At 39.6% G+C, this 70,989-nt stretch overlaps 1 non-coding gene and 2 pseudogenes across 1 annotated transcript; 2 read left to right on the top strand and 1 right to left on the bottom strand.

Annotated features, from left to right (window-relative positions):
• Positions 1-29,170: 29,170 nt before the first annotated feature.
• Positions 29,171-29,242, bottom strand: TRNAP-AGG (transfer RNA proline (anticodon AGG)). The gene has a single exon. It is a non-coding gene; the product is annotated as a tRNA-Pro (tRNA).
• A 29,984-nt stretch (positions 29,243-59,226) lies between these two features.
• On the top strand, positions 59,227-60,377 carry LOC148034459 (uncharacterized; annotated as a pseudogene).
• A 1,913-nt stretch (positions 60,378-62,290) lies between these two features.
• Positions 62,291-62,983, top strand: LOC148034458 (uncharacterized; annotated as a pseudogene).
• The last annotated feature ends 8,006 nt before the right edge of the window (positions 62,984-70,989 follow it).

Genomic DNA, 70,989 nt, shown 5'->3' with positions numbered 1-70,989 from the left:
GTATAATAGGCTGAAACAGGGAAAAGAATGGCTAAAAATGAAAATTTGGGAGTAAGGGAGGCAAGACTAAGGTGAGTACATGCTTGGGCAGGGTGATAAGGGGCCAGGAGTGGCAAGAAAGGCCACATTATGCATTGCAGGGTTTCAGGAGAGCAGGAGGGAGGGAGAAAGCTTCGTCACGTAGATCCACTTTGATTAGGCCATTCGGAAGTTATTTGCCCATCCCAGGTAATTCTACACCTTCCCCTACATGAGTAGGTTGGATCTAGAGTTGCTCGACCAGGGGAAAGGCCTCCAACACTCGGCGCGGCAAATTTCGTGAAGTCCGGCGAAAAAATGCACCACGCTCGGCGTGTTTGAGTGACGGCGATTTTGGGCTGAGTTCCAGAATCGGCCCTCGAACCGCTCGGCCATTCGGCCCTCGGTCCACTACCACTCGGACCACTTGACTCAACCCACGTGACTCGGCCCTCGGCCCACTCGGCCACTCGGCCCTCAGACTATTTGGCCCACTACACTCGGACGCCTTTCACTCGGCCCGTCCGAGTGAAGTATTTAGACCAACTTTGAAATTCGGCCCTTGGCCCTGCTGACTCAGCCCTGCCGACTCGGCCCTTGGCCCACTTGGCCACTCGGCCCTCAGACAACCAGACTCGAACTAGTCGAATTTGACGTTCGGACCAGTTACATTTGGCCCTTTCTACTCGGCCCTCGGACGGGCCGAATCGGGCATTCGGCCCCTGCAATTCAGACCCTGAAACTGACCGAGAGACCATATATTTTTTCACATTTTTACTTGTAGACCCTGAAACTGACCAAGAGACCATATAGAGCAAAAACCACCTCATAGATCACTGGGCTGAAATCTAGGAGCAAGTAGTTTAAAATTGTCTATAGACGGTCCTTCAAATCACATATGGCATTTACCATAATAGCCCTGCGGGCCGGGGGGGATTATTCCCCCCCCTCCCCCCCCCCCCCCCCCCCCCCCCCCCCCCCCCCCGACCCTCGCAGACCCCTCCGCACGCTTCGAATTGAGCGTTGGAGTAGGATTTTCCTCGAACCGGTGCTTGAGGTAGATAGATAGGAAGTGAGGGAGTTTGAAGAGGTATTCGATCTCCTTAGCAAGTAGGTTTTTGTTGTTTTGGACTTGGAAAAGTATGATGGAGTAGTGTAGGTATTTTCCTTATGATTTTTTCTTGCATTTAGGAAGGATAGGAGCAAAACATTGGAGCAAACAATAGGGTTTTATATTGCTGTATAACAGGCTGAAACAGGGAAAAGAAGGGCTAAAAATGAAATTTTGGGAGTAAGAGAGGCAAGACTAAGGTGAGTACATGCTTGGGCAGGGTGATAAGGGGCCAAAAGTGGCAAGAAAGGCCACATTATGCATTGCAGGGTTTCAGGAGAGCAGGAGGGAGGGAGAAAGCTTCGTCACGTAGATCCACTTCGATTAGGCTATTCGGGAGTTATTTGCCCATCCCAGGTAATTCTACACCTTCCCCTACATGAGTAGGTTGGATCTAGAGCTGCTCGACCAGGGGAAAGGCCTCCAACGCTTGGCGCGGCAAATTTCGTGAAGTCCGGCGAAAAAACGCACCACGCTCGGCGTGTTTGAGTGACGGCGATTTTGGGCTGAGTTCCAGAATCGGCCCTCGAACCGCTCGGCCATTCGGCCCTCGGTCCACTACCACTCAGACCACTTGACTCAACCCACGTGACTCGGCCCTCGGCCTACTCGGCCACTCGGCCCTCAGACTATTTGGCCCACTACACTCGGAAGCCTTTCACTCGGCCCGTCCGAGTGAAGTATTTAGACCAACTTTGAAATTCGGCCCTTGGCCTTGCTGACTCAGCCCTGCCAACTCGGCCCTTGGCCCACTTGGCCACTCGGCCCTCGGACAACCTGACTCAAACTGGCCGAATTTGACGTTCGGACCAGTTACATTTGGCCCTTTCTACTCGGCCCTCGGACGGGCAGAATCGGGCATTCGGCCCTTGCAATTCGGACCCTGAAACTGACCGAGAGACCATATATTTTTTCACATTTTTACCTGTAGACCCTGAAACTGACCAAGAGACCATATAGAGCAAAAACCACCTCATAGATCACTGGGCTGAAATCTAGGAGCAAGTAGTTCAAAATTGTCTATAGACGGTCCTTCAAATCACATATGGCATTTACCATAATAGCCCTATGGGCCGGGGGGGATTGTTCCCCCCCCCCCCCCCCCCCGACCCCCGCAGACCCCTCCGCACCTCCCCCGAGTAGGTTGGAGAGAAAACATGTGCCATGATAGGTCCTCCAAATTAGACCCTAGTGTAGTAATGGCTCTACACAAGCATGGATTCTCACTTGCAAAAGAGCAACCAAAAGCCCATACCCGAACAGAGAGAAACAGAGACCCTAGAATCTCAACGGGCCCATCTAGCCAACAAGGGCAAAAATGCCACACTGCAAAAACACATACGTGTTGCATTCGGATTGCATCTAGTCAAAGCGGAAAGCAACAACATCAAGCTACAACAACGAGGATGACTAGATATGACAGTCCTGACGATAGATGCTCCTTGAATAGCACTGCATTGATGATCCAAAGACACCAGTGGAGAATCCACATCTGGTCTGCAGTTGGGGACTCAAGGGCATTTGTTAGAAGGCTTAAATTTACAAGCCAAGACCTGGAAGATGAAGACATAGTACCACCTGCTTATCTTAGGGTCAAACTCACTGTGAAAAGAGAGCATACTATCGATGCTCTGATTGATGAAGGAGCAAATTTTAATATCTTGACCTATAAATTATGGACCCTACTAGGCCAACCAGAGCTCACACCGACTAATGCAACTCTTAGCCCTTACGGGGGACACCCACAAGCACTCATAGGGAATTGCAAAATCCTTGCGACAGTTGAAACGGAAAGCTTGCCTATCCTATTTCACATTCCTCCAAATAGTGCTAATTACGGGAAGGGAACCCTCCTTGGAAGACCCTTCAAAAGGGCGACCAAGTGTGAGGCAGACTATGTAGCACAGAGGATACACTTGACACTATCGATAGTGAGGATAGTCGCAACCTTTAGCAAGGGTGACCTCATCGAACCTTGAGGGAAAGGCAAGGAAGGTGCTGACATAACAGTCAAGCCTACTAATGAGAGCAAGGACTTGTTGGAAGAGTTGATACAATGAACAACGAGAACTAGTGAGTGAGGCCATGCCTGAAACAAGAAGGTCAAGAGACAATGCCAAGGACAGGCTTTGAACTTACAAATATTGTAGAAGACCCCAAAAGAAGCCCAAGCCTTATAGACGAAGGCATCGATGGAGAGCCAATACAACGCCGAGATGGATATCCAAAGCGTTGCTACGTGCTCAAGGGTATTATGCAGGTAACCGATGGATTTGGGTACCAAAACCCCCTACTAAACCACCTCTATCAACTGAAGGCCAATTGCATCAAAAGCAATGAAGCACATGAGGAAATCTAAGAGAAACTCTAGGTCTCGAGGCAAGAAACCAAACATGAGTGTTTGAAAGAAAGAGCCTCAGCCTAGCATGCTTAATAAGCAGATGTCATATGTAACCATTGAGGGTGCACAAAGACCACTAGTGTTCAAGGAGCTTTTGACTTCCCAAGAGGATAATGAGCACTAGAGGCACAACGCTGTTCGTGAGAAGGCTGATTGCTTAACAAAGAAAATGGCACAATTGTCTAATAGCCTCAAGCAAATCTTTCAGCTAGTGCCACGTCCACCTAAGAGTCTTAGATCTCCTACACCCTCTTTTTCCAAACGGACACAGGAAGCACAACAACAGTCGTCAAGGGCGGCTGCTCAATCCCAATCTCTATCTCCATCTAAGCTTCCAAATGTCCAAGAGGTGGGACATGACACAATCCGTAGCTCTCGGCCCAAGGATATGCCTGTGCAACCTAAGGTGACTAGATCAACTCATGCTCGATCTACACAGGTGAATGCTCAAAGGGCAACAAAAGACATGACCACTAGTGAGTTCGGGAATCTCCCAATCCCCATTTTTTGAATGCTAAAAAGGTAGCACCCAGATAACATGCCCATAAGTTTCTCAAAACCATATGATGTGACCTATCATTGGAAAGCGCTTGAAAAATGGAATCTATTGAGCTATAGAGCGCTTGATTTGGAGTTATAGTATTCAAGTTATGGCAAATCCAAAGATTTGACCACGTGTCCCAAACTTATGGGAAATTCCCATATTCCCCAATACAGTGTTATCATAGTAGCCAGCCCATTGGACTAGCCGCTACTACTTCCAATCAGGGATCATAGCAATCACAGCCCTTGGCCGTGACAATGCCCCTGGCGGAATGTGTCCTTAGTAGTTTACCTGTGGAGGAGGTGTCTCCACCAACTTCCTTGACAACTCCAGCACTTCCAAAGTGCCTAAAGACTAGGCTAGAGAAGTTAAACACAAGGGAATTGGCTGAAGAGCTAGACTCTCCAAAAGGGAGGCAGTTGTACCCTCACAACCTAACGAGGCTATTCAGCAGGCCATGGCTATGTCCCATGAGGACACACTAGAGAAAGAGAATGCTGAGGCCCAAGCAAGCACATCAACGGTTGACCTAGTCCAGGGTCCTGAGTCGTTGAGAGATATATCTTCATTGACCAAGAAAAAGAGGAGAAAACATCGAAAACAACAGTAGTAGTTACAGGTGGTTGTGGACCCCAAGAACATCGAGACCAAGAGTGCTGGAGAGTTGAGGAATAAAGCATCGAGTCCATCCACCAATGAACCCTTTGATATCTCTCCTAATAGCGGTGAAACCTCAGATGCATCTGTGTGTTCTGAAAAATCAAAGTAGCAATTACCATCAATGGTTGCTTGCAACACTCAATCCACAGACAACAGAACTCACAGTGACCAATCAAGAGTGGATACAACATTGTCACGACAGGGTGACAAATTTATACCAGTCACGTCCAAGGAGAACCATGATGCAATAACAAAGCCTCAGGAGAAACATGGAAACCCCAAGAGCATAAGCAATCCTAGTGTTGACCAATCTTGCTCATTTAGGCCTGAGCCCCCAGCTATGCTAAAGCCTAGGCAAACTCCTAGAACCTTGCATGAGATAGCAACCGAGCAAGCCCTCGTTGAACATAGAAGTGCCATAGAATGCTTAATTGAGTTGGATGCTAAGTTCAAGGTGTTTGCACGTGTCTACATCCTTGCGGACATGGATGCATTCCCTAAGGAGCAGCTTGGAGAATACTTGCCATTTTCCCTATCCTAGGAAGAGCAAGAACATCTTAACAAGCACTATGACAGGTTCCTGCATGAACGCATGCGAGTCACCTCTGATGAGGAAGCCAATGACTTACGCTTAACTGTAACATTCAATGATGTGCTCTGCTAACCAAATCTCTTAGGGATAGAGCGGCTAAAGCGACAATCAGAGGGTCCAAGTCAATTTGAAAAATGTTGGTTTGAAAGCCGCGTTGCAATGGCCGAACTAGGAGCCCAGATTATGACAGTCTCAGAGGAGCGATTGGCCAAATGGCAGTCTCAAAGAGACCCAACCTATGTGGCACCAACTTCCTTTCGAGTGCTAACTGCCATTCGGGATATAGACTTAGCTGGAACTAGCCAAGAGAACTCTCTGGCTGATAAGGTTCTCACTGAGGAGGAGCTACATGTTGCAAGTAGACTCGGACAAGGTACCATGATACTTGATGTTGCAAAATACCTAATGTTATTAAGAAGGCTACCACGAGTACTGGATGCATGCACCACACTCCAGTACAATCCCGAGTTCTACAATTGGTTTTTATCCTCATGAAGTGACATGGATTCGTAAATATGTATATAAATAAACAATGACTTTTGTGACCTTGTATAGATAATATCAACACACACAAGCAATGATAGTCAAGCGCAGGGAGAAGAATTGGGTTTGACAGGCTGAGCTCCTCAGGTCCTCCTCTCACCACACATTGAGAAGTCGTGTGACCATTCCCGCCTACAGGAGGAGGGCATGCAACCCTCATTATCGCCATACGAAGCCTTGACTGACATCTCTGATGGTGTAGATGGGGCATCGTCCCTTTCTATACACCTTTCCCCTTTTTTCGGTCTATCCTTCCAGGGATGAGCCCTGCTCCACTCCATGACAACCAGTCCACGGAACTTAGCATAAGCCAAGATCTGCTAATGGCTGGAGGCAAAACAAACATCATCATGGGGGCCATCTCTCTACAACAAACACTGCATGCCTCACCTCTCCCCTCCTCATCATACGTGCTTGATAACTCATTGTATAATCCCTTCCATGCGAATAGTTTTATCCTGCCTCAAGGCCTAATCCTTAGTTTGCATTTTGCAGGTCCCCCTACGATAGCCGCCATGGAGCACCCAGTGCAACTGACTTGCAAGGATGCTATTCGCCGTCGAAGGGAGCATGCAGCACAAGCTCCTCCGCCAGGACACTACGTACCTACCCTTAAAAGGTACGCAAAGAAACGAGGCCCTAAACGACACCGCCCAGGACGTAGGCCGAAAACCCCCCAAGCCAAGAGGACGAGAGCTCAAGGGAGCACACAGGGTGTGGCAACACCAGTTGTGCGGGCCCCCAACAGACACTCGGGCACCAGGTGCTCAAAAGAGAAGACGGCAGCTCGGGACAAGCAGGAATTTGATGCATTGTTTAAAAGCATTTTGGAAACAGTTGCGGCCAGGGACTACACCATCTGGGTCCCAGCCGACATCTTCCCTGCCCAACCTCACAGGAGCCTTGCACCAGCAGAACCTCAGTCGCCCGACCACCCGGACTTGCCCCGATAGAGAAGACTAGCACTACCCCTAGGGAGAGACCACCTATGAGAGATTTTCAATTGTAGGTATTGAAGACTCCAACGAAAGTGTCATTCGCTCTTCATCATAACTCAACTTTGAATTCCTATCCTTTATTATCCTGCAAGCCCGCCAAGAATCGTCACGTGCAGAATCCCCAACAAACTGCCACTTGTACTCCATCAGTGTAATCCCCACAAAGAACAGCCCTACCACCAACTCCAGTAGCCCTACCACCAGCCACCTAGGCCACCAACGTGCCCCCAACGACCTTCCTCCCCACCACTACCAACACTCCTCCACGGCAACCACAGACGTCCTTGCCACCCACGTCTTCGGTGCATGCCAAAGCCTGCTACCTATGACGATGAGTGCCATGGGACTGGCACTTGTCTAGGAGGGGGGTAATGTTAACCGGTAGATGAACAAGGTGGAAAATTTGGAAAAGCTAAAGTAGAAGATAAAGGCCAAGGCAAAGTGAAACGGAAGACAAAGGCGCACAAGAAAAAGTGCAAGTCAATACTTTTGTAAAAGAGCGTAAGCGCATCATGATTTAATTTAAGGAGCATCGGGCTCTCACCTCTGCAAATTGTAAAGGTAGATGGGTAGTAGGAAGGAAGCTAGGAAGATAGAAGGACAATGGGAAAAAGGGCCTAGGTCATGGCCGGCCATGTAAAAAAGGGGAGAAGGGCCCAAAAGGGATTTAGGGTTTTGTATATAAAGTTGAAAAGTGAATGAGAAGCTCATTCTTGTGTGTGGCTAAAAGTGGGTCTCCTCTTCTTCTTCTTGCTTGCTTGAGCTTGTGCTTAAGACAGGGAGTGTGAGAGTGTGAAGGAGTGAGTGTGTGAGGGTGAGGGATCGGGGAGGAGAAGCTCTCCATCTTCTCCTCTCTTCTTCTCTTCTCTTCTCTTCTCTTCTCTTCTCTTCTCTTCTCTTGCTCGTGGCGATTGGAGCTTGGGGCATGGAGCTTGCACTTGGATCGTGGAGCTACCGGAGTGCGCGAGAGAGGAGGTAACTCGATTGGCATGGAGGTAAGCTCACTACACCCGTAGATATGGATGGCACATCGGCTATGTGAGAGGTAGCCGCTTGGAATGCTTGAAACAATAAGTGGTCCGTGGGTCTTGGCGGTTGAGTAAAAGCTCCCACAGGCCGTCTTGGTTTGACCTCCTCAAAGGGTTGCTGCCAGTAGTCTTGAGTAGGTGCCTTATTGTGGTAGCCTTATTCTACCCTTTGTGACAACATGTGTGATGTCATATTATCCTTTGTCCTCATGTTTGGGGGAGAACCAGGTAGACTCACACTTGAGAGTTCATTGATCTTGTCATCAATGACTAGGTTTGCATCCTTTAGGTGTGCCTGCGCTTCTCTTACCCTATCCCTAACCTTATCCACAATCTCTAGTTATTGTTTGGAATTAGGATACTCTCCAACTTGTGCACTTTCTTTCTCTCCCATTTTTGGAGTAGATATTTCGTCTTTTGTATCACTAACATGCTTCCCTGTGGTGAGTGTGGTGGCACTATCTGTCTTGAGCGTAAGTTTGGCTTCAACTTTCTTCTTATTCCTTTTTTGATTTTTCTTTCCTATGGTTGTTGTGTCCAAGCTGCTAGATCCAAGTAATGAAATGCCAGCTTGTTTAGCTTGATTTCATGTCACAAAATTTAAGGAAATTGGGGTGGCATCAATATCCAATGTTTCAATGTTGATGAAGAGTCTTGGCAGCACAAATGGCACAAATCTCGAACTACTAGAAGATTTTTGGTTAGGGAAATCATCATATATACATGTGTGATGTCGTATTTAGGGTATTGCAAATCCGCTTTATCCTTACTTGCTTGCTCTTTCTTGGGACATTGTGATGAAATATGTCTTAGATGATCGCAAGTTCAATAGATGAGTGGCTCTTGGCCTTGGCTTCCTCCTAGACCTCTACCTTGTCCCCTGCCCAAAGCCATAACTGGCATTGGTCCATAATCCATCAAGATTAGGTTACCCGCACCATTGAAATGACAATTTGGTGACTAGGGCCAGTTGATGTGATGGCATTGTGGAAACAACTTGAGCTTGTGCTAGTGCCCCTATTGCAACATCTCCTTCCAAGCTTGAACAAGTTATGATGATCCTAGGAATGCAAGGTATTCCAATTGCATGAGTACCAACTCATCAAGGGGAGAATGGGATCTTGTAGCATTGAGATGTCCTTTATGGTAACCCTTTATGTGTTTCCATTTCTAACTTCTTGATGGCTTGAATTCAAGAGTGTGTGGCCTTTCCAAGTACAAAATCTTTAGTCCAGCACAATACTCTTATAGTGCCAGTATGATGAGATTTTCTATTGCAAGACATTCTAAATGGTGTGGGGTCAAGATTCCTAGGAAATGTAGGGCAAGGTACAGCAATCGTCTAAGTATTCCCCAAGAAATATCTTGAGTGATTGCAAATCAAACCATTGTTTCCTTTATCTTGGCTAGATCAAGGCTACTACTCTAGGTTTTAGCTAGGTTGCTCATGTAAAGTGACACAACGTGCCACTTGTGCATGGGGTCTTGGGAGTTGTCGTCCATAGGTGGATGTTCTTGGTGTGGCAATACTTCATTGGGTACCCTTGATGGTTTGAAAAATGTCTCTCAAGGGACTACCCTAGAGATTGTTGCTTCTTCCTTGGCTCAAATAGCACTAGTTCTGATGATAGTGTCAGGGTCGAGAGATACATCGCATGTGAAACTATGGTACAAGGCACACCTATTCCCAAGGCATTGTTTATGTCAATATCGAGCTAGAATGACCTTCTTGTTGATCTAGAGCAATAAATGGGGCTCCTCTAGTCTTGAAACAATACTATGATGAAAACTTGCGGGGTCTTTAGGTAGAAAGCTCAAGCTGTTGCAATGAGACTATGAATGTTGAGTCTTGTATTTCAGCTCATTACATGTCTTGCAAGTTGATTCACAAAACTACCAAGATCATACCTTTCATGTGAGAATATGCAAGGCATGATCATATGTTTCCTTCTAGAAGAGAAATGATGATAAAGAGCACAAATTGGTATGAGAAAAGAGCACCCCCTAGATGTGTCCTCTTGCACACTGCGCAATAGTTGTCTTGTTTTCTCTAGGCCCCAATGAGTTGCAAGGCCCCCTCATCTAGTGAGTTGTTGTGAGCTAGTAGTTGCAAGCCCAAGCGCAATGCCTTTGCTTAGTGTAAGTCGATCAAGTGGCATTTCAATGCACTCTCTATCTTAACTCTATGAGTTTTCATTAGAATTGTGTTTCCTTATCATTGCATAAGTTTGAGTGGGGGAACTAGGGTGGGTGGCCTTCTTGTGGGCTCTTGATAGGATTTAGTGGCATGTAGCTTGAGGCACATAGGTTAAGGATTAGCCTTAGTTCAACGATACCACTCACTTATCTAGAAAGTTTGTCCTCAAGGAATTATTCGGCCTAACAACCCCTTGGTTAACTTGGATGGTGCCAATTCATAGGTCAAAGGCTCAATTGAGCTAATCCTTAATTCAGATGGATTTGGACAAAGGCTTAATGCCTTACTAACATTTAGGTGGATGTCAATTTGCAAAGGTGCCTTGGTCAATTTGAACTTAAGGTCTTGGCCATTTGGATGGAAGGCTTAACAAAAAGCATTAAGGCATTCAGATGCAAGCTCAACAAAAGGTTGTAATGCCTATAGGCATTCAGGCAAATGAAAAGCTTAGTTGGATGGAAGGCTCAACAAAAAGCATAAAGGCATTTAGATGCAAGCTCAAAAAAAAGGATTTAATGCCTATAGGCATTCAGATGGATCAAAGATCAATTAAGCCTTAATTCAGATGGACACGAATGCTATTCAGATGGCCTAACAAGCCATACCCTCAACCGTGAGGAGATTCGAAAGCCTTATCATTAGCCACACATGTAATAAGGCCTATTCGGCCATTCCAAAGCCTAAGGCCTAACACAAAAGCCAATTTGGTTGGCCTAAAATTATCAAAATGGCCAATCATAGGTAATGAAGGCCTATTGGGCCTTACATTAAATCTAACTTGTAGTCCTTGCCCTACCATATGACCAACGTATAGTAAATTCTTTGTGATGGATGCCACATGTAATACAATTAACAAATACTTTGCCTGATGCATAACCTAGACTTTGTAAATTCTACATCTCTTCAAACCATTCAAAATGGCTAGTCATATGATTAGTTGCACATGAATCAACGTATCATACATCATCACTTGGCTCCTTTCTTGTAACAATATTCTTTATATGTTGCATGATATATAGACACTTATTTTTATCATCATTTTGTCTTGAGGATGAGGCATAATTCCCTTGCTACAATTTACCACTGTGAATGCCATTCTTTGTATCATAAGAATGGGCTACAATATGACCTCTTCTTCCATTGTAATGATAGATAATACCAAAATTACTAGAACCTTTGTTCTATCTTCCACCTCTTCCTCTAGATCTCCCCCCACCTCTAGAATTACCATAGTCTCCTCAAATTTTCATGTCACCAATTTGTTGATTTAACCTATTTTGTGGGTTATTGCTAACATGTTCCTACCACAATCTCTTGAAGAGGATTTGCCATGTCTCCTTTGTGAGCTTGAGTAAAATTCTTGCATCTATTTATATGAGTTCTTTCTATGATTCATCCTGCATTTTGATCTTTTCAGTAATCTTGAGAAAGGCTAACTAATCAAAATCCAGAAACCACTACTATACATACACAGAGATAACAAAAGATTTCTAAGCCTTTTTATTATTAAGGTTGCCCAAAGTAGAAGAAATGAAATCATCAGCACTATGCATTCCATCAAGTAGCTGCCAAAGAGTCTGCAATGCTCTTTACCTTCAAAACATATACACTTATAGATATGTTTCCTTTCTTAAAAGTGTTTACCTCTTGCTTGAGATGAATCTTCTATGTCTTTGCATTTATCAAATACATCTTTTTGAAGGTGGTCCAAGCTACATGTGAACTCTCTACATTTCTAATATGTTTCATCATAGTATTATCAATAACGTGTAGTTAAATAATACATCACTTTTTTATCTTTTGCATTTCATTATTTCCATGCCTTTTGATTCTTCAACAACAGTTGGAGGATCACTTAGCTTTGATTCCTTTTCGTTACTTGAAATGAACTCATAGAGGCCCTTTCTAATAAGAAAGTTCATCACATAACTTTCATAATGGGTATTTATCCTTGTCTAGTTCTCAATAATACAATTTCCATTGTTATGAGCCATTATGACAAAAGTGAGTATCAAATAATAATCAAGTCTTTTGTAACCTTTTCACACAAAGAACAAAAATAAACCATGCAATCTTTTCCACTGACTTTTCAATAATACATGTAATATGAAATCTATTTGTAAGTAAAAGTTATGTTTACTTCTTGACAAATATCTCAAAACTTACAAATCTGAAATCTGTAACTTGCACATCTTAGAATGACCCTGACACAACAAAACCACACTATATCCTGACATAAGTGAAATTATATAGTATCATGGCCAAAGACACCACATTATCCTACTTATACACCAAATCTGATTGCAATCTAAAAATTTTGCTCGACCCTCATTTTTTTCCCTCTACTAGCACTATCCAATGGAAAGAGTGAGAGAATGGGAGAGCCTCTTACTTGTTGCCTACTTGCATAAATTGGGCTTAAATCCTTGCTCCTTTTCCTTCACTTCAACCTCCAAGGCTAGCCTCTATCACAATAGTGTAGCTTTGACACCATGTCACAAATCATGTAGTGGGAAGACTTGCTCGAGCTGGTTGCACTGCCTAACACATACAATGCATACAAGGAGAAGCTCACTCAAGAACACAATGCCAAATTAGGTGAGATGAATGAATGAGTACCCCCACAATCACTTAAATTTAGAAGGATGTTCCTTTATAGATACTACGGATGTGGGCGATAGAATACTATTGGCTTGCTCTTGAATTCTCAACAATAGCATAGGTGGTGCCTCTTTTAACTTCATCTTGAAGGGAAAGCTCTATGCCATTAGTATCAAGGGCATAGTCATGTGCTCCAACCACTCAATATCTTCCATGTTCATGGCCAAAATGATTGAAATTCCCCTCCTCTAAGGGTTATAGGAGTATATCAATATTGGCATTACCACCCAAATTTGAACACTAGGCTTAGAGGTGATCAAGTTGGTTGAATTATTAACATCTTCGTTGATTTCCTAAATTATTATTGTTGTAATTGGTCGAAGTGTTGGCATAGCTGTTGCAGACTTTTTTATGGTTATTATCTTCTTGATTTTGTTGTTTTCTCTTAAGACGTTTAAAGGTTTGCATTGTCACTTTATTTGGGATCTTCCAATTTAAACACGAAAGCCTTAGCACTAGCAAATCTTGAATATGTCCATATACACCTAATCTTGAGGGAATAACATATTGCACATACTATACAAAATCATTCCTTCAATTTTGCAAAAAACTCATGTTTGATCAACATAGATAATCTTTGTAAATTATTTATCAAGGGTTTGAAAAGTACTACTAATGCTCTCCACATGTTGTCACTCAAAACTTGTTAACAAAACATAATAACAATAATTCATTTACTATTACTTCATTGATAGAACATAAAAACATGTTTATACTTATAACAAAACTTATAATGTGTTTGCACAAAAACTTGGTCAATTGTGGACAAGTACATATCCCTAGTTGTAGACACATTGAACTTGAGCAAACCACCCTTGAGATATAGCTTTGAAAGTAGCAATATAACCCTTCCAATGATATTTGAGATCCTCCTATTTTACTTTTTTCACCTTATGGGAGCCCTTGAAGGACGGCAATATGGTAACCCAATCATTTAACAGAAAAGGTTTTGGGCTCATACGTTTCATTTGTGCTCTTATTTTATAGATGGTATATGAGTTCATGGAATGAGAAGGATGCCTTAAGGATGCTATGAAGGAAAAAAAGAAAGCACAACTACTGTGTAGAGAAAGGAATACAAAGAGAACTTAAATGAACTCAAAGAAAAGGTTAAGTAAGAAAATCAAGAGATTCTAGTGAATAAGTATTGAAAAGAAGCCAAAAAGAGGATATGTAGTCAGAATCTCTCAATTTTCAAAATATCAAGCATTAACTTCTAGTCTCCATCTTTGACATATCTTTGATAGCTTTTCTCAATGAATAGGACCATTGGGACCCCAAAACATGTCAAACTTTTGAGATTTTGGCTAAAAAGAAAGAGAGAACTAAGAAATGGTGTCTACGATCTCCAAAATAGAGGAGACATGAATACCATATTCTTGTACACATGACAAACTCTATTTGCATATTTTTTTACTCTAAGGAATAAAAAAGGGCCTTTTTTTGAAGCATTTTTCAAAATAATGCACATACCAAAGAAGCAAAGAGATAAGTTTGAGCCGACTTTCAAAAGACAGGTGTTTGTTGGCTACAACTGTTAATCACAGGGGTACATGATTTATGATCCCATTTGATCAGATGTTTATATGAGCCTAGTTGTATAGTTAATTGAGTTTGTAGATATAGAGGGGTGAGGAGCACCCTATTCTTGGAGATCTAGGTGATAGTTGGGGACCTAAGCTAATGTCTGTGGAGCCTAAACCTCTTGAGGCTCCATCCACATATAAGGAGATTGCTTCTCCACCTAATTTTTGACCTGTGGATGTTCTAGAGACTTTAGCAAAGGTAGAGTGATGAGAAGAGTATCAAGCTCCTTGTTGGGCTTGTGAGACACTTTATGACGTAGGGATTGAGGGGCTTCTAGAGGAGTGGTAGTCATAGGATGGCCATAGCGATCTCGAAGGAACTAGGTGCATTCCATTGACGTTGTTTATACTAACTAAGGTTTGACGAACCGTGCCATGAAGGACAGGGATCCTACATTAGTAAAGGAGACATTACAATCTTAGTGGAAAGCCATGGAGTAGGGATTGGAGTCCATTGAGCAGGATGACACTTGGTATCTTATGCCTCAGCTTGCTCATCAAAAGGTGGTTGGAGCCAAGCGGGTCTTTAAGACCAAGTATCATAGTGATGACACACTCAATAAGCATAAGGCATGGTTGATTGCCAAAGACTTTACACAATAGCCAAGTGTTGACTTCCATGATACTTTTGCCCCTGTAGCTCATATGACCACCATTCGAATAGTACTTGCTCTTGCTAGGAGATGGGCAATTTACTAGTTGGATGTTAAGTATGTGTTCTTGAAAGGCAACTTAAAGGAGGAGATTTATGTTGAGAAGCCTCGGCTTTTCTACCTCAATTGTAAAGCATACCATGTTAAAGAAAACCCCTATGGCCTCAAATAGGTGCCCCATACTTGGAATGAGAAGATAGACTCATTCCTTTGAGACACATTGGGGTATTAATCTACCTCTTATCCAAATTTATATGTCCCACAAGTTAGCAGACATACATAGAATATTTGGGCTTTATATGGTCAATCTCATTCTAACAAGTGACCATGCCCAAATGGTTAGGTAGACTAAGGAACCACTCCATGAGAAGTTTAAGATTTCTTCTTAGGTCATGAGATATGGTAGACTGAGAGGGGGATCTTTCTCTCCTAGCAATGTATAGGCAAGACCTCTTGACCACCTTCAAGTTGCAAGAGTATTGAAGTAGAAACATGGATCTAAATTGGTAGGCTATAGACGATATAGATTCATCACCTCTCATTATAGATAGTTGATTTGGTTGCCAAATACTCAAATTGATTTGTGCTTCTAGTAGGTTCACTTGTAGGTTTTATGAGTGAATCTAAGAAGGTTTTTTGGCAAGCTACTATATCGATATTGTGGTTCTTGAAGGAGACCCCCAATCTAGGCATGTTTTATCCAACAAATACAAGTGGTTTGGCTTTTGTGTTACAACCATGGAGTTGTTGGAGTATATTAGCTATCCACCAAACAAGGGCTACTACACTTCTATACGAAAATGAGAGTTGCATAGGCTTGGCATGGAATCCCGTACTTCATACTAGGACAAAGGACATCAAGATCACTACATTCATAAGAAGATCTTGGATGGGACGATTGATGTGGAGTATTGCAAACTCTGGCAGATTTGTTCACCAAGTCACTTCCTTAGGCCATTCTTTGTTGGCACTCTAGATTCGTTAGCCTTATATTAATGTCCAGGATCTGAGAGGAAATATTAGGGATTTGGTCACCTCCAAATGGGCACATGCATATATGGACAATTTAGGGTAGATTATGTCCCTTAGCCTTATATTTGTCTCTAGCATCTGAGAGGGGTATTAGAGATTTGATCACCTCTAGGATGGGCATAAGCTTATATAGGGCAATTTAGGGTAGATTGTGCAATTGTACCATGCTTAGAAGCACATTGACAACAATTTTGCAATTGCCAGTAGTTTGAGAAGGTTTCTAGGTAGGAAGGATCATGTTTCCTTCTAATGTCAACCAATAATAATCCTACTTAGGCATTTAGGCATTAAGAAATGTATATAACCATATCAAATTTAAAAGATTTGTTATGTTCTTTTACTTGTGCACAAACAATTCCAACTACTATTGACTTCCACTTTTTCTCCTTTTTGTGGTGGACAAATAATCGAACATGGTTTTAAATTAGTTGGACAATGTTAAATTTTTGCTCAAATAATCCAACTTGGTGCTATATAAGTTGAATGGTGTTCAATTCTAGTTTCTATCTCACATATACCAAAATCTCTTATTTGTTGCAAACTATATCCAAGGTACAAAATATTTGCCTTGTTTTCCTCATACATAAAGAATCAAAGTCACTTGTTATACATGTGGAAATCTATGAATGTGACTAATCATCATTGATGGATTCTAAAGTTGGGTGTAAAATACACTCATGGTAAAAACATTATAGCTTTAAGAAATTTATTAACTTGTTTTGTTAGTGCACAAACAATCTCACTTATTGCTTTTTCACCATTTTGTTGTGCATAAGCAATCCAACTTGGTGTTAAATTAGTTACTGGTGTTTAATTCATGCATAAATAATCCAACTTGGTGTTGAATTGGTTGGATGGTGTTAAAGTCTATTTTCTCTATCTCATGTATACGAAATGCCCTTGTTTGATGCAAACTATACCCAAGTTACAAACTTTTTGCCATTTTCTTCATATGAACAATCAAGTCACTCACACTCGCATGTGGCTATGCACATAGCATGCATGAGCTCACACCTACACATAAATGCATGAACATGCCATATATAAAAAGATCACCCACATTTACATGTAATTTCTTAGTTTGTAGCTTCACTTGGAAACAAATGCAAAGTTAAAACATGCCAACATCCCCCCTGCCCCCCTCGAACCCACTTCTACAAATTGTTGTAGCCAACTAAGTACACATGCATGGACAAAAATTTCATTAAAAAACTTACCATGCACATGCACAACAATTTGAAAATCTAATCCACTCTTTCAAGCTTAAATAAGTAGGGGGAAGAAATGCCAAACTATCCTATTTTCAAACCTACACATCACTCTAAACAAAACATGAAAAGAAAAAAAGCTAAAGTCAAATGTGTCATCCACCCTTACACTTCTTGTCAGAAGATTTAACAAAATGGACACATTTCATTATGTCAAGTCACAACTTTGTGAACAAACTTGCTTAAGGATTATAGATGTTACAAATGCAAAGGAATGCTCTCATCCCTCTTCCAAAACTCTTAAGATTATTATTGAGAAATATGGTACTCTCCAAACGCAACATTTACATAAATAAGGCCCACTAACCTTCAATCCTAGGAAGGATTCTTCTCAAATCCGGAAGGGGAGGGGTTAAGGTGAGTCAAATCAGAACCAATCAAAATCAAGCACACATAAATACATAAGAAAAAACACATCGCCGTGAAAACCTCAATCTACACTTAAACGCAAAAAGGAAAGAAACATGTTAACTTGTGATTGAGGAAAAATGTCACAAAAATTTTGAAATAAAGGGTGAAAAGTTTGAAAGGAAAGTTTATTTTGGAGCTTAAATGTTTTCATTCAACAAACACGAAGCCTTTCTTTTCAGCAAATAATTGTTTTGAAAGCACTAATTGGAATCATGGTTCATGATAGGAACGAAAGATATCGCATCAAGATTGTGCTCACCGACTCCCTTTCACGGAGGAGGAGAGGATGCAGTACGGCATCAGCTTAGAAAACTATGCTTATAATCAGCAAAAATTCTGCAGTATCCACAACCTTGAGAAGGTGCTAGCCAAGGAGGATGCTACAAGGAGAGTGGTGGAATAGTGTAACCTCTCGAACCTAGAGAAGTTTGCACAGGAGCCTGACCACACAAAGTGTGTGGAATTTCTGAGAACGTACAACCCCGATCAAGAATGTGGAACGGTGACTGTGGGAAGAGGGGAGAATGCTAAACAGGTGCATGTGCCATTGAACCGGGCCTTGGTGGAGAAGGCACTAGGGTTGGAACCTAAGGTGGAGAATAAACATAAGAGAGATGTGTATGTTATGCTAAAGATGAAGAGGGAGGATGTTTTGACAAACGACAGCATCAGCATACAAGATATCCCCGATGTTGAGGCCTGCATGCAGGAAAAATTGGTGCACTCACTCTTCTCCAACTAGCGCTATAACTCCCTCATGCACCAAATCAGTGTGCCTGTGTTGGAGAATGTGGCAACCCACACCTTGGATGAGGTAGATTGGAACAGATACATGCGCAAGACTATAGACCAAGCAGCCAAAGCACTAGCCTTACAGTAGGCGGAGAGTCCCCAGCCTCTAAAAGTACCAAGAGAAAGAAACCTTCCTCGAAAACCTCTTTCATCAGATATGGAAGTGTGCTGACAGCCATCATCCAGGAGGCTGTAAAAGAAGCTCAGCAACAAGGAGGAGAAGGAGAGGATGAGACTCCAGATAGGTCGGCGATCCACCGAAAGAAAGAGCCATCGAGTGATATGACAAAAATTGAGACATAGAAGGAGGATCAGGAGGCTCAATCCAGAAGGAAAAAAGCAAAGAAGCCCACTAAAAAGACAGCTCAAAAGAAGAAACAGGATGAGGGAAGGAAGAAGGAAAAAGAAGATCTAGAGAGAACCAAAAGGGAATCCCTAAGAGAGACTAAAGAGAGGGAGAAGAAGAAAAATCAAGAGGCAGAGGAGTTGAAAGAGGAAGCCAGAAAGGCCAAGAAGGAGTTGGAAAAAGAGGCTCTAGAGAGGAAGAAGAAAGAGAAGGAAGAAGCTGAAAAGTTGGCAGAAGAATCAAGGAAAACAGAGGAAGAGAGAGAGAGAGGAGAGCTGCGGAAAAGGAGGCAAAGTTGAGGAGAAAGGAGGAGGAAGACATGGCCAAAGCAACTCGCTTAGAATAGCCAAGCCGACTCGTAAGGGCAAGGCTCCCATCCATCCCATTCTGCCCCTCTTAGTGCCCACTAGCGAAGCAACCACTCTCACTCCAAGCATCCCGGCCACAACGCTGATATAAACAATTTTGTAGCCTGGATGCAGTACTTCATTAATAAGGAACTGGCCTAGGGAAAGAGTGTGGAGACTATGGCCACTGAACATAAAAGACCGGCCAGAGATGTCGAGTCTAGGCAGGATCCGAAATGCCAAAAGGTGGAATTTTCGACCACTCCAATCCCTATTACTATGACACCACCAGCAAACTATGATGAATATGTTGCTGAACTACTCTCTCATCTAGAGAAGTCAAAGGAGGAAAGAAAGATAGCGGTGGCCGAGTTGGAAGCGGAAAAGGAGTCGATGGCAACCTTCCAGTTTGAAAAGATGAGGCAAATAGCTATGCAACAAAAGTAGATCTTTGATCTAAAACATGAACTAAAGGCCAAAGATGACAAGGAGGAAAGTTGGCGGCAATGGCTCGAAGATGAAAATAAAGAGCTAGTGAAAATGCAGAGAGAATATAAACTTTTAATCATGCAACATGAGGATTTGGAAACAAAAAAAGATTGGATCAAACGAGGCATGGAAGAGTTTGCCGCAAGGAAAGAAGAAAGGAAGCAAGAAGAAGAGCAACACTACAGAGAGATGGAAACCATGATCGAAAAGTTGAGCCTTGAAAGAAAAGAGCAGGAGAGCATGAGTAGGGAATTGGAAGACCGGGAGTAGAGACTCATGTCCCTAGTACAAAGACAAGGAGAAAGTATGGAGGAGATGAAAAAGAGAGCCGAAGAGTGGGCATGCCAAAATGAACGAAGAGTGAAGACCTTGGCGTGTTGTCTGGCTCTTGTGGAAAAGGAGAAAGTCCTAGCAGAAAGCAGAGTAGAAATAGCCCAAGTGGGCTTTACTACTCAACAACAAGCTTTCTTGAATACTTTGATGGATGCCACTCACATAGAGGAAGGGGAGTCCCTTGAGGTGGTAAAGAAGAAGCTGAGCATAGTATGCAGAGCTCTACAAGCAGGGCTACACATGCCACCACAACCCGTTGCAGTTGGGTTGAGCCTTGATGAACAATGCAAGTACTTGTTGTTGGCCGACCTAACACCCAGGAGATTGATGCACTGGGGTTTGTAGAGGAGGTATAACAAGAAGATCGCCAAAGGGGTGAAGCTAAACTGCAATTTGACATGGGTAAATTCGAAGAAGAAGTGATCCCACAACCCCCTTCACCCCACTCTGAAGAAGAACAACAGCAGTCAACAAACACATCTGTGGATATAAAAACCGCCTTGAGGGAAAAGAGAAAGAAAATGGTGGAAGAAGCCAGACAGAGATTGAGGGCCGCACCTATGACATAGTCATCTGCACCTCTTCCACCATGCCTAGGTGACTTGCTGGCCAGCTCCATGTAGAACCCGTAGTCTAGGAGAGACAAGAAAAGGAGAAACAACCTTTTAACTTTAGCTTCCTCCTCCCCAATGGCCTGCACAGAGTCCTTCCCCTTGAAGTAGTGGAAGAGGTGATTAGCGTTGGAAGCCAGCTAGGCCAACAATGGCTAGAAGAAAGAGAGAAGAATCCCACCCTTTGGGGCACCAAGGATACAGAGTATTGGAAAAATAAGGTTTTTGAAGTGCCTCAGTCTGTGCTCGGATACGAGTGCCAGCCCCATTGTGGCGGAGACGCATTTGCGATGACAATGTATTCTCCTAGATGGCTTTTTGTAATACCCTCCCCTTTGAGAGAAATAACCCCACCTTTATGGCATATCCTCGTAGGGTAGGAGTAGATTTTGATACAAACATTCATGGTCACTATGACTTCCCCATCATATATAACCCCCGTACTACTACCTTAGCACAAGCCCTCACTTTCACCTCGGATAGCATAGATGCTACCACGACCCACTTCATTGCTAACTTCTCCTCCTGTCCCGATCCCACCTTCATTACCACATCCAACTACCTTAGGCTATTAAAAATCTTACTTAAGCAGGATCCTACCCTAGCAGAACGTGGTCTCCCCCCACTCTTTTTTTATCTTAATGCCATAGATAGCTGCGCAATGACCCACTTAAGGATGCGAGCCAGCCTTCTACCTTCCTTCTGCCTAGCTATTCTTGAGAATATGAGTGACATCCAATTCACCCGCTGTAACCACCCATTCTTCTCCACCACCTCTCTCCATGTCCGCTTGAACCTCAAGGGTTACATGCAGAGCTAGAAATTTTTGAGTCACTCCATTGAATCCCCTTCCCCACCACATTTTGATGATGATAACTAGCAATTAGCTACTCCTCGAATCATGTAACTCAGCAAGCAAAACAAAAAAAAAGAAAGAAAAGAAAAGAAAAGCAAAGAAAAGAAAAAAGAAGGCCAAACACAAAGACAACAAATAAATAACAATGAAAGGAGCACACAACATGTCCAAACACAAGTCGCGGCACATAGCTCACAGTCACTTCACCTAGGGGTCCTCAAGTTAGGCACGTCTGGTGGCCTTGGTTGGCTTGCTCCCTTCCTAACCCCCTACCCCTTTTTTACTCCCCACTTCATGCTCAGGGCACCTCAAGGGCAGGACATACCTAGGGAGGTAACACTTGCATATGGTTAGACCTGTCACCCTAAGGTACACACACCGCACCTCCCTTCGCATGGATGGGGTTCTCAAGTGTGGGACATCACCCAAGCGACCTAGCTCCCCGTTCCACCAGCACGAGCACAGAGCACTGGCATGGTGAGGTAGACACTCCCCTTAGGTAGAGCACCTTCTTCTTTCAGGTACAACAAGATGCTGCAAATTGCCAACTTTGGAGGTCCCCATCATCCACTCGACATACCTTGGGTTCTCCATCCAAATCATTACCAAATCTTGCCAATCAATGGAGTCCACATGTGGCCCTATCATCACCCCACCAGCCACTTGCCCAGAGCCCCCCAGAGCCTATCCTTCCACAACAAAGAGCTCGAAGTGCCATGGGACAGGCACCTGTCTTGGAGGGGGGTAATGTTAACCTCAATTCGAGATGGTGGAAATATGAACCTCAATTCGAGATAGCGGATATATGAAGCAAAGAGTGAAAAAAGGACAGAAAAAGAGAAAAGGCGCAAAGGCGGCCCCTAAAGCTAAGCTGAGGTAAAAAGCACAATTTTAAATGGAAGGCACCTAAAAAAACTCTTGTAAAAGAGCATAAGGCTCCCTCATGTGCCATTTGTAAAAGAATAGATGGGTGTAGGCTTAAGGCATGATGCAAGAAGAGGAAAATAGGAAAAAGGACCTTACCACAACGGCCAGTCATGTAAAAAGGGATGGGTGCCCATGGGATTTTAGGGCTTGTATATAAAGTTCAAAAAATGAATGGAAGCTCATTCTTTGGTGTGTGGCTAACAAGAGTTCTCTCTTCTTCTCTTCTTCTCTTCACCTTTCTTGTATGTGTGCTCTTGAGAGAGGGATTGTGAGAGTGTGAAGGAGTGAGTGTGTGGGAGTGAGGGATCAAGAGGGTGAAGCTCTTCACCATCTTTTCCTCTCTTTTCTCGTGCACGTGCAGATATGGTGGATGGAGCTCAATGGAGGATGCTTGAGCTAGCATCTAGGATCGTGGAGCTACCGCTGTGTATGAGGGAGGAGACAACTAATTTTGGCATCAAGGTAAGCTCACTACACTTGTAGGTTTGAAGGCACGTTGGCTAGATGAGAGATAGCCATTAGAGCTCGCTTGAAACACTTGAAACAATAAGTAGTCTGTGGGTCTTGGCAGTTGAGCATGAGCTCCCTCTATATCAACAATTAGGAAATATGTTGAGCTAATTATCAACATATTGTGCACTTTGCATATGCTTGCTAGGAACATAATCACAATTCCTATTGGCAAATTTTTGCAGACCATGATCGTCGAGTTCAAGGAGCTAACTTGTCTCTCAAACATGTGTGGAGCCATTGACAACACACATATGTCTTCTAAAGGAACCAAAACAAAAACACTTCGGAGCACAATATATGTGCAGGCATGGGTTCTACTCCTTATTATTGCAAGGAGTGGTTTGCTTTAGAAAGTTATTTTGGAATGTAGTGTATGTGATAGGACACATGACTCTAACTAACTTCAAAGGCTCATAAGTCTTTCAGTAAATAAAGACTTATGAGATTCTCATCAGTGAACCAATTATACAAGTACAAAACTAGGAATTTAGAACGAGACAGAATGTATAAGCCCATAATTTTTTGTTATAGACAAAAAAACACGTTTGACAAGCATATAGCTAGAGGTTGAGTGAAGATAGAAAAAGCTTTTATGATTTAAAGAATAGATGGAGAATTTTAAGGAAACTAAATACCCCTAGGATGATTGATACACAGAGGACACTGTCGTATATATGCTTGATACACAGAGGACATTGTCGTATATATGCTTTTTCAATTTTGTAGAGTTTGGTCCTTGTAATTTTCTTTTCTTGCATTACACATACTTAGATAGTTGGATGGATGATAATATGCATTCAAGCATGGATCATTTATGGGTTTGGGAATGCAGGGAGGGAGCGAGGGGAGTGGGAAAGAGGCGAAAGGGGAGAGCATACACATTTTCTTCAAAGGATGCATACACATATACATGTTTATTTATAGATTGCACATATGAAAAGAAGAGGAAGAGAGTGGGAAGAAGAATGTGGTGCAAGCTTCTTGGATGACAATAGCAAGCACACGCTATTGCGCAAGGTTCAATTCCTTGCAAGCTCGATAATGAAGGTGATGAGTAGAGCATGCAAGCAATTTAGCTCAATGTAATTTGTAACTTCAATTTGTTTTAATGTATGACATGTCCTTGATGAAGTGAAGATCTCAGTTTAATAGTTATTCACTATTGTAATTATTGTTTATTTGTTTAATTTTTACTTTGTTGATTTATTTGTTAGTTAAGAATAGAGTCAAGTATTAGGTTAAAAGAGTTGAGTTGAAGAGCTATGTTAAATTAATTAAGTCTAATAAAGTAAATAATGAGTTAATTTAAAGAATTAAGTGAAATAGGGACTTTTGGAGTTTGGCCCCACAAGGCAACTCATGTGCCAAGTCTATCTGCCTCTCCTCTTGCACATTTAGGTCCTTCTATTTCCCTTTTCTTTCTTCCTCATCTTGGCTTATTATCGGGTTCCCCCCAACAAAACAAACCAAAGCATAATAAGTAAAAGATTGCACACTATCATTCATTTAACAATGCTTGCAACTGCCCACACATCTTTAAGCTCACTTCAGTTTCCTACACAGCTTTGACCCTAAGAACTCAGTTGTGATTCTAATAGTAAGTACAATGTAGTATACACCCTTCCTCAACATCCATCTCCAAGAAGAAAAAGCTCCCTCAATGGAGCAATAGCCAAGACAGGAGAGGCAAATGCAGTGAATATCAATTGTGATGGAAAGAACGGCCGCAATAGTAAGCTGAGGGCTTCCACAAGCTCACCCAAGAGAATGTCAAAAATTTGCATGTTGCATGGAGATCCACTTGGTCTATTAATGGGGGGTGGTATGCATGAATCATGCATGGCATAAATTTGTGGGAGATAAAGTGCATGACTCCCCCCCCCTCTCTCTCTCTCTAAATCTACCATGGAGTTAAAGCTACATGGGTTTATTTGTACAATTGAAAATCATTGTGAAAATGTCCCAAAGATGATGGCCTAGTGGTTGAAATTTGGGTTCATAATTATGAGGCTGTGGTTCAAGCCTTATTAATGTCATTACTTGATTGGAGACACTTTCTCATATGGTGTGTTCATGAAATTATGGGCTATTGCCTACTTGAATACTCCATTGGTTCTCCTCCTTGGTAGCATCACCAAGGGGGAGGATCCTAGGGAGCTATCCTATTTACACATAAGAGCATCACTAGTGTAGCTCTTGCCTCCTTTCTAGGTCGATATTTGGGAGGGAGGCACCCTTGCCCCTTAGGTTGGCATTTGGGTATATGTGGCTTATCTCATTAATTTTTTTGAATATAGCTTCTCACTAATGCAAGGGTTGGTATTCAAGTATATGTGTCTTATCTCAAGAAATTTTTTTGAATAGCTTCTTACCATTGTTAGTGCTAGCAACAAAATATACTTTCTTTTAGATAAAATATGTAAGCTTTTCCTTCTACTTGTTTTTGGCTCTTTACTAACAAGCAACTAATAAGGACATTGACTTACCTTAGAAGAGAAGCCTTGCTAACAAGAAGTCAATAACCTCTTTTAATGGTGACATTGTTACTGTGTGTTGTCACTAAGGTCCACTCTCATCATTGACAAGATATCCATACCTGATCTAATATTGATTAGTTTGGCTAATAAAGTATCCCCTTACACACACATATATATATCATCTGCACATACAAGTGCAATACGTAACAATAGACTTATGAGTATGGGTGATATGTGTATCTAGGATGTCTTTTCAAAGATTAAAAACCCTACTATTGTCATCTTTGCAATTTAACTCATGCATGTTTACCTATGTATTCAACCTACAAGGACAATGCTTATATAGAATATTACCATGCACATTGTTTATATTTGTCAATATATTTAAAACTAAGCTAAGTAAACTACTCCATGTAGGGAGTATAAGTAAACATCTTGAAAACATGTTAATACCTCTTTCTTTTTGCATTACTAGCCTAGCACAACTAATAGTCCAATTAAGACACATGCTGGTGTGTGATAGCTTGCTATGGCCCCCCCTCTCTATCTCTCTCTCCTCTCTCTCTCTCTTTCTCCCTCTCTCCCTCTCTCTCTCTCTCTCTCTCTCTCTCTCTCTCTCTCTCTCTCTCTCTCTCTCTCTCTCTCTCTCTCTCTCTCTCTCTCTCTCTCTCTCTCTCTCTCTCTCTCTCTCTCTCTCTCTCTCTCTCTCTCTCTATGTGTGCCCCCATGCCTTCCACTCGCAACATAACTATGCTCACAAAAACACATCCTATAAGAGCTCTAATGGATTGGGCTGCCCATCACTACATCCTCAACAAGCTCGCAATAGTTGAGCATGGAGCAATTCTTTAGCTTGCTATGATGAGCATAACAAGTAAGGACAATGGAATGGTGAGGCTTTTTTGACTAGGTTAGAGCATGTGAGTAGGCCTAGCATGATTAGCTAGACTTGCAAATATTGGTCAATTTCAAAGAGCAATCAATGCAACAAATCAAACACAAAGCTTCATGTTGATTTTGCAATGAATATGTAATTGGTAAAGGATGGTAAAAATAGAAGCAATGAAATGAATCAAGTAGAACATCACTATGCCATTGCACGAATAATAATACGAAGAATATCCAAAGGATTATTGTACACTTGCATTAGACATGAAAATCTCACAAGTTTGACACATTTAAGAGGGCTTTAGATTTTTCCAAATACTCTAGTATTGCCAAGTTACATAATCAAAAACCTCATTGCCCTAATAGCAACATGATTTATGCTAATGGAATTGTCCCCTGTACCTTGATTGAAGGCAATTCTTGTTAGCTGTAGCCATGCCATGTTAAGAAGGTATCTTAATACACATCTGGCTTGTACATACATTCATAATTATCACTTGTGGTCAACATGATGTGAATCTGTCTAATTTGATTTGTTATCGTATTATCAAGCAATGACATTGGCCATCATTGATAAAATCATATACCATTAACATTACCAACAACTTCAATATAAATTTACATTCTTGCTAATGGAGGCATGGGTTTTGTAGCAACCCCATTTGTAACAATATTAAACAAGTATTCATTAGTTCTAAGCAAGGGGAGAGGATGCAGGAAATGTGCATAGTCGTAGATAAAAAGTTGTTAGTAGAAAACTAGGTTTGTGAGCCAAAACTTACAGTTGAAGCATATATTAGGATAGTGTGCACTTTGCTGATATTTATAAAGTCCAGAGGAATTGCATAAGTACATGAAGTGAGGAAAATACTATTTATGAAGTAGGAAAGACATATTCAAAAGAAAAACAATTCACTTAGACTGTGTAACGGTGAAGTAAATGTAGGTTGTATTTAGTGATCATAAAGTGCCTAAAAGTTATATTGAGGATTTTTAATATAGAGAACATGAAATGCCTTAAGTTTAAACGATAATATTGAAATTCAATTAATAAATTATTAATGATAATAGGATAAGATAATGGTTAAACAATATTAAAATTGAATTAATAAGTTGTTAATGATAATAGGATAAGCTAATGGTTAAAACATGGTGTGCATTGAAAAAAAGGCATGACGTACATAATAAGAGAGTTAAGTAGTTGATGATATATATGACATAATATGATGGTTAGCATTAGTAACTATTGATGAACAAGTTAATGCTCTTTGACTTAAGAATGAAAATAGTGTTGTTAGTGTTATTGATATATATACCCAAGTAATGAATAAGGTAGTGCCATGTGCACATCCATTTGGACGTCTAGATGCACACATTCATGAGATGTTTCATTAATGTGTCTTTTCTAGTCCAATTGTGTCGTCATGTTCCTTTTTTGACTTTTGTCCTATATATATCCTTGTGTCTAGAATGTTGCTTGGATGTCCCATTATCCAAGGGTAGTGCATACCATGAGGGCTAATTTTTCTCCATGCTAGTTTAGACAACTCCAATTGTTTGGCCATCTTGCTTGGAAAGGATCAAAGAATGATTTTAGAACATACCCATCCAAGTGTTAATCACTTTCTTAAGTACCTTCTAGTGAGATCTTAAAAATCTTTGATAGTAGGCCTCCTATTTTTGTCCCAACATGTTTCCTGAACAAGTCTAGCCATGTGAAGTCAAGTTTAGGTGATTGTCCTATTCTTGAAACTTGTTGACTATTAAAATTAGAGGTGACCTCAATCAACACATACCAAGAAGATTTTGCACATATTTGGTTTACAGACATTTACAATACCTCCATATGAATGTAGGGACATGAATCTTGTCCCCATTCCGTCTCATCAATTGAGTATGTATATTGCATGCAAAAGCAAAATAGAAAAAGGCCCTTTGCATAAAAATTCTATACCATAGTCAAGGCCCTATTATTTTGTGTTTGGTAATGCAATTTCCCTTTTAGGACTTATGTTTATCTTCAAAACTTAAACTTGATTGGCTACATCCAGAACCCTTCCACTAAGATAAACAACCTTATGTTTATCTTCAAAACTTAAACTTGATTGGCTACAACCAGAACCCTTCCACTAAGATAAACAACCTTATAGTCCAACACAAAAGCAATCAGGATGCTCTCAAGTTGAGCTTTTGCCAAAGACTCTATAATGTAAATTTAAACTACTCAATGTAACTTTTAAGATGGTTTAATGTACATCTAAGCAATTGAATGCAACTTTTTTGGGTGAAGAATTTGGATATAGCAAAATTCATCAAAATGATGAGGGAAAGTTCACAAAGCCAAAACCAAAGGAAAAATGAGAAAATGTTCAATTGATATGTAGAGCACCTGCTTAATTATGAGGGCCTCTTCCATAATTGAATAATGTTGTGATGTGAGGTTGCGAGGGCCACAATCCTTGGCAATTTCTTTACAAGATCTCAAAATGGAGAAGCACAACTCAAAATGTGGGTCCATATGGCAAATTTAGAGGGCTTGCACTTGAAGTAGAGGAGGTTGACAACTCAAATGAGGGTCCATATGTGGTGTACATGGTAGTTGTGGTAGGGCTTGGACTTCAAAAAACATCAGGCTCTCTATAGTTGGAGGTCTTCCTCTCTCAAAGAAACAAATATGATGAGGAGGAGATCAAGGTGCATCAATTCCTCTATTTTATGTGTGTAACATAGTAATTTAATTCTTAGATTGCAATCTATTACTAGCTCCACTACTTTATGTGCCTAAAACAAGTAATTTATGAGTTCTTCTTACGAAAAAAGTGCCGCAAGAAAATCGTTGACAAATCTCTTCAACATGAAAAAGGAATGTGGCGTGGCCATGACAAAAAGGGGCATTCCGAGAATTGAACTCGGGACCTCTCGCACCCTAAGCGAGAATCATACCACTAGACCAAATGCCCTGTTGTACGATGGAGGCCAACTTTTACTTAATGTAGCTTTGCTCTTGTGTAGTAAGCAGGACAAAAGATCAACATGAGGTGTGTCCACATGTAGCGTCTCTCGTAGCTCGCCGGGTGCTCTCTCGACCTTTGGCCCAAATAGCAGTGCATGCGCCCAATACAATCTGGGTTGTGCGCAAATTATCCGTCTTGTGTGCGTGGGACAGCGGAGGACAGAGTGACTGACGGTTACACACACACACACACACACACACTCGATAAGCGGTATTGGAGTGGATATGATCCTCGTTGGGGCAGGCTTGTTTTTGAGAAACTCCGTCTCGATACTCTTTGCACCAACTCACGCCTCGCAGAAGCTCAGCCTGCCTGTCTGATGCTCGCTACTCCCCCTCGGGACTCGGGTTAGATTAGTCGGAACTGGTACTGCTATCCTCTTCATTAACAACCAGCTACTGTCGGTAAATAAGCATCATCTAACAGGCTGGTAATCCTAGGACATTAGCGAACATGTCAACCCACATTATTCTGCTTAGCATCGCCTATCAGGGCATATACTTATATACTCATGCGGTGATAAGGTGGTGTTAGTCCTTTAAAAAAGAAAACCCATCACTCTTAATTTTAATCAAATGGTCTACTAAGCTTTGAAATGTGTGGATATTTTACTTTTCGAGAAAGAAGAGTGTATTGCCACAAAATCTCAAAAAAAATGTGTTTTCTCTCTCTCTCTCTCTCACACATGCAATAGTGAGCCCTTGTTCCAATCTTTCAAAGAAAATAATGCAATATGTAAACCCACCTTTTTTGTTCAAGTATTTTTAAAGATAATAACGTAGTGCCATTCTGGTAGGGAATGTAGCTCAAACCCCAAGAGGGCCTTTTCATACAATAGGGCAAGACGTCAACAAGCCGTGGTTTAGATGATAGGTGCAAGTGCATAAGTTCTAAAGGTCATTGGGTCAAATCCCCTTTTTTAAAAACTTTTTTACTTGTACTTTAATACAATTACCACCTTTTCATTAAGGGAAAAATAAATGCCCCAATCCTTTTCTTTGAATGCGATGATCATTGAGCAAACCATTAATCATTCTTATTGGTTGCTCATTTAGCAAACGATGCATGGATACTACAAGTGAGCAAGCTTGTTAGCCTTTGCCTTGTACTATTGGTGCACATATGTCTCTGCAAAACATCATTGTTGCTATGATGCCTGTTGCATTTGACATTGGGTCACAATAGATTTCTCAAGCAGACTTTATTTGATTATTCCCCTTCAATTTGATTGAAACCTTGAAGTTCGATACGGGGCAATTATTTCTATATGTTTCACTTTGTCTCCAAGGAAGGTAATACTCTAATGTCTTAGTGGCACTTCCATCAAGCTTGAGAATATCCCCTAAGTTACATAAATTCATTTAAACATTTCAAAAAATTTGAATAGATGGTATAAGTTTGAGAATTTTGGTAGACTTTGATTACAGTCATGAATGCACGCTCATCATAGTAGGCATTTGTCTATGTTAAAACAATTGCAAAGAGGTATATATTTGAAATATCTTATTCAATCAAAATTTGTTGTCCTCTTCATAATATCGCTCTTCTCAAAACTTAGCATCCAATAGCAAGTCACATACTTGGACTAGAAGATCACTTTGACAATCAACCAAATCTTTTTCTTGAGAAGATATATGTATCTACACTAAATAATGTCACATTTACGTTAACCCAACAAAATCACTCCTATGCTATTTCAGGTTTGGTTCCCTTTAAAAGCCCCATTTATCTCAAGATGGGCCCAATCTCTTTTGGATTCTTAGATAAATGAGCATTGCTTTCAACTTGACATCAAAAGAGGAGCATATGATAAGCCACTTAGAGTTTGGAGCTTTACCTTACTTTTAATATGAATCATATCACTTTCCAGGATATCCCAACTTCAAAGTCACCACTATATGAACCTAAGTTCCTCGTGCTTACAAATTGACATACAAGATTTTATGATGCAAGATAGGGGAAATAATCACTCTAGTCCTTGTGATTAGGCATTAAAGAAAGATATTGATTTATATATGATTGGATGGTTGAATAGGATGGCCTCATATCTAAGTCTACATGGTTATCCCACATGCATATGATAATCAAGGAGACACCACATATGATGAAAATGGTGCATGCAGCCTAATGAGTTGCCATCATCTCATGTGAAAGTAGAGAATTGTTCATAATACTTTATCACACTAAACACATGTTCACAAATTTTTACAGGAGGAGACAAGCAATATTTATGCCAACACTTGATGAGTGTTTGCAAATTCTTGTGGCCCCCATCAGTAAATTCATGAACGAGATGCTAACAACATAGCCTATTGTTTGCAATATTTACTATTTGAATATAAATCCATGCAACACCTCTTTGTCACCCATTGTTCTTAAAATATAGTAAACATATTAATGGTAATAGTAAACAATTTACTTTGAGCTATGATCAATTTCTCAATCTTACTACTATATTATTTTAGCTATAGGTTCGGAAAGCCTCGAACTTCTAGAGGGCTTCCCGAACTTACCCCCTTTTCCAAACCTCTTTTCTTTAATCAAAACCCCCTCCCCTCCTCTCTTTTTCACGTGTAATATCTCATTTTCTCTTTCTCTTCCCTTTTTTCATTAAAGCCTCCTTTCCTCACCTCCCTTTTTAAAATTAAAACCCTCTTCCATTTTTAATTAAATTTCTCCCCCCTCCCCCCCTCTCTCTCATGTGTAGGGCCTAAGTCTCTCTCTCTCTCTCTCTCTCTCTCTCTCTCTCTCTCTCTCTCCTTTAATTAAATCAAACTTCTTTTTAAATCAAAAGTTTCTCTCTCTCTCTCTCTCTCTCTCTCTCTTAGAGTTAGATTAAACTTTTTAATTTTAAAAATTTTAACTAAATATTTTAAAATATTTTTTTAATTTAAAATTTTTCGAACATATTTTTTCACACACTTTGAGAAGGAGATAGAATAAGAGAGAGAGAGAGAGAAAAAGAAGAAGAAGAAGAAGAAGGATAAAAAGAAGAAGACGGAGAGAGAAGGGGGAGAAAGAGGAAAGTGAATAGTCTTTTTTTTAATTAAACATTTTTCTTCTCCCCCTCCCCCCTCTCTCTCATGCATAGGGCCTAGGTTTTCTCTCTCTCTCTCTCTCTCTCTCTCTCTTAGATTAAACTTTTTAATGTAAACTTTTTGTTTAATTAAAATAAAGAGAGAGAGAGAGAGATAGAGATACAAAGAGAACAAAAGAAAGAAGAGGAGACGGAGGGAACAGAGAGAAAGAGAATTATAGAGAGAGGAAATATAAATTTTAAGATAGAGAGAGAGAGAAAAAGAAAAAAGGTAAAAAGAGGAGAGAGGAGACAGAGACAGAGAGAAGAAAATGAGAGAGAAAAAATAAGAAGAAGAAGAGAGAGAATTTGAACATAAAGAGAATTATAGAGAAAGGAAAGATAAAATTTAAAAGAAAAAGAAAACAAAAAAAATTAAAGAGAAGAAAAAAAAGAAAAAAGAGGAGAGAGAAGGAAAGGAGAGGAGAGGGGAGAGAGAGAGAAGAAGAAGAAGAAGAGAGAGGAAAAGAGGAAGAGAGATGGGAAAAAAGAGAAAAGAGAAAAATATTTTTAAAATTTAAATATTTTTTGAGAGAGAGAGGAAGGGAGAGAAGGAGAGAGGGGGAAAGAGAGAGAGAATATAAAATTTAAAAGAGAGAAGAAGAGAAAAAAAAGATAAAATTTAAAAGAGAGAGAGGGAGAGAAGAAAAAAAGGAAAATTAGGAGAAAGGGGAGAAGAAGAAAAGGGGACAGAGAGAGAGCGAGAGAGGAGAAGAGAGAGAATATAAACATAAAGAGAGAATTATACATAAGGAAAATATAAAATTTACATACTTTAAGAGAGACTGGGGGGGGAAGAAAGTGAAAGAAGAAGAAGAAGAGAGAGAGAGAACATGTAGAGAGAATTATAGAGAGAGAAAAGATAAAATTTAAAAAGAGAGAGAATAAAAAATAGAGGAGAAAGAGAGAAGAAAAGTGCAAAGAGAAGAAAAGGAGAGAGAGAGAGAAAAGAAAAAAATTAAAAAGAGAATGAAGAGAGAGAGAGAGAAGAAGAAAAAAAAGGAAAAAAGAGGAGAGGAAAGAGAATGAAAAGAGAGGAGAGAGGGGGAAGAATAAAAGGAGAGAGAGAGAGAGAGAGAGAGAAGAAAAGCGGGGAGAGAAAAAAAGGAGAGAGAGAGAACCAAGAGAGGAAAAAAATAAACTAAAATAGAAGGCAAAGAGAGAGAGAGAGAGAGAGAGAGAGAGAGAGAGAGAGAGAGAGAGAGAGAGAGAGAGAGAGAGAGAGAGAGAGAGAGAGAGAGAGAGAGAGAGAGAGAGATAGGGAATTTTGGGGGGAGAGAGAGGAGAAAGAGGAGAGAGAAAGATGAGAAATGGATTGCACGACAACTTCGCTTGCCACTTCGAGGCTAGTATTTATAAGTTTTGACATTGTATTCTAAAGCAATAGTTTCACACGATTCATGTACACCATATAGTTTCTCACAGATTAAAATCCAAACTAATAGTTTACACATAATCTATATACATGGCTATGGTAAAATATTAATCAAAATCTAAGTTATCCTAAATCAATAGTTACTCATAACCCACATACATTATTATGGTAACGTATTGATTAAAATCTAACATATCCTAAATCACACTTAATTAATAGCCCCATATACATGACTATGGTAAAGTATTGGTTATGATTTAACTTATCATACATCAATATTTTATTCATAATCTATATACATGCCCATGATATATCTTGAAAAAATTTGTCTGATTCTAAATAAATAGTTAATGTATGACCCATATAGTAATGGTATAGTATTACTCAAAATATTTAAAAAATACATATTGTGTGTGTGTGTGTGTATAGCCTTAGCTCTTTTTAGATTTGTAAGAGAGTGGGGATAGATAGGTAGGACACGGGTTAGCATGGGAATACCCAGTTATTCTAACGGGGTATATAAGATGTTGAGAGATCCAATTAGGGCATCAATTTTATCAATAATTAAGTCTCTTTTCCCCTTTCTTCCAGCTTTCATGGATTCCCTTCTTTCTCTCTCTTTTCTTATCTTTCTCTCTCTTCTCCTAGTCTTTCTCTCTCTTCTTCTCTCATCTTCTTCCCCTTTCTCTCTCCTCTCAACAGTCTCTTCCTTCTCTCCTTCTCTCTCCTAGGTCTCCTTCATTACAATTGGTATCAGAGCTTAGGTATTTGGTACTTTCTTCCTTCTCTTTCCTCACATCTAGTTACATTTTACAAAAAAAAACCCTAGTTCAGATAGGTATAATAGGAACATGAGCTGTAAGGAGCAGTGACGGAGTACCAAAGGGAGATGGCAACTTTCTTGAAGACCACAACAAAAAGCTTTACTGTGCTTGTCTACGACTTTTCCCTCTTTTCCACTTCCTTCTTCCTTCCTTCACACACACTCTCCTCCCCCCCTTTCTAACTGAATCTTGAAGCTTCCTGACTATGGGGGAATGCGAGGAACATGAAGCTGAAAAGCAGAATCTCAAAATTTGATACAAAAAATGATGACCTTCTTATTACAATGTGGGTTTGATTGGTGATCTGCAGCAGTCCATGCATTGTCTATGTCTTGCCGACGTTCAAACCTGCAATCTACGACCCTCTATTTCGTCTAAAGATGTGAATTTCATTAGCTGGTTCAAAGGGTGTTCATCTAAACAAAGGATCCCTGAGAGGCCTGGTTCCTAAAAAAACGGCTTCACCATCAGTAAGATCATGCCCAACCGAAAAAATGCCAGCATATTTCCTTCTCTAACCAATGAAGTCCACCAAGTCTTCTCCAGCTCCATCAATTTGCAGCTTCTGGCAAGAAAGAAGCCTATTTGAAGAGATTTTGCCAAGTCTTTCATCTTGGCAGAACCGTGATAAGGTCTCCATCACAGAGAAGGGAGCTGTGTAATCTCCCCCATGGTAGGAATTACCTCGAGTGCATTGCACCTGCAAATAGATCCTGCAACAAGTGTTTTTAGCTGTCGAATCTCTCTGAGGCATGGCACCACCTTGATGTTGCCCTGAAACTGTGATCCCTAGAAGCTGACTGAAATGTTTTGGTGTTCCAAGAGGATGATGAGTTTGGATGCCTGAATATAACGTAGACTGCAAATACTACAACCTTTGTTTGTCCTCCATAACTTAGGAGGATAGAAAGTGAAGAAATGTATTGAAGTTCTTTTGCTACAAATTCATTGTCAGACAAACAGGTCTTAGCTTTGAATAATCTATAGAAAAATGTTTTTCAAGAGGAATCTGATCTCTCACAGCAGCTTGCTTCTTTCCAATTGCTTCTAATTGAACAAAGTATGCTTGTAGCTTATGAGCTTGTTTGTGCATTGAAGTCTTTCGGGACCTTTTATCCCGATTTGTGGAGAAATAGGTAGGTGCTAAATTGGAAGACATTGTGCCTTCCTCTCATAGCTATGATGTCCGTGAATGAATTGAGTTGATTACCAACTTATAGACATATTTGAGAGTAGATTTGTGAACCTCCTTATGGACAATGATGGAACTAAGGATGTATGACAAAGAGCAACCATGACAAAGAGTAGACATTGTGCCATGGCAAGTCCTCTTGGAACTAAGGATGTATGACCAAGAGGACTTGCCATGGCTGTCAAGCATAGTGATTTTGAAGATCGGTCTAATTACTATGATGCCTTACTTGCAAATGAATCAAGAGCTATGAAGGGAGACTTCTAGTGTGAGGTCAGAGATTCCCGTGCATCTATGAATGCACCTAGCTCCGTCCAAGAGGATCGTGAAGACATGCTTGAAGAAGGTGCTTCCCAGATGGACTGTTTTGCTATGCTTAATGACACACTATGCCAACATGAGACCCATCATGCTGAGGAGCATCAAGAGCTGGAACACCACCATAGGGAGATGGAAAACCGCAAAGATTAGCGTCATAACAAGATGTTGGCTAAGATGGACTTGCTTGTAGAGCGCATGGGCACCCTCATCTCCACCCTCTCACCCTCCTCAGCTCAGCCCAAGGAGCATAGTCCTTCTCGTGAGACCAACCGCCCTCCCCCCTTGGAGAGGGGCGTGGCTAGCAAGGTTTTGGTAGCACCCATGGTTTTCCCCATAGCACCTATGAGCTGTCAAGAATCGCGTGGTGGAGGGGGTTGCTCAAGATGCTGCGCCGAACACACACAGAATGCACAAGGAGAAGCTCACTCAAGAGACAAGAAGAGAGATGGAGGCCAAAACGTTTTCTTGCTGATTTCTTCTTCTTCTTCCACACACTTTACAATGTACACAAAGTATAGATAAGATACAACATAAAAGGAAAGTGGCCTACTAAGTCAAACAATGCATAACCGACTACACTAGTCGACTGGCGCTATAACTATGCCAGCTGTAAATAGGTGTAACAACCTGAATATAATAAGTAATGAGTCAGTGGCCATGTGAGAGTCATAATGACCACCGACGTGCTAAGTGTAGACGTGTGGACCCATCTAACCAGGCGGTCCATCATCCATGTCCACATGTGTTGAGCTTGCCATCTCAACACTCCCCCTCAAGCTCAACTGTATCTATGCAACTCCAAGTAAGCTTCGAAACTTTTGAAGCTTCTCTGTACCCAATGCCTTCGTGAAGATATCAGCTATCTGATCCTGTGTGCTGACATACACCAAGTCAATCTCACCTGCTAGTACCTTCTCTCTCACAAAGTGGTAGTGTACCTCAATATGTTTTGTCCTGGCATGGAACACAGGGTTCCTAGCCAACTGTATACTGCTCATGTTGTCACAATAAATGACAACTGGACCTTCCACCTGCACATCCAAATCAGCCAGTAACTTTTGCAGCCATACTACCTCACATGCTGCAACAGCAGCACCTCTATACTCAGCCTCTGTACTCGACAAAGCAACTGTAGATTGCTTTTTGCTGCTCCAAGCAACTGCTGCACTACCAAGAGAGAACATGTATCCGCTGGTAGATCTTCTATCAGACATACTACCAGCCCAATCTGCATCTGTGTATCCAAACACCTGTACATCTGTACCTGCCTCATAGAAAAGTCCATAATGTAATGTGGACTTCACATATCTCAATATGCGTCTGACTCCATCCAAATGTGGCTTTCTAGGTACTTGCATAAACTGACTCACAAGACCAACAGCATAGCTCAAGTCTGGCCTTGTAATGGTCATGTAGATCAAACTCCCCACTATCCTTCTGAACATAGTAGGGTCTTCTATCTCATCCCCAACATCAGCACTCAGCTTTACATTCTGCTCCAACGGGACTGAAAGTGGTTTGCATGCAGTCATACCATACTTGGACAACATATCCAAGCCATATTGTCTTTGGGACAGCCATATACCATCATCACATCTGATCACCTCAATGCCAAGGAAGTACCTTAGCTCACCTAAATCCTTCATCTCAAACTTCATCTTCAAACAGCCCTTGACTTCAGCAATCCCACTATCACTATCACCTGTAATAATCAAGTCATCCACATAGATGACTATGATGACCAAACCTGCATCTCCTTTTCTCACATAAAGTGAGTGATCAGCATCAGAAACATAAAAACCAATATTGACAAGATACTCTCTAATCTTGTCAGACCATGCTCTTGGTGCTTGCTTGAGCCCATAGAGTGCCTTCTTCAACCTGCACACATACGTGGGATGCTCTAAATCTTCATAACCTGCTGGCTGATCCATATACACTTCTTCCTGCAAATCACCATGCAAGAAGGCATTCTTTACATCCATTTGCTGCAACCTCCAACCTTTGGCTGCTGCCAAAGAAATCACACATCTGACAGTTGCCATCCTAGCAACTGGACTGAAGGTTTCATCATAATCTATGCCATATGTTTGGGCATAGCCTTTTGCAACCAGCCTAGCTTTGTACCTGCTAATAGAACCATCTGCATTGTGCTTAATCTTATAAACCCACTTACATCCAATAGCTTTCTTTCCCTTTGGCAATGATACTAGATCCCAAGTCTTATTGGCCTCTAATGCAGCCATCTCCTCATCCATTGCTGCATCCCAATGAGCATGACCAACAGCCTCCTCAAAACATGTGGGCTCAACATCCTCAACTAGTTTCACCATATAAGCATAATGGTGAGCTGCATAACCCTCAAAACCAAATCTTTTAACAGGGTATCTCACCCTGCTAGACTTGCGTACCACTGGATCACTCAATGGAGTCTTTGCATTAACACGTGCTCTCTGCACACCTGGAGTCCTCACTGAAGGAATGCCAAGCTCATCATCCAAGCTCTCTGAGCCACTGGAGTCTCCATCAAGAACTGCATCAATGCCTTCTGACACCTTATTCTTTCCTTTGTCTTTACCTGTAGTGCTACTAGATGCACCCGAAGATGTAGAGATACTCCTTAGTCTCCCAGACCAAGGACTACTAGATGATGTCTCTGGTCCACTAAGAGTCCGTGATTCTTGCTTTTCAGCCTGCACATGAGTGTCATGATCATCATCAACATCCAATGCATCACCACTAGATGCATACCAGCTGCTCATTTCATCAAAGATGACATCCCTGCTCACTCTGAACTTACATGTGATAGGGTTGTAACAGCGATACCCTTTCTGCTCTAAAGAGTATCCAATAAAGATACACTTTTCAGCCTTTGGATCCAGCTTCTTCCGCAACTCATCTGGCACATGAACATACGCAATGCAGCCAAACACTTTCAAGTGTGAAACATCAGGCTTCTTACCTGTAAAACATTCTTCGGGGGTCATACCATGAACTGCAGCTGTGGGAGTTCTGTTCATAATATAAACAGCAGTATGAACAGCCTCAGACAAAAAATGCTTAGGCATATTCTTTTCAGCCATCAAGGCGCGTGCAACTTCTGCAATATGCCTGTTTTTCCTTTCTGCAACCCCATTTTGCTGTGGGGTATACCTGCATGTGAACTGTCTCTTTATCCCATGAGACCTCAGAAAATCACTGAACTCATTTGAGAGGTACTCTCCCCCTCCATCTAACCTCAGGCACTTTACTTTCAAGCCTGTTTCTCTTTCAACTGCAGCCTTGAAAGTTCTAAAGTGCTCAAAAGCTTCACTCTTTTCCTTCATAAAATATACCCACAGCTTTCTAGAGCAATCATCAATGAATGTGACAAAGTATGAACTGCCTCCAAGAGATACATTTTGTGTAGGCCCCCAAATGTCTGTATGCACAACATCAAGGATATTTCTGCTTACATCTTTGTCATGTGAAAAGGGTTGTCTTGCCTGCTTACCAAACTGACATGCTTCACATACCTTCTGAAATTCTGCAACTTTAAAAGTAGGCAAACCTGTAACCAACCCTTTGGACTGCATTAATTTCAGCCTTTGTACATTTGCATGTCCAATGCGTTTGTGCCAAATTTCAATGTCTGCAACAACACCTTTTCCTTTGGCATACATAGCCGCATTCATAGTAGGAATTCCAGCATCTAGAGTGAACATACGTCCAACTCTACTTCCCTTTGCTACCAACCTGCACTTGTCATTGAAGTCTTCTACAAAGCAGCCCTTTGCATTAAATCTGACTTGCAGCCCTTGCTCTACCATTTGACCGACTGACACCAAGTTCTTTGTAATAGATGGCACATGTAATACATCTGAAAGACTCTTTGTCTTACCATCATGCAAGGACAAGGGAACTTTTCCAATGTGTGAAATTGGGTGGCATGAGTCATCACCCGTCTGCACATAACCTGCATTCTGCAAATCCTGCATCTCTCCAAACCATTCTGCATGGCTGGTCATATGATTGGATGCACCTGAATCAACATACCAAACATCTTCATGTGTTCCCTTTCCTGTAACAGCATTCAGCATATGCTGCATAACGAACAAACGTTCATTTTTGTCTTCATTCTGTCGTGAAGACGATGCATAGTTTCCTTGCTGCAACTTACCACTGCGGATATCATCTCTCTTAGCATAACATTGGGCTGCAATATGACCTGTTTTGCCACAGTAGTGGCACACAATACCAGAGTTGTTAGAACCTCTGTTCTGCCATCCACCTCTTCCTCTAAAGCTCCCCCTGCCTCTAAAGTTACCACGACCTCCTGAAACCTGCATATCGCCAAATTGCTGATTCAATCTGTTTTGCTGGTTGTCACTACCACGTCCTGTACCACGGCCTCTTGAAGAGAACCTGCCACGTCCCCTTCCAGAACTGGAGTAGAAAGCTTGGACCTGTTCACCACTTCTTTCAGATGTCTCACTCTGCATGTTGATCTCTTCAGTGATCATAAGGGAGACCAATTCATCGAAATCTGGAAATGGCTTTCTGACATATACGGAAGTTACAAAAGACTTCCAAGCCTTTTCATTGTTAAGTCCACCCAAGGTAGACGACACCAAATCATCATCATCGGGCATTGCATCAATCGCTGCCAATGCATCTGCAATGCTTCTTACTTTCAGTGCATACTCATTGATAGACATCTTTCCTTTCTTCAATGTATTCAACTCTTGCTTGAGTTGAATCTTTCGTGCCTTTGTATTTACAGAAAACATACTTTCAAGTATGGTCCAAGCTGCATATGCATTCTCTGCATTTCTAATGTGTCCCAGCATGTTATTGTCAATTACTGCAGACAACCAATACATGACCTTCTTGTCTTTTGCATTCCATTCCTTTCGTGCCTTTGTCTCTTCTACAGTTGGAGGATCACTCACCTCCGGCTCCTTTTCTTCACCTGAAATGAACTCGTAGAGGCCTTTTCCAATAAGGAAGTTCGTGACACGAAACTTCCATGATGGGTAGTTGTTCTTGTCGAGCTTCTCAATGATGGGGCTTCCACTGTTCTCTGCCATTATCACAAAACTAATACCAAACAGCAAGCAAATCTTCTGCAACCCTTGACCTGTAGTGCACAGCAATACACCGGACAGCCTTTTTTACTGTCTGCTCAACAATACATGCAATCTGCAACCTTTTTGCAGATAAACCTTGTGTTTACTCACTGGTAAACACCTTTGAACTTACAGATCTGAAATCTGTAACCTGCGCACCCACGTTCGGTCAATACAGTCGAAGTCACAGTGTATCCCGAAACTGCTGTCCGCAACCTTGCGGCTCTAAAACGGGCCCTGAAACGGCCTCAAATGCCCAAAATCTCTGCGGGAAGCCCTAAAGGGCCTAATCTGCAGAATACACAGCGCTCTTCGCGCACACCAAATCTCACTGCAATCTGAGATTTTTGCTCTGCCTTGCTTCCGGTGCCTCCACAGGCACTACCCAAGAGAAAGAGTGGAAGGATGGGAGAGCTTCTTACCCGTGGCTTGCTTGCTCGAACCTTGCTTCTTCTCCTTTGCTTCAACCTTTGAAATCAGCCTCTCTCAGTGGTGCGGCTCTGATACCATGTCAAGAATCGCGTGGTGGAGGGGGTTGCTCAAGATGCTGCGCCGAACACACACAGAATGCACAAGGAGAAGCTCACTCAAGAGACAAGAAGAGAGATGGAGGCCAAAACGTTTTCTTGCTGATTTCTTCTTCTTCTTCCACACACTTTACAATGTACACAAAGTATAGATAAGATACAACATAAAAGGAAAGTGGCCTACTAAGTCAAACAATGCATAACCGACTACACTAGTCGACTGGCGCTATAACTATGCCAGCTGTAAATAGGTGTAACAACCTGAATATAATAAGTAATGAGTCAGTGGCCATGTGAGAGTCATAATGACCACCGACGTGCTAAGTGTAGACGTGTGGACCCATCTAACCAGGCGGTCCATCATCCATGTCCACATGTGTTGAGCTTGCCATCTCAACATGAGCTAGGTGAGCCCTCTATGCGACATGATGAGCCCATCCTTCCCTCACCCATGACGAACCCTTCCAGCCCATCCTTGGGACAAAAACTCCCTCATAGTGGAAGTTATATGCAAGGGAAAAATGCAAAATTTGGGCAACATAGGATACAGGGTGCACATGGCTAGTATGCACATGGTAGTTTTGGGCAGTAAGGCCCCAATGTTCAATTTGGTTTGCATGTACTGCATGGGCAGCATGGAGATTTTGGGTAGCAAGGCCTTAAGGCAGATGCACATGGGTGACATGGAAATTTTGGGCAGTAAGACCCTAACAACAATCAGTTTGGCCCACATGTAATGCATGGGCAACATGCCACCTAGGGACATTTTGGTCAGCAAGGCATATATGGGCATTCTCATGGACATTATGAGTACCATGACCATTGGCATGGGTTTGATGTGCAAAGGCAAGCACATGCGCCTACTTATGGTCAACATGCATATGATGATTGTGAATATTTTGAGCAGCATGCATTTGATGACTATGTATGTTCTTTTGAGCTACATTTTGGTCACATACATGGACAACCATCTAGACATCACTATGTACATGGACAACATCATGAAAATGTATATGAGTATGTACATGGGGAGCAACATCATTATCAGCAAATAGAGTGCTTGATATCATTAGCCACTTGATCATTACTAAAAGCAACATGCGCATCCTTATGAGCCACATGATACTTCTCTAGAACGATGCCATGATGAGAGCATCTCACTACTGCAGGCTCAGGAGTAGGTGGCCCATCAACCAAAGACCCTTAACTTTGAATGCCTAGTAGTAGCCACGCATGTGGAACTCATGGACATGAAATGCCTAGGGATTGATGCAGTGAATGTTGTAGTGATTGCAGCTTCATCTGCTCCAATCCGACTTGGTCTAGTGGTTCCCAATGAGTTTATGGACAAGTCAATGCATGCTATTGTATGGGTTGGTAAGGATCTTGTGCCACCATCAATGCTTGAAGACGACACCATGAATTACTTCTATGATACAATGGATGCATTGGATCATAATTACCCTTTTGACCCCGGTGGTAGTACGGTGACCCATGCTTGTATGGATGACCCTTGTGCTCTTGATGCTTATTATGTAGGTTATCCGTTTGATCTCGGGGACAGAATGGTCTTGGAAAAGCCCTACCTCGATCAGCATTTCAGCAATGCTGTTCTTTCCCTACTTCAAGGGTGCAATTTTGACTGAGTAGTAGCTAAATTTGCCCTAGTTTGCACTACAGACAACTTGCAGACAACACACTATTTCAGAACAGTTTTTACCCTGTATTAATGACAGTCAAGTGTCACCTATATGGTTTGAAAGTACACTTCATGAGCTTCATTTTGACATGTCAAACACCTCAATCGGAGCTACCCATAGGACATTATGACCAATTTTCTCTAGCAGGCATGTTCTGGACAACATGCTGTCCATTGTTTGTCAACCTCTAATTGTCACGAAATGGTGGCCAAACTCATATACTATCAACTTACACATGTTATATGCATCATACACACAATTGTATGACCTAATTCCACGTGAGGTTGTGCTTCCCTATACCGATAATCTCATTTGTAATGCTGAATAGAGTAGTACTCTACATCCCGTCCCCCCTTCTTGTGAGCCACATCAATAAGTCCTCTTTTGTTTTTGAGGGCAAAAACCTTTGGGGTTGGGATGGAATGTAAGAGAGTGGGGATAGATGGGTAGGACATGGGTTAGCATGGAAATACCCAGTTATTCTGACAGGGTGTATAAGATGTTGAGAGATCCAATTAGGGCATCAGTTTTATCAATAATCAAGTCTCTTTTCCCCTTCCTTCTAGCTTTCATGGCTTCCCTTCTCTTTCTCTCTCTTTTCCTATCTTTCTCTCTCTTCTTCTCTCATCTTCTTCCCCTTTCTCTCTCCTCTCAGCAGTCTCTTCCTTCTCTCCTTCTCTCTCCTAGGTCTCCTTTATCACAAGATTAAGCAAATCATTTGATTTAACTAATAGTACATCTAGTCATAGCTAATATTAAATAAAATTAAACTAAACCTAAAAGACCTAACTTTATTTTAAAGCAAAGTAAATATCTTTGCTTAGTCAAATTGTTTTTAGCTCTTTCTTCTCATGAATAAGTAAACAAGCATATTAGAATTTGGAATGATATGATACAATACTAGATTGATATTGCTAGATCGTTGTTTCATTCTCTTTTTGTAATTCTTCCTTCTAATGGAGGGTCCATCTATCAATGAGAGTCCTAGGAGGCTAATTCGTTCCCTCTTTTTTTGAGCTCCCATCATGACATTCAATGAGATAGATTTGAGATCTTTATTAAGGGTTTCTATATAAAAAAGACTTGGATGCACAAAATACATAATGGTCACACTCGTGGAAGCTCTCACATAATCAGGAAATCAATATTGACATTGCATTTGAGAACACACATGCAAACCGTTTAGATAATATTTTGTCTTAAGAGAAACACTTGGAATCTTTTCCAAGTGATTCCCTAAAAAACTACCATTTTTCATATTATTATTCAAAATCACACTTTTTAAAGTCAATATTTTGAATAAAAGATATGAAAATGACTAGATTTTTTGAATAACATCATATTTGTCATCTTGAAAAATATCTTGATTTTAAAAGAAAAATTAAAGGGAGACCATAAGAGAACATAGATTTTATCGATCATGTAAAACTTACTATTCATTATGAGGTTCCATATATACATGTTGGTGAGATTTTAAAACATTCACTGAATTTATACTAATTGAAAAAAAGAAAGATATTTCAATAAGAAGAGGTAAAAAACATGGATAAATTTCATTGTTGTATGGTATTCACTCTTCTTCATTTTCCTCTTATGTTGCACTTTCAATATCACTAGCTTTTGTTCATTCATTTTTTGAACTAGATGATGCATTCTCTTTTCTACTATCAACAAGAGCATTGCTTTCATCTGAATGTAAGCCTTGATTTTCAAAGTTTTCTGCTCTGCTTCTAGTACATCTTGTTCCCCTAGGCGCATTATGATCATGATCATGATCATCATCATTTCACAAACCAAGAACTTTCTCTTTAAGAAGTTGCAAAGGTTGATTTCCTAAGATGTCCAATTGTTGTAAGGAAAAATTCATATATTAATGTATCCACCTCATCAAGTTTCAATATGCTTGTGCACTGGCTTGACTTTGCTTGCTTTCTTATTGTTGTAGGATTTTTTGTAGAGTTTATAGCTAGTGTGTATTTATCTACAAGTGCACCCTTATGTTTTGTTTGAAACCAGTGTACTTTTATGGAGCATATCTTACCTAAAGTATCATCCTTCTTAACTTCCAAAACTTTTGCTATCCAAAATGGATGACCCATCTCATCATCCTTAGCTAGTGTTGCCACAAGTGAGCCTACCTTAATATCATTAATATCACCCTGCCATATTTCTTGTAGCTTCTCAATTATTGTTCTTGATCTTCTACTACCAATATACATTTCTCACTCCTTAGGATGTAATATCTTTTGGATTTCCTCTGACATTTATACATTGCTCCTTATTGTAAGAAGATTTCAGTACTCTTACTTTTAGCCATGCAAAAGGTTTTGTTGGATGCCAAACATCATTTTGTATTTTTGTAAGTATTTTCTCTTGGTTCAGGAAAAAATCCTCCCACCAAGTCACATCATGTGTGCTTGCATACTTTCTTGCTTTTTTAATTAACTACCTTCGTTCTTGTATACATTTTGCATGGTCAATCTCTAGTCCCTTCTTGGATGCTTCTTTACCTTCTTTGATGGATCAAGGGTTCTTGTTTTATTGCAAGCATTATATTATTTGTGATATATCTCAATAACTTAAGTCCCCTTGAAGGAAACTAGTCCTTAGAGAATTACTTTCCATATAGATGTACTCTACCACCTTTTTTTTTTCTATTTCTTAGAAATGCATATTGGAAGTTGAGGTCATTTAACTTATGCAAAGATTTGATCTTTTTTTCCTTTGAGCCATATGCAAAAAGCTTGAAGTCATATGCTTCTCTTAGGTGCATGACAACTAGTTTCGATGTATAAGCATCCTATATAATACACATTATTTCAAGCAAGCTAAAAGCATTATGTCGAGATAGTCACTTAGTAAATGTGCTTAACATTTGATGAATATGATCGTGTGTATGATCCACCATTAAAAAATTCACTTTTACTTTTTGAGATACCCCCATGTGTACAAGCATATTAAGGTAACCCAAAACTATTTGATTTTTGTTCTCTCTTGTTGTGTTATCTAACTACAAATAATGAACAGGTGGTAAGGCACCCTCCTAGCTAGAAAGCACAATGTTCAAAATTGTGATTGTAAGGTTAGGATCATTACGAACATTTGGATAAGTAAAGAACACTTAGGGTGAACTCTTCCATGATACACAAAGACATCCCACTAAATGCATTTGTACAAGAGTTTCTTCACTGACATCCTTTGGAAGACAAGAAAAATGAGGTAAGCATGACCTTCTCTAGTATGCACTAACAAGTCCAATATATCTTTTCGGTACAACAAAACACTTATGCCTATGGTGCATGGCCTTTTTTCACTTTGTTGATTACTCTTCCAGATGAATTTGTAGTGCTTTCTTTGGCATTACAAGCTTATCATCATCTCTTGTATTCTTTTGTTGAGCTTTTAAATTTGCACAAAAGTTACATACTCCCATTTTAACTTTCCTTGGGATTGATACATTGCTGAAGAATGACTTCCACAATTTGGTGAAATGTGGATAACTAACAAACTTGGCTGCATTTTGAAGCACAACTTGCTAGTAGATAGAATATACTTCAATCCTAGTAAAGTTATTTGCAAGTTGCAACCTCCTAATTGTTGGGATAACTTCACAATGGTCTTAAAGTACATTTTCATCCAAGAAATTGCAACCTTGCCTAGAGGACCAATGGTAACATTTGGCTCAAGTTTGTATATGTCATACTTATATATTCTATATTTGACTCTTTCAAGATAAGTATTACCTAGGCTCAAGCCTATTTTAAATGCTATCTTGCAAACTACTATGTTATGAAAATAATAATCAAAATTTTCACATACCCATGGTATCAACATTGATGAAATAAAAGCATCTTATTGACTATGTCAAAGAAAAATAATGCTACTAGAGTGCCTTCAATTTTTAATAATCATATGTAGTAAGACAATTCTTTGAAAAATAATGACATTGCAATGCATAGTTGATTTGTGCATCGTTTATTAAAAGTAACCTAGCATGCTCCATACCATAATTTCTTCTTTTATTTTGGAAAATCAATGTATAATTTTTTTACCACCATATCCTTCTTACATATATGAAACATCTTCAGATGATTTGTGATTTTGATAGTATGAGTGATCTACATGCTTTGATGATTGCACCTCTACATCATTCAAGGAACCTCTAATGTCCTCCAAAGTATTGGGATCAAATGAATCAAAAGATAACCGATCTTGTTCTTTGACAATATCCACATCAATTTTTTTTTGTAATCGGGGTTGGGATGCATGCACTTGATAGGATCTCCAAGTCAAAGAATTCAAAAGAAAGAGCATTTAAAGATCCATCATAGGAACTAAAAGACAAAGTATCCATTCATACAAGAGAAAAGATACAGTGTAGGTGCTAGTGAGAGAATTAGAGGAAATGCTTGAGGATAACACTATAACTCACTAATAATAACAAAGTGGAATACATGCCCAATGGTCTTTTATGAGAATTAGAGGAAATTCTTGAGGATAATACTATAACTCACTAACAATAACAAAGTGGAATACATGCCCAATGGTCTTTTATGAGAATTAGAGGAAATTCTTGAGGATAATACTATAACTCACTAACAATAACAAAGTGGAATACATGCCCAATGGTCTTTTATGAGGAGAGTAGTTGAGGTAAGGGTTAGGTTTATTGTTACGTTAGGGATAGGGCTTAGTGTAAAGGTGCCCTAGGGTTAAGGACTTGCTAAGTTGGAAAATTTTTATTTATAAGAAGAGATGCATACCTCATTTCTCTCATTTGCAAGTAAGAGATCAACAAGCTAGAGCATAGAAGCATTGTAGAAGGAGCAAGACCAACCCATTGCCATGGAACCTTCAAGTTGAAGCTTTATCTCGGGCTAAAGCAAACTAAAGGGAAGAGCTCCTTAATGCCCATGCAGGGTGGCTTTGATACCAATTGAAGAGAGTGAGGTCATAGTGGAAGAACACGAGCGAAAACAAGAGTTATGGTGGAAGGAGCAAGAGCAAGAGAGAGAGAGAAAGACAAGATGTGGGAACTCCAATAATCACAATGTGTGCCTGGCCTTCCCTTTGTTCAAATGTCAGCGAAAGAATAAAGAATGAAGTGACAGTGATGGGCACGCACCACCTATAATATACATATGTGCAAATATATAGTTGGATTTTATAGGCCTTCTATTTAGGTAATGACTTGATTAAGAATAATGATTAATAAAAGTAGGTCAACTTGATGCAATGTTTCAAGTTATATTGAATATTTTTCATGGGGCATTTACTTTCCTAGTTATCTCCAAACAAAGGGAGAGTATTGTCTTGTTCTCAAATGTAGTATGGCTACACAATGATGCCAATGGGAAAATTTTGATGCCAAAGCTCTCAAGTGGGCAAGGAGTTAAGCATCTCTCCAATTCTAGGACACTACCCACTAGCTAAGTCATTGGGTCCTGTCAGAGAGAGAACCAGGGAGAGAAAAAGAGGAGAGAGAAAGATTGCAGAGGAGAGAGAAAGACAGGAAAGACAGGAGAGAGAATTGGAGAAAGACTAGAATTAGAGCAAGAAGGGAGAGAAAGATTGTAAATGTATTGATTTGTCAAAAGATGTGAAAAATTACAACTTCTCTCCTTATATACCAGTGTCAGTGTGACATGGCATATTATTAACATTCTAAGTATTCTAGGGAGAGAGAAAGAGGAGAGAGAAAGACTGCAGAGGAGAGAGAAAGACTGCAGGAAGAGAGAGAAATAGAGTGACGAGGAGAGAGAAAGACTAGAATTGGAGAGAGAAAGACAGGAAAGATGAAGAAGCCATGGAAGCTTGGAGCAAGAAGGGAGAGAAAGATTGTAAATGTATTGATTTGTCAAAAGATGTGAAAAATTACAACTTCTCTCCTTATATACCAGTGTCAGTGTGACATGGCATATTATTAACATTCTAAGTATTCCCAGCTTCTTACAGGTCCCATTAGTTCACACATGTTCTATAGAGCATCCAAGAAAGTGAGACTGAAGAAGGGGGGGGGGGGGGGTGGGTGTAGATGTCATTAATGTGACCCTTTAATTTACTTATGAGCCATGATTTACAAGAAATTAAAGTCATCAGAGCTCTTCCATGTATCGACAACCCCATCTATAATGCACACAATCATCATTCAATTTTGTGAGTAGATGTTTTATTTGCAATGTTAACGTTGGAAACAATTGTTTCCAAAATGCTCAAGAGAAATGTTATGTGAAAATGTCAAAACAATTGCACTTGGAATAAATCATTATTATAAAAACTTCAAATCAAATTGTATTATAATCCTTGGAGGTTTTAGACAAAAAGATGTTCTCTTTACTTAAAAGTAGAAATTCAAGATTAGAAATCTTAAATACTTTAGTTGACAATGCTTCAAATTGCATTTTTGGCAAACATCTCTACAATCTTTATCTTTCTTGTCAAGGGCATTTATCAAATTTTTTTATCTCCCATGAAAGTTAGGAAAAATATGCTCATGCATCATGCTCAACATCCATGACATGGCATATGTTGAAACTAATTAAATACTACTGATAATGAGTTAAGTATTTAGTTAGTAATTGGTAATATTTATTTAATTATTAATTTAATAATATTAATCTAATAATTAAATAACATTAATTACTAATAGAATTTATAATTACTAATAAGATTTATAATCTAATACTTAAATAATATTAATTATTAATAATATTTATAATTTTTAAAAATTAATTTTAAGATAATAAATAATAATAATAATAAATAATAATATTAATATGATTAATTAATACTGATTAATACTAATAATTCTTATCTAAAAATTAAATAATACTAGTACCAACAATTAAAATGAAATACCAATACTAGCAATTAAATAAACAATATTCATACTTTCTGCCATTCCTCATCTCTCATCAATGATAGCCATGCTCAACTCTACCCTTTGCCTCAATAGGGTTACCCTTATGCCCCTAGACTGCAAAGAGGCTATCAGCCCATGGGTGCACCACTTGCTCTCAACACCTTCCTTGCATTGCCATGGGAGAGCACCCTACTTCACCATGAGGCTTAGTTAATTCTTCTCTAACTACATCATAGTCCTCAAGTTGAAGTGGGAGGGTATACCTATGATCTTACCCCCCAACGTGTGTAGGAGTAGCTTCACCTCCTTGTGGATGGCGCCTTAGAGGCCCCCTCGCTACTCCCCATTCATGATAAGGAAGCCACCTTTGGCTTGGTGAATAAGAATGAATATAGCCTCAGTGGTCTCATAGACACAATCACAAGCCCAAACAAGAGGTACTCAAGTCCTTTTTAAGTTTGTATTTGCAGGCCAAGGCCTTCATAATCTCATGTATGGTAGCCTCCATGTTTTTCTTTTCGAATGCCATGTTGAGCGTGCGTTTTTCTTGATTGTCTCCATGTGGAGTATAAGCGCACGGTGACTTGATCCTTAGATGTGAAGTTGTTGAAGGTCATGTGTGGCCAATACTTCACATTCCTCTTCTCCCCTTGCCATAGTGAGTTGAAAAAGATGGACAATGCAACATAGTACAAGAGGAGGAGGCAAGTACTTCTGCAAGACGTCCCAAAATGGACACCTACGAAGACAAACCTGCAATCCTACAAGCTTCTCAAGATATCCCATAGGCCATCTCTATAGTAGAACCCACTAGCTCCAACCAAGGAAAGCTTGACTTTAAGTCCCAATGTGCTCTATTGGTTCAGTCCTTCCAGGGCCAAAAGTGTAGCAAGGAGGATTCATAGACTGCTAGCTAGTCTATTGCCATGCTCACTAGGACTACCATCCACATTGTCCCAATCCAACCTCTAGCCAGACACCCCATCTTTGCCATCAAAGTGATCATCTTAGCAGAGTTCTATCCTAAAATTTCCTAGTTCTACTTGGATTATATAGTAGGAGGAATCTATTGATGCTAGCAGGTGCAATAGTAGGTTCTAACACTTGAATAGAAATGGAGCAAGTGGTTGGAGATTGAGGCTCTCCAAGCCCAAGTGTAGCAGTAGCATGCAGAGCTCTATGAGCAGTGGTGGCATCTTTTGGCCTATCATGATGCTCACTTAGACTTTGCAAACTCCATCTAGGACCGAATCTAGTAGGAGAAAATAGAGTCCGTATTCCTGTGCTAACAAATGACAGCAGTCACCAATTAGCTCTATGTCCATCAACTTAGACATTTAATAGGAGCTACATGAGATATTCCAAGTGGAAGTGCGTGAAGGCTAGAATGAAGCAATGCAAAAATTTTGGGATGCACTCATAGATCCATGTTCCCAGTTGCTACCCTTACTGCATCCAATGGATGATCTAGATACTGATGCCCAGTCCCATCCTTTGGCCCAGCTCACTCTGGTTGCCCCTGCCTAGCTGGCCACTAATCTTGAAATAGGTATCCTCTCTTCTTTCACCCCTACTGCCTCTCCTTTTGCCACAGGTTTGGTAGCCACACTTTAGTAGGAGGCTATTCCCCCCACCCCAACCTATGTTCCCCAAGGCATGCCCATAGAGATTGGTAAGGTGATAGCATCCCTATCTCCTAGTCCTCCCCGGCTACCACAGATGTTGTAACTCGTGGTAGAGGAGGCCTCGTACCCCTCTTAATCCATGGACTCAAGATGAGAGGGAGTAAGCCTTGCAAACACCCAGGTATAGCCTAGAACAACCTCAGTGCAAGTTCTCATTGGTAATGGTAAGAATGTAGTCAAGGAAGAGCCCATTCCCCTCAGCAAGACGAAGCACTACAAAGAAGCCCTCTCCATGACTTCTTTTATTTCTCTATAAGCACTTCCTCTGAAGACCCCAATTATCTTTTGCTCATGGAACACTACAAGGCCCTTGAGCAACAATGGGATGAGGCCTTAGAGCAAGTCAAAGTGCTCCAACTTTCTTGGAGTGGATTTCTAAACCCAATAAAGGGCTATCTCCTAAACAGAATTGCTACGAGATTTTGAGTGTAAATACTCTAAATTATCAAACAAGGAACAACAAACTCTTGAAATTGAAAATATTGAACTTTTCTTGCATGCTGCTGACTCTACACTTCAAAGAAGTCTCAAAGTGTTGAGACTTCAAGCTCAACTGCTCATATGTATGTGTGTGTGACCAACATTACCTACAACTGTGTCCAGTTGTACTCATGTGTGGGACATCAAATAAGTCAGCATTGACCTAACCATAGTTAGTCATAGCTAGTGGTAACCTAGTTGTACTATCTTTTTCATGTTAGTAGAGATTGAATAATGAAGATGAATGAGATGAGTTGACTACTCACTCTTTGGGTCCACTCTATCTCTCTTATCTTTGAATATGGTATCAGAGCCAACATGAATGGGCTCTCTAGAGCATTGCATTGAAGGAGTCTAGATCTGGAGCTTGAAGATAAAAGTCTCTACTGAAAAAGAAAGGCTGCCATTGTTGTTGTCAAGGTATGCATCAGGGTTTATGCTTTGTGCTTGTGCAAGAGCTTGCTATGGCTTTTTTGGGAGCTTCATAAGGCTTCATTGAGCACGTGAGTGGCCATTTGACATTAAAGATATCAGATCTGAAAGAAAGTCATCAAAGGAGACTGTGCCTATAGCTTGTTTTTTTGCATAAGCCATATCTTGATAGAGAAATGGATTTTGGAGAAACGGCTCACCTTCCTGACCGTTTCGACGTGATCTACAACTTTGCAGAAGAAAGTTTTTTCAAATTCTTCATAGATTTTGAGATATTTAGCACAAACCTATGCAGACAAGCTGTTTACTACAGTATACAACAAGTGGTTCCAGGGCACTGGCGGCTTTCATCCTAACAATGTATATGCCCTTATTCTCATGCATTTGAGCATGGTTCTAGAGTTTCAAATGCTAAGCTTTGGAAGGTTTTAACTGGTTGGAAATCTTTCTTGAACTATGGACAGCAAGCATCTATTACTTCTTGAAGCAATCTATGACATTGGATAGTATTTGTGGACCCTGATTATGGGCATATGTATGTTGGATGTTGTATGAATTGAAAAGAGCATTGAATTCTAACTTTTGGAGTTGAAAATCAACTACATTGACATCATTATTGGCTGTACATGAACAGTACAGGAGTTATATGACATTGTTTCTTGAAGACATGGCATGCATGAATGTCGGTATGATCATGTCTTGGTCTCTACATGTGTTGGCATATGTATGCTATGATTCAGGAAGCCTTTGAGCTTGGATTGCCCTTGTTTTGGCTACATATTGGCTTACTATTATCAACCGAGAAGATATTTGGCATTTGTACTTGCTATACATGTACTATAGTGTGCTTGAAAGGTCATGTATGGACTCGTGCATATAGTGGCAAATATCTAGGATATTTTGGGGCATGTTTGACACATAAATATCTCTATTTTGATTGAGAAAAGGCTGCTGGTCATTTATTGGTGCTAATTGTAGACTGTATATTTCTCTACTATCAGTTAAGATTGAATGTACACAGGGTATGCAACAACTACATGCTCTATGAATTGGTTGATGTACTGACATGCTGTGCCACTTGATAGTGGATGTATCTGACATGTTTGTGGGTTGAAATATTGTAATTTCAGTAAGGATTTTGTTGTAGAAAATTGTCATAAAAGTTGAAGGCTGAAATTGTTCAATAAGACGTCTTGGTTTGCAAGGAGTCAAGCATTGATTAAAAACTATCTGGTGCAATATGGAAAATTCTCAAGGCACTGATAACATCACCCAAATTGTTGGTGATAAGCGCAAGGAGTCAAGCATTGATTAAAAACTATCTGGTGCAATATGGAAAATTCTTAGGGCACTGATAACATCACCCAAATTGTTGGTGATAAGCTTGATAACAAGAACTTTGCACTATGGAAGTCCAGGATGCAAAATTTTTTGATTGGTAGAGGATACTGGGATTTATGTATGGGGATTGAAGTTGAACCTGAATTACTTGAACGTAATCCAACATAGGTTCAACGAAGAGCTCACCGACAGTGGTTGGAAAGAGCTAGTAAAGTACTACATTATTTCTCTTTGTGCATTTCTAATTCAATGGCTATGCAGATTACCAGTTGTCATTCCCCGAAAGATGCTTGGGATACATTCATGAAAAATTACAGTAATGTCACGCATGCAAGGAAGATATAGCTTAAGCAACAATTTAATAATATGTCCAAAAATGGCAAGAGCATTCAAGCATACACGACGGAGATAAAGACCATGGCCGACCAGCTGGCTACTATTGGGTATAGTGTTTCAGAGGACAATATGATTGCAATGATATTGAATGGGCTTGGCAAGGAGCACAAGGCATATGATACTTCTATTTCTATAAGAGCAAAACCCCTTGATTGTGATGAATTTCTTGCATTACTGTTGCATGAAGAAGTAAAGCTTGGTCTTAACACATGTTCCAGTTTATCTCAAGGTAGAGACACTGTTCTCTACTCTAGCCAGCCTGGCCGAGGTCGTGATTCTTTTTGAGGTTGAGGAGACACTCAAAATACCTATGGATAGTAGCTGCAGAATGCATGGAATAGCTCGAATATGTAGGGCCAATGAGGATCTGGGGGCTTTAGAGGCAGAGGAAGATCACCTAGAGGCAGAGGTGGTGGATCATGGCAGTCAAATGAGCCGTCTAATAGGGACAAAGACTGTCATTATTGTGGCAGCAAATATGGGCATATTGCCAAAGATTGTCGTAAGAAGCAAACAGACATGAAAGCAAAAGGCAGACAACATGAAAATCATGCATCTTCTAGTGGTGCTCAGGATGATCAAGGAGACAAGTTGTTTTCTATGCAGCATGTATCAAAGAATGTGCCTAAGCAATGTAGAGATGAGAAATGATACATAGATTCAGGGGCCTCTAATCATATGACACCCCACGGAGAATGGTTTGATGAGTTGGTTGTAGGTTCTCATGGATATGTCTACACTGTGGATGATACCCAACATGATATTCAACATATAGGTGTGGTCCCATTGCTTATGCCTAACGGCAAGAAAAAGAGTTTACATGATGTGCTTTATGTACCATCGATCACTAAAAATATTTTGTCGGTTGGACAAATGGCAGCCTGCAAGTCAGATTCAATAAGGATGGATGCTTTATTGAGGAATATGGTAATGGTTGCAAATTGATTGCTAAAGGCAGAAGGGATGACAAAATGTTTACGTTGGATGCATCTATTCCGGAATTGAAGTGAGCCAAGTTTGCCCATGATGATGAAGTTGTATTGGATGTTGAAATTTGGCATAAACATATTGGCCATGTAAATTTTTAGAAGTTGAAATCTATGCAGCAAAAAGAGGTTGTACTTGGGTTACCTAAGTTCAAATATAATGATCTTGGACATGTATGCTCTACTTGTCATTTCGGGAAACAAGAAAGGTTTCCTTTTATGAGACATGTCAGGAACAATTCTCGTCCATTGTAGTTAGTACACTCGGATGTATGGGGTTCGTCTCATAATGCTTCTTTTTGTGGTGCTCGATATTATGTCTCTTTCATTGATGATTTCAGCATAGATACACATGGCTGTACATTATGAAACACAAAGATGAGGTGTTTGATGCTTTTAAAGACTTCAAAAAGCATGCTGAAAAAGAATTGGGCTGTTATATCTCATGTTTAAGATTAGATGGAGGTAGAGAATATGTATCCAGAGAGTTTGACAGGTATCTTGCCAAATATGGTATAAAAAGACAGCTTACTTGCAGTTATACACCATAGCAGAATGTTGTAGGAGAGAGGAAAAATCATGTGCTTATGGAATCGGCAAGGGCAATGCTTAATGAAAAGAGTTTGCCAAATGACTATTAGGCTGAAGCAATGGTTACTGTTGTTTATGTACTGAATAGAACTCCTACAGTCGAGAGTCATGATGTAACTCCCTATGAGAAGCTGCATGGGCACAAGCCTAACATTAGGCATCTTAAGGTGTTTGGGTGCATTGCTTACATACATGTTCTTGATGAAAATAGGAAGAAATTGGATCCAAAAGCTATCAAGAGTGTTTTTTTAGGTTATGCACAAGATAGGAAGACTTACAAATGTTATGTACTATCCACTCATGAGACCTTGATCAACGTAGATGTAATTTTTGATGAGTTGGCTTTATGATGTGGTAATCCTACTGCAGTGGTTTCTGATGGATCAGCCCAACACTACTAATGCTGAAAATTCTTTTTCAATGAGTACTTCTATAAGTGGTCCTAAAGGTGATGCTTCATCTATACTTAGTCCTTGGATAGGACGACTACGTGATCATACTCCTACATCCACTGGCACGGATATGTTAACGAGGGGGAGATTGGATAAAGGAAATGAAAAGATGTTTGATGATGTGATTGGTCCACTTTCAATATGATATGAGTCACCTGGCACAGTGATAGTTTGGACAGTGAGTTGGGAATGCCTTCAATTATGACGCCTGATGTAAGGCATAACAGATATGTGCTGCCTCATGAGAGGCAAGCTAAGAGTGAACCACAATTAAGAAGGTCCGAAAGAGTCATAAAACCAGTTGATAGTTTGAGATATAGTGGATATTCAGCTCGTCACTATGCTTACATGACTAGATTAATAGGTTTCAAAGAACCTATGAAGTTTGATGATGCAGTTGCAGATGAGAATTGGTGTGTTGCCATGGATGAAGAATATGCAACACTGGCTGAAAATGAAACATGGGATTTGGTCAAGTTGCCTAAAGGAAAAGTACCCATTGGTTGCAAATGGGTCTATAAAGTAAAATGCAAGTCAGATGGTTCACTAGAATAGTATAAAGCTAGGTTGGTTGCAAAGGGATATGCATAGCAGTACGGCTTGGATTATAAAGAGATTTTCAGTCCAGTTGCCAAGATGGCAACAACGAGAATGGTCATTGTATTGGCAACGTCTAAGGGCTAAAAATTATGGCAGATGGATGTTAAAAATACTTTTTTGAATGGTGAATTGCTTGAAGAAGTGTATATGGAGTAGCTTGAAGGCTATGTTCATCCTGATTTTTTTACATATGTGTGTAAGCTTAAAATTTTTTTTATTGGCCAAAACAGGCACTGAGAGCATGGAATGCTAAGATAAGCAGTTATTTACAGCAGCATGGATTTTAGATAGCTCATGCAGATCACAGTCTATTCACGAAGAAGATAGATCATGGTTATGCTTTTTTGGTGGTTTATGTAGATGATCTTATAATCAGTGGAGATGATGATCAAGGGATTGTTGAAATTAAATCATTGCTAGACATGTTGAATTTAAAGTTAAAGATCTTGGAGAGGTGAAGTATTTTCTTGGGATTGAAGTTATACCTACACTGTAGGGTATATGGCTGTTGCAAAAACAATATGCTCATGATATGTTGCAGAAGTATGGCATGATTGAGTGTAAAGCTATGGAGACACCCTTGGATCAAAATGTCAAGTTGGCAGTTGATGTTGGGATTGAATGCTGAAATCAATGAGAAGTCTAAATAGGTTAATGATCTTTGGCCTTATGCAGTAAAGAAAACAAAAAGAGGGAAGTTTGCTAGGGATGCTTTGCACCAAGTTGGCGATTGTATTCGACAAAAAATAGGTTGGGATGACCCTGTAGACTCTTTGTCAATGTATGCATACATTACTGTGAGCCAAAACAATGAAGCTATTGTTGAAGAAAAGCACAAATGAAGAAAGCGATGAAGGTATATCAAAGAGGGAAACAAGGGGAAGTGGAAGAAATGAGTCAGAGTTACTTTGTGATGCAACTCCACATGATGTTTCTCCACCCGAAGTACCTATGGATGATGCACCAAGGGAGAAAAAGTATGAGCAAAGCAAAGGTAAATCTAAAACTCTAGCTTACAAATGGAAATCTAACATTCAATTGGCTACAAATGTGAAGAAAGTGTTGGAAGAAAGAATTCTCAAGAGTAAGTTGGAGTTTACTTTGGGAGAGGTATTTGGAATTGCTAAATGTGAGTTTCATGAGGAGATCATTGATATCATCAAGAGGAAGTGACAAGTTTTGGGAGATCCTACCAATCCTCACTTACAAGGCCCATGGAGAGACCTTAAAGTCCTAAGAGGTACATGGTATACAAGAGGTACACGAGTCACATGCACATGAAGATGAAGATGCAAGAAGCATGGTGGATTGTAATAAGTTTTATAATACATTTTTGCCATGCCATGAATTTATAAAAGAGAATCATAAGGATGACCTCTCGAGCAACAATATCAAAGTAGATTCGATTCCAATGTCCACTATAAAGAAAAAATAAGTAAGTAAAACAAAGATGAAAAAAAGCACCAAAAGTAATATGTATAAGGGATTTATTTACCTTTCAACATATGAAAAACAAAGTGTGTGTGTGGCACCATTAAAAAACCCAAGAAAAGCTGCAATATTTGAAGCAAACTTTGAAAAAAGATCCACAAATAAAAGTGGATAAGTAATGAAAATGTTCATTGCTGAGAGAAGCAATGTATGCCCTCTATAGGAAAAAAGCTCAAAATAAGGGAATGGAAGTGTAAGGTACTTTGAAAAAGTTTATAAAACCTATACTTGCAATGTGAGTATGAACATTATCTTGCAAGTGTGTGATTCCATCAAAGTGCAAATGTGATCCATTATAATGCAAACATGATCCCTTAAAGTATGCAATGGAATTTGTGATAGTACCCAAAAATTATTTTGAGATGAGAAAAATTTCTTTATACATGATATGTATTCTTACCCTTTGATTCTTGGACAACCATATACTAGTGCAGTCCATATGGAGACTAAGGTGATGGATGATGGTTTTGGTTATGCTAGAATAAGAAGTCATGATGGGCAGTATGCTATTCTGTTCTTGACTATATGTTGGATCATGAGAGGAATAGAGAAAGTCTTTGTGAGCATCCTTTACCAAATATTATCAAGGAGTTCAAAGGGTATCGAGATATGATGGGTTTTCTACATGTACCATTATAAAGCGGGACTATGATGGTACACAAAGAAAAAGGTTCTTGCCTAATTTAGAAGGTAAAAAAGCTTTTACTACAAGATTTATAGGGCTAATAGTAGAAGGCTCCATATGTTTTAGAAAGTTTCAAGACTTGCAAAGGAAGAAATGGCAACATGATGGTAATGTTCAAAAGAGCTTGAAGGAAAGTGGTGTGATTGAAGATGATGAAGGCATTTCAAGAGTTTTTGAAGAAGTTTCTTTTGTTGATACCATTAGAGAGCTTGCAGCCATAGTTGATTCAAATCTAGAGGAAGGTAATTAAGTTTTCAAAGTATGTTTAGTGGACATGTACAAAGCGATTGAAGGCTTCAAAGAAGACATATGTTCCAAAGCAAGTGAATGACCAGAAGTGCACGTGGAGACCAAGTACAAAATAGTCGCTAAAAAGGTAAAACCTATTGCTCAAATTCTACCTTTTAATATCAAAGAGAAGATGAATCAAGCCTCTCAACAAGAAAACCTACGAGATCCACAAAGAATTGGGCATACATTTACACCAAAGACTTTAAAGGAATCGAAGATTGGATGCAAGGATTTCTTACACCAGAGGAGAAATAGTGCTTCCACGAGATGCTATCAAAACATGGTGAGGCATTTGCTTTTCAACCACATGAAATTGGATGTGTGGATCCTGGTGTTGTTGCTCCAATGGTTGTTTTCATTGTGCCTCATGTGCCTTGGAACTTGAGACCCATTCCTATTCCTAAGACTCACTTACCAAAGTTGATTGAGTTATTGAATGAAAAGATCAAGATGGGTATTTTGGAGCCTTCTTGTGCTCCATATTCAAATTGGTGGTTCACTGTGCCAAAGAAGAATGGATCTTTGAGGTTTATACATGATATGCAATCAGTGAACAATGTAACTATTAGGAATGTTGGTATAGGTCCAATTGTGGATGACTTTGTAGAAACTTTTGCAAGAAGAATGATTTATTCAATGGGAGATGTCTACTCTGGATATGATTAATTTAAATTGAATGTGGATAGCATAGATTTAATAACTATGAGGACACCTTTGGGTTTAGTAAGGTTGTGTACCTTACCTCAGGGAGGAGCAACCAACTCGATTGCACATATGATGAACAGGATGAACAGAGTCCTTCATGACTTCATACCACATGCTATTATGCCTTTTCCAGTGATGATGTGCCTAAAAGGGTGGGAAGAAGGGGTCAAGGATGAGACACTAGATATGAGGGGGTGTCGCAAGTTTTTTGCAGATCATATTTCGGATTGTGAGAAGATCTTATCCAGGTTGGAAGAGGTAAATATTACTCTTTTTAGGCCAAAGTCAATTTTTGGAGTTAAGGAAGTGTTTATTGTGGGAAATATGCGTGGGCCTTATGGTTGAAGGCCTTCTCTAGTAAATCTTGAAGCCATTCAAAAGATGAAGGAAACTTGTACTTCCATAATTGACGTGAGACGATTCTTGGCTATGTGTGTTTTCTATCTTATTTGGATTCTACACTTTGCACATGTAGGAGGTGCACTCTATCAATTGTTGAGGAACTTGAAACATTTGTTGGTATGTGCACCCACACTAAGGAAAGTAAATTATAGTGTGAAAGCCCTCTCATTGTTATAGTGGATACTAGTCCAATAGAAATTGGGTGGGCTATTGGACAAGATGATGAAGAGGTAAATAGATAGGTTGTGCGATTTGAAGCCAAAGTCTTAAGTCCTCTGACAACAAAATTATCCACAGGTTAAGAGGGAATTATGGGGAATGGTAATTTCATTGAAGTCTAATAAGGAATACTTTATTGGTGCATCAATGGTTGTCGAGACATGTTGTCTACCTTTGCTTGGGATGATCATTAAGTTGCTCAACTCTTGATATTGCTATGTTATGATGGACTGCTTACATCAAGTCCTTGAACCCAGAGTTTTTCCATATTGTAGGTAAAGATAATCCAGGTTGGAGATATGTTATTGACAGTCATGTATTAGGATGTAAAAGACATGGTAGTTGAAGGAGATGATGTCGGTACACATTTCTACTCCACTTCTTATGTTCAATGAGATAATTGTTGTTGTGCATATTATCTTGAATCATTTTCAAAAGACATGTATGATGGTCATTGGTTGCTTTCATTGGCCGCTACTTGAGTAGTTTGACTAAGCAGGAGGGATGGACTAATCAGGAGTTCAAGAGAAACTGAAGAAAAGAATATCGGTATTTCTTGAAGAATGGCCATCTATTGAAGCATCCAAAGCAAATAAATAGGACTCCACAGAGGGTAATATGTGATAAGGAGACTCAACAACAAATGATCAAAGAGTTTCACAGTCTATGGGTTGGTCATCGAGGTGTGTTGACCACTTTTATGAATATCAAAGAAAGATATTGGTGGAAAGGTATGTATAAAGATGTGTTGTAGTTTGTAGAGACCTATGCGACTTGCCAAAAGTATTCCAATATGTGATATAGTGATGATCTACATCCTACCTATCCATTAGCCATGCATTACAATTGGGTGGTTGACTTGGTGACTATGCCTATGAGACTTTGGCAAATGCGATACATTGTACTTGTTAAGGAAGATCTAACAAATCAAGTGGAAGGTTGGGCATTGAAAAAAAGGCTACAAGTGTGGTATGTAAATTTCTTTTAGAAGATGTTATTTGCTACTATGGTTGTGTTGAAAAGATAATTGCAAATCGAGGAGATTTGGATGCAAAAGAAGCTAGGAAATTCTTCTTGAGGTTGGCCATAAAGGTTTCTCTTACTTTAGCATACAACCTTGAAGGTAATGTCAAAAGTGAACGCAGACACCTACCTTCATCAAAGATTTAGCCAAGGCATGTAGAGGTAAGATTCAAGAGTGGCCCAGGCTAATTCCATATGCTTTCTGGGCTGACCGCACTACACATAATACAATGATTGGATATATGCATGCTTAGTTGATGTATGGCCAAAAGCCTATTATGCTTATTAAGGATGTTATTACTACTTGGAGTGTGATACCTTGGGAGAATGATATGGACAAGGAGGACCTTCTTGCTTTGCAGATTTGACAGCTAGAAAGGAGGCTCGAAGACATCAAGATTGCAACCATGCATTTAAAAGATGCCAAGTTGGAGAATAAAGATAGGTTTGACAAGAAACACATGCTTCATCCAAAAGAGAAAGGAGATTGGGTGTTAGTCTATGACAGTAGTCTTCGCACTCAACATAGTACACTGAAAAAGGTTTCTAAGAGATGGTTTGGCTCTTATATTGTAAAGCATGTACATGATAATGCAACGTATTCTTTGTGTGAGCTAGATGGTACACATTTGAAGATTCCTATTGCAAGAAAGAGAATCGAGATTTTTAAGTGATAGAATGTAAATGAACCAATTGAAGAACAGGTGTAGGATGAAGAATAGGTTTATGCTAACTTAGATTATCAAGAGGATAATGAAGATGCATGGATGGAAGATGAATATATTGATTTGGATGAAGATTTTAACTATGTGCCACATACCAGAGAATGTGCAGGTTCAGAGGGGGTGAATGTCGTATCACTACATGAACACAATATGAAAAACCCTCAAGTGCATCATCATATGGCTTTCTTATTAGTTTAGAGAGTTAATGTCATGTTAGTGATTAGTGTTAGTGTCCATAGTATGGATGGTTCAAAATTATATGATATTTGGACAATTTTAGTTTATTTTTGATATTTTAGACACAATTTCTTGAAAATATCCTAAAAAGGTGCAAAAAACTTCTAGAATAGAGTCTCATGCATAAAGCAAGTTACACTTCAACTAGTTTTGGGAGATCTCATGCATAAAAGAAGGGCTCGTGAATTTGCATTGCATGCAATCACAGTTTTTTAGCAGCAAACATCACTCCAAACAATGAGAAGGGAGAAGGAGCAATCTAGGAGAATTTTGATCAAATGTCCTAGAGTTTTACCCCCCTTTAAGAACCAATGGAACCATCAAATTTTTCGGCTGAGCCAATAGAGAAGAAGCTAGTATTTAGTGCGAGTTTTTGGGTGGGTTTTGGATATAACAAAGTGAAATAGGACACGGTGAAGGAGAGACTTATTATAAATAGGTTTTCTTAATCAATGCTTGGTTTTGGGATACTTTGAGTCTTTGATATCTTGCATGTATGGTTTTTGATCTCTCGTTGGTCTTTACTCTATGTAATCTCTATCATCATCTCTTGTATGTCATGCCACTACGTAGATACAATGTAAAAAAACTCAAGTGCATCATCATCCAACTTTCTTATTAATTTAGAGATTCAATGTCATATTAGTCATTAGTGTTAGTGTCCATAGTATGGATGGTTCAAAATTACAAGATTTTTGGATAATTTTAGCCTATTTTTGATATTTTGGACATTATTTCTTGTAAATTATCCTAAAAAGATGTAGAAAATTTCCAAAATTGGGTGTCATGTATAAAACAAGTTGCTTATGATCATAGTTTTGCCGTCTAAGTAGTAGAAAAGAAGCTAGCGGTTGATGCGAGTTTTTGGATATAACAAGGTGAAATAGGACACGTAGAAGGGGAGACTCATTGTAAATAGGTTTTCTTAATCAAGGATTGGATTTGGGATACTTTGAGCCTTTGATCTCTTGCATGTATGTTGTTTCATCTCTTGTTGGTCTCTACTCTATGTAATCTCTATCATAATCTTTTCTCTCATACAAGAATCCGCCTAATCTCTTACTACCCTTAATTCTCGCTTAAAAATCTCTCTAATATCACATATATCTATCCATCCATTACTGCTCTTATTTACTCCCATAGCCAGAGACCTGGCGTCTTCGAGGCATATGTGTAGATTATCTTGACACTGTAAGGCATAGTCTCACGCTAGCCCCTTAAAAGAGTGCTTAGCCACCCAACCATATGATAGTTCAATCAAGGAGAGTCCACCCGCTTCCCATTATTAACATGGCCTATTTTAGTTATTTAAGTAAACATAGTACTCACATTGTAATACACTTAAAGAAAACATCCTTAATTAAACTTTATGTGGGTTTTTTTTAAGTTCTTAAATACAAACATAAAAATATTCTTTTAAAAATATAATAATTTATATTATTATCACAATTACAACCACTCAAAAGAGCAAACTACCCCAAAATTAGGTTGCCACATTGCCTTGTTCATGCCAAGGCTTCCGATGCTAAAATACATTGGGCTATAGGTTCCCTTCTGTATCAAAGAATTGGGGCCGTGATTATAACCTTTGAGTTGAGCCTTGCTAGTTCGTGCACTCCGTAATGGAGAACTTTCCTATACAAATGACCATACATATCTAAGTAGTGGTTAGCCACCTCAAGTATTTTTTAAACAACTCCAGGTGAAGAATATCATAGGCATGGCCCTAGTGATGGCACAATGCCTCAATCCCATCTGATTGTTGAAGGCATGGACATCACAAGAATCAATTTCAACATTTTTTGCAACCAAATAAACAAACAATCTCGGTCAAACATGGACAAATATAATTTTTCTGATGGAACTATATCGATTTTCATCCAATTAATAACCAACTTATAACTTAAGTTTAGCCTTTATATGTGTGAATGCACATTATAAGTACTAAGGTATCTCGATTGATTTTTTATCTACTTGGAAAATATAAAAAAAGAGAACTTTATAATTTATTATTTGCATTTAGTTAAACTATATAAATGTAAATGTGATGTGAATGATTTATAAATAAATTACTTTTTCAACATAATTTCTAAGCTTAGTGTTAAAAAAATACAAGTTTTCATTGACTATTCAATGGTATTCTCCATAAAAAGTCTCCTTAAGAGTCAAAAAATTTGAAGAATAAAATTTGAAAGTTTTTTTAACAAGCTTAAAATTAAAAGTTGATTTTAATGTAAAATTATTTATTTTTAATTGATTAACTATATTTTTTTGCTAATTATTTAAGTTACATTCAATTTCTTGACTTTAATATATTAAATTTTAATATTATTTTCCACTATGGATGAATAATTTAACAAATTTAACGAAATAAAAAATTAAAAGAGAAAATTTAAGTCATATCTTTATTTATGAGAATTTTTAAAATTGATTTTTGAATAATATTATTTACTTAAGAATTCATGAAAATAAACTAGTAAACTTGTAATGTATTAATAGCCATATTTTCATCGTTTTGGGTGGATCTTGCTATGTTGATGCCCTTATGTGGGGCCATGGTAGTCGAGAAAAGATACTAGAATGATGAGGCGCGCAAGCAGAGTGTTGACTATGGACAATGGCTATCTCCTCGGCATATAATCTCTCTTAGGTCTTTTTTGTTTCCTCTGATCTTTACTCTCCCTCTTACTTACACTTACCCTCTCTTAAGAGAATCTTCCTCTAAAAAATGAGATGAATTGAGGGAGGTGGGAACCCTTTATCCCCCCTAAAGGGATGGAATTTTATTTTTTCTCCTTTTTTGTGTCACACACACACACACACACACACACACACACACACACACATCTATCTTTTAAAGAAAAAGAACTTTAACTACGAATAAAAATCTAAAAAAAACTTTTTAAAAGTAGATAAAAATAAAAGTATTTTATATTAAAAATTATTCATTAAATTTTAAAAAATTATGAATAAATTAAGAAAATTAATCATGAATTAAAATAATTTTAAAAATAGTAATAAATCAAAATATTATAAATAAATTAAAAATGTAATTATAAATGTAAAATAATATTAAAATAAATATAAGTAAATTTATGATATTATAGATAATTTAATTTAATTAGAAAATAATTAAAATCAAATCATAATGAAATATTTTAAGCTAATCAAATAGAAAATTGAGTAAAATAGAATAATGTAAGCTTATATGAGGGTATATGAACATATGCCAATATGAAGAACTCATCTTATGCATGCGAGGTGGTGAGAATGAGGGATGATTACACACAGTTGGTTGGGAAAAATCTGGGTATGTTACAATGTTTAATGGTGGGACAACATACATTGATGTGCATTATCATTTTATAAGTGAGAAAGTAATTGTATATGAGAATTGACTTGGTATATGTCAGCACACAACATCATATATCTAATAGTTTCACAAGGTATTCAATGAAGAGAAGCTTTAAAGATTTCAAAGCTTACTTGGAGTTGTAGAGATGTAATTTTACTTGAGGGGAAATATTGAGATGGCAAGCTTAACATGTCCAAATATTGATCATATAGTGCCTAGTTAGATGGGTCTACACATCTACGTTGAGCACATTGGTGGTCATTATTATCCTCACATAGCCATTTACTTAACACTTATTATATTTCTTTACTTACAACTATCTATAGGTCCAGTCGATTAGTTATCAATAGAGCTAACATATTTATAGTACCAGTTTATTATATTTGGCTATAACCACGTTAACTATCTATAGCTAACATAGTTATATCACCAATCGATTAGTATGGTCACTTATGCATTGTTTGACTTAGTAGGTCACTTTCCTTTATGTTGTATCTTATTTACACTTTGTGTATATTATAGCGTGTGAGAAAGAAGAAAGAAAAACCGATGAACACTTTTTGGTCGCAATCTCTCTTCTTATATTCTTGAGTGAGCTTCTCCTTGCATGTATTGTGTGTGTTTGATATACTAGCTTGAGCAACTCCTCCCACTACATGATTTCTGACATGAACAATCTTTTGCAAGTAGTAGTGGCCCACTTGAAAGTTGTATGCACCAATTTTCAGTGGTAGGGGACCACTTGTAAGGCAGAGTAGACCACTTAGGAATGGTAGTTTATCACTTAGAAGTGATAGTAACTACATATTTAGGAATTTGGGAATTTTCATAAAATTTGGGAATTCCTAATGTGATTAATATTTTGACACATGGTCAAATCTCATCCCCTTACTTGATGGTTAAATTTTCCCTAGATATTATAAGCAATCCCCCCAAGTCCCACTCTCAAATATAGGGCTAAGATTTAGCCACTTGGTCAAATCTTTACTCATTTGAAAGTAGAACTTGAGAGATTCCCAAATTCTCTAATATGGTATTTAGTACTCCAGTTACAAGTTTTATGGGAACACTAGTTATAAGTTTTATGGGAACACTTGGGAGTTGTAGCCCACTACTTGTAAGTGTAGGGAACTTCTTTTTTCTTTTTAGTTATAGGAAACCAATTACAATCATAGGGGATAAATTACAAGTGATAGCGAACTAGTAGTAAGTAGTAGGAAACTACTTGTAAGCTATGGGGGACCACTTTCAAGTGGTGAATACACTTGTGAATTATAGAGTAGTTGCAAGTGGTAGGGGACTAGTTGCAAGTAGTAGAGAACCAATTATAATTGTAGGGGACCATATGTAAGTGATAGAGAACCATTTTTCAAGTCATGGGTACCACTTGTAAACTTTGGAGGAGCAATTGTAGAGGATGAGTTGTAAGTGGTAGGGGACCAATTTCAAAAAGTTTTTTGTAAGAAGCTGGGAATACTTAGAATGCTATTAATATGCCATGTCACATTGACACTGGTATATAAGGAGAGAAGTTGTAATTTTACACATCTTTTGACATATCAATACATTTTACAATCTTTCTCTCCCTTCTTGCTCCAAGCTTCCATGGCTTCTTCATCTTTCCAGTCTTTCTCTCTCCTCTGCAGTCTTTCTCTCTCCTCTTCTTTTCTCCCTAGTTCTCTCTCTGACAAGTGGTATCAGAGCTTCAGTCTTTGATCCATTATTTTCTTCCATTTTCACTCTCATTTTCCTATTTCAAAACCAATTTCAGACAAAAATGGTACAAGACAGTGACTAGTGGAGTGCTGCAGGACAACTACATTTAGCAAATGGCTACATCTGGAGATATCCAAGGTCAGATATGGCGGGTAAAGGCTTAAATGGCTGGACATCATCAAATTTCATGCAAAAATGGAGGTAACTAGGGTAAAGAATGGTTAACCGGGCTTAGTTACAGACTAAACTACAGTTACTTTTCAAAAGAGAGCTTCTCTTCTCTCTCCTTCAAGCTTTTGGCTGAAGCTTTCATGGTGGATGTCAAGAATCTTCACAAATATCTCTCTCTATGCTAAATATCTCACTGCCAAACCATGGGGCAAAGAATCTTTGTTGCCTAAGCTACAGGAGGAGCGCCATAGTTGATGCCTACTGTTGAAGATCAGCCCAGGAACTGCCCGAAAATTGCGCCAAAAATTGCGCTGATCCTCCTACCCCTTCTCACTGCTCAACTGCTCCAAATTCTCAGCTCATTGATCAAAGATTCTTAAGGCTTCATCAAACACTTGAGTACATCAACTTTCAGCCCCAGGGGAACTCTCATCAGCCATTCCTCTGTTCAAAATCCTAATACACAGCAGCGCAGCCATAGCCACAGACATGGAAGCTCAAATTTCTCAAGATTTTGGACTTTCCCGACCTTCAAGGCTTCTCTAAAGCTGAATACAAGCTGGATAGACTTCAAGATTGAAGACATTGAAGAGATTTCAGCCCGTGCATGTCAATGAAGCTCAAATGGAAGGAATATTTTGGGGCTTTGCATCAGGGAGCTTGAATCTTTGAAGTTCAAGTGTTCAAGCAAGGCTGGAGTATTGATCTTTCAAGGATTTCATCATATTGAAGCATGTATGGACTGATTTCATGGAGATTTCAAGTTTTATGTTGGATTCATGGTGGATTATGAAGAACTCTTGCATCAACCGGGTTAAAGCTGATATCCATCATCATTTTCAAGCTTAATGGAGGTATTTTCTTTTGCTAATCTCTGAAATCTCTCAATAATCCTATTGCTAATGGCTTTTCCACTTGTTGATGAGAGGTTATTGATCAATTAATTCACTGGATTGATCAATAGATCAGAGAATAGTATTAATTTTCTTCAATCTCAGCCTATTTCATTGAATTCCTTTTGATTCAAAACCATTACTCATCTTAGGTAACATTTGATCAGCTTGATGCATAACCTTGATCTGTTTTGTTGAAATTTTCTCTTATCCAAGCTGAAATATTGTAAAAGGGTAAGTACTAGCAATCAGTGAGTCACTGAATTGCATAGGTAAACCCTTCTCCCATCTCAAGTTTTCTTATCTCAATCAATTGCATCTCATGAAAGGCTGAATGGATATTTTTCAATTGCATATCATGCTGATTGCTTAGCACACTAGCCTCTGCCATGTTGATATTCCCACCGAGGAAAAAGGTGGATGTCGGGGGAGATAGTGGGACAAAAGAGAGGCGACCCTCCCTCACTATCGAAGATCCCGAAGGGGTGCAACCAACCGACCCGGGGGGAACTTTGTCCACCTCCCGGTGATTCGGAGCCCGTGTAGGGAGCCTGTCCTGCCGTTTTATCCCTCACACAGATACAGCGAGTGGAGAATTGAAGATTGAAGACTTTCCAATGACTCAAGTACCTACTGGAGTAAAACAAGGTAAAACAGGGCATTTTCAGGTTACCCACAGGGTATTTACAGGTGGATACAGGTACACCCTTTGATACTGAAGTACAGGTGCAGGTACTACAGGGTACCCACAGGTCCTATATACCCCTTTGTAGGGTTTGGTAGCCATTTGAGGTTACTTTCTTGCATTACAGGGTCAAAACAGGGCACTTACAAGTCTAAACAGGGTGCAGGACTGGACACTTCAGACTCTGAAATTCAGTTACAGAATTTTCTGTCCTAAACCTGTTATAGCGTGCTATAGCTCATCTCGAAGAGGGCATTGTAAGCTTCGATTCGCACAAAAAAGTTTTGCAATCGGAGTTTTCTAGCCAAAGCTATAGCCGTTTTACTGACAGGGGGTACTGCAGGACTGCACTAGTATGGCAGGGCATAAAGGCAAAAATAAGGTCCAGGAGGACTATGCACAGCAAATCAGGGATTCTATGATGGAAAGCACACTTCAAGAGAACCCTGAAGAGCCTCAACAAGGAAAGATTAGTATACTCAATGATGCTTTGTGTGCCCATGAACTAAGACATAAGGAACGTCATGAGACTATTTTGTCAGCAATGGAGCATATGATTTTATCATTTGATCAAACAAAGTCTACTGTTGAGAAGATGATGGAATCAACTAACCGAACCAGTGCTTCCATTGATAAGCTGGTAGAATCTAATGCCCAACTTATGGCACAATTTTCTCAACTCATGCAATCACAAAAGGGATCAAAAGAAGCAAATGAGAAGGCTTGTTCAAATAGTGACCCCTCAGTTCCACTTCAGCCATCCAACCAAAATGGTTATGGAGATGGGATCATAGGAAGAAGAGGCATATCCAATAGTCAATATGAAGTGGAAGAAGCTTCACAAAGGCATGATGACTATTTGGGCAGTTTGAATGGAGCTAATACTCAAGCTTTTGGACTGCATACTCAGCATTCTAGGGGTGCTTTACCAACAGGAAGATTACAGGGTAATTCTCAGCCACCTGTTGGAAGATTTCAATCTCATTTTGGGGGTTCTGTACTTAGAAATTCCGATCAGCCAGTTTTGGGACAGCAACCTTTCCATGATAGAGAATTCAAGGATAAAATTGTTTTATCCAAATTCAATGGCCAGTCATCTTCACCATCAGAATTAGAGGAATGGACTTCTAAGATGGAGTCTTATTTT

This window comes from Lygodium microphyllum, chromosome 6 (assembly GCF_053477565.2).
Source record: "Lygodium microphyllum isolate KBCC chromosome 6, Lygodium_microphyllum_v1.1.10, whole genome shotgun sequence".
Lineage (NCBI taxonomy): Eukaryota > Viridiplantae > Streptophyta > Polypodiopsida > Schizaeales > Lygodiaceae > Lygodium > Lygodium microphyllum.
Note: the sequence above shows the minus strand (reverse complement) of the source record. Positions and strands in the feature narration are given on the sequence as shown.